The sequence below is a fragment of the Elaeis guineensis genome, chromosome 4 (genome assembly GCF_000442705.2).
Source record: "Elaeis guineensis isolate ETL-2024a chromosome 4, EG11, whole genome shotgun sequence".
Classification (NCBI taxonomy): domain Eukaryota; kingdom Viridiplantae; phylum Streptophyta; class Magnoliopsida; order Arecales; family Arecaceae; genus Elaeis; species Elaeis guineensis.
Window position 1 is genome coordinate 138687420 of NC_025996.2, and position 72089 is coordinate 138759508.

Consider the following 72089-nt stretch of genomic DNA (forward strand, 5'->3'; position numbering starts at 1 on the left):
AGGACCCCAAAGAGTCCCAAGCCCGCTGCTCGGGATCGGCGCGGTCGATCCTCTCCACGACATCGGACAGGATGCAGCCATCGAGCAGCCGCCTGATCAGGTCCTTGTCGTTGAAGGGGTTCTCCGATCCCCCCTCGGAGCAGACAGACTCGTCTGCAGCAGCTCGGTGGCTGCTCGCCCTGCGAGCCACCGATTTCCTCCTCCTTCCCACGGCGGGCGCCTCCGTGGGGCGAACCCCCGGAGCGGGAGCCCCAGTCGGCGGGCTCCTCGAGGAAGCCCGGGGGGCCACTGGCTCAGCATCTGAAGGAATGTCGATGGCCGGGGCCGCCTGGATGGGCGCAGCCAAGCTCGTCTCCTCCGCCCTGGCCCTCTTCGCCGATCCGGAGGCCGTCGCGCCCTTCCTCTTCTGAGCTCTCATGCCCTTGGCGAGCATCCGCGTTGCTTCGGCGTCCATTGCTAAAAAAAAAAAAAAAAAGGAAGAGAGAAAGAAGAAGTGACACCGATCAGTCCAGAGTCAAAAAAAAAAAAAAAAAAAAAAGAAGAAAAGAAAAAGAAGAGAGAAAGAAAGAGAAAGAAAAGAGCGGGAAGGAAAAAGTAAAGAGAAGAAGAAGAGGAAGGCAAAAAAAGAGGAGATAAGATGAATACTCGCTGGATCCTGAGGGCTCAGGCCGATGTTGAAAAGAAGCTGCTCCCTCAGCAGATTAGGAAGGGAAGGAGCGGGATAAGTTAGGAGCTTCTGGGCGGCCTGAAGGTCATCCTCCCCCAGGCTGGGAGCCCGACGGACAGAATCCCTTAGAGACCCCCAAGGGGGCAGGCCCAGTTCCAGGGTCGGGCAGTAGACAAAGAGAAATTTTTTCTTCCAATTGTGAATCGAAGAAGGGGCGCCCTTCAGCAACCCCTTCTTGCCAAACTGGGGGGAGAAGTACCACCAGTCCTTCACCGAAGGATGGCGTTTGAAGGTATAAAAATGCCTGAACAAGGAGAGGGACGGCTGGACCTCGGCTATGTGGCAGAGAGAGAGAAATCCTATCAAAAACCTAAAGGAATTCGGGGCCACGGAGGCGAGAGAAATGTCCAAGAAGCGGAAGAAGGCAGCAACAAAGACAGGAAGCGAAAGCCGGAGTCCGGCATGGAACGCTTCCTGATACAGACAGAAGTGACCGGGAGGAGGAGCGCTGGCCCGGTCAGAGGGGCCAGGTAGCTCCAGGTCGTACTCCGGAGGAACCTCATACCGAACCCTTATCAGAAGGAGTTCATCCGAAGTCGACGAGCATGGAATTGTGCCCGGTGCGAAAACCGGGCGAGGTCCAGCCCCAGACGCGGGTTCATCCGCAGAGACAGGGACCTGGGGGTTTGAAGCAGAAGAACTCTCGGAACTGCCGGGAGCAGAAGAGTCAGAGGACATTTTGAGCAGTTTCGGAGGGAGAGCCTAAAGGACCCTAAAAAGACAGACCGAAAGGGGAACGAGACGCCGAAGGCTAACTCGGAGGGAGGCACAAAAGTAATGAAGAGAGGAGAAGCCCCTAGGCGGTGAGAAGAAGGTTGGCACTAACCTATATTGCTCTGAGGGACCTGGGGAACGAGAAACGGGAGGCGCCTACGGCTCGAGAAGACGTTCACTAGAGCAGGCTCTCGAAGAGAAGACAGACACCAGCGAAAACTCAGGAATGGAGTAGGACGCCTGAAGGGGGGAGGACGGGTTTAAATAGACCCTGGGATCCGACGCCATAATGATCGCGAATCCCCCTGGCCAGTCCGCATCCGACACATGTCCCACTCCCCCTGGCAGACGGCTAAAAGCGGCTGACGGTTGGCAGGATTATAATTGCGCCGTACCTAGGTCAGTGTACCTGCAGGATTTTTGAAGCATCCCCTCGTACCGCTCCAATTTGAAAAGACTCTGGCATGCGCTCATTTAATGCGAAAATATCTGGAGGCGGCAGTGCGCAGGATTCGAAGGGACGGTTCCGGCTGTACCCATCTCTCTCTCTGTGTACTTCCTTCGCTTGAAATTCAAACTCGAAAGTAGGGAGACTGGTGTTGGGTATAAAATACCCACAGCCAAAACTCTCGATGGAATCGGCAACAGCACAGCTCCGCCCGGACTCCTACGGGAGCCGGGCTCCGCCGCGACATCAGAACAGCTCCGCCCGGACTCCTACGGGAGCCGGGCTCCACCGCGACATCAGAACAGCTCCGCCCGGACTCCTACGGGAGCCGGGCTCCACCGCCGACATCAGAACAGCTCCGCCCGGACTCCTACGGGAGCCGGGCTCCGCCGCCGACATCAGAACAGCTCCGCCCGGACTCCTACGGGAGCCGGGCTCCGCCGCGACATCAGAACAGCTCCGCCCGGACTCCTACGGGAGTCGGGCTCCGCCTCAGACATCGACACCAGAACAGCTCCGCCCGGACTCCTACGGGAGCCGGGCTCCACCTCCGACATCGACACCAGAACAGCTCCGCCCGGACTCCTACGGGAGTCGGGCTCCGCCTTCGACATCGACACCAGAACAGCTCCGCCCGGACTCTTACGGGAGCCGGGCTCCACCTCCGATATCGACTACAGAGCAGCTCCGCCCGGACTCCTACAGGAGCCGGGCTCCGCCTCCGACATCGACTACAGAGCAGCTCCGCCCGGACTCCTACGGGAGCCGGGCTCCGCCTCCGACATCAACTGCAGAACGGCTCCGCCCGGACTCCTACGGGAGCCGGGCTCCACCTCCGACATCGACTGCAGCACAGCTCCGCCCGGACTCCTACGGGAGCCAGGCTGCGCTCTCAGTATCAACTACTGGTAAGCTCCGTCCGGACTCCTACGGGAGCCGAACTTCACCTCTAACTTTGACTGCTGGTAAGCTCCGTCCGGACTCCTACGGGAGCCGGACTTCACCTCTAACTTTGATTGCAGAGGACTCCGCCCGGACTCCTACGGGAGCCGGGTTCCGCCCGCAACTTCAGCTCCGAGATGGCTCCGCTCGGACTCCTACCGGAGCCGGGCTCCGCCGCGACACCAGAACAGCTCCGCCCGGACTCCTACGGGAGCCGGGCTCTGCCTCCGACATCGACTACAGAGCAGCTCCGCCCGGACTCCTACGGGAGCCGGGCTCCGCCTCCGACATCAACTGCAGAATAGCTCCGCCCGGACTCCTACGGGAGCCGGGCTCCGCCTCCGACATCGACACCAGAACAGCTCTGCCCGGACTCCTACGGGAGCCGGGCTCCGCCTCCGACATCGACTACAGAGCAGCTCCGCCCGGACTCCTACGGGAGCCGGGCTCCGCCTCCGACATCGACTACAGAGCAGCTCCGTCCGGACTCCTACAGGAGCCGGGCTCCGCCTCCGACATCGACTACAGAGCAGCTCCGCCCGGACTCCTACGGGAGCCGGGCTCCGCCTCCGACATTCACTGCAGAACGGCTCCGCCCGGACTCCTACGGGAGCCGGGCTCTGCCTCCGACATCGACTGCAGCACAGCTCCGCCCGGACTCCTACGGGAGCCAGGCTGCGCTCTCAGTATCAACTGCTGGTAAGCTCCGTCCGGACTCCTACGGGAGCCGGACTTCACCTCTAACTTTGACTGCTGGTAAGCTCCGTCTGGACTCCTACGGGAGCCGGACTTCACCTCTAACTTTGATTGCAGAGGACTCCGCCCGAACTCCTACGGGAGCCGGGTTCCGCCCGCAACTTCAGCTCCGAGAGGGCTCCGCCCAGACTCCTACGGGAGCCGGGCTCCGCCTCCGACATCAGCTACAGAGCAGCTCCGCCCAGACTCCTACGGGAGCCGGGCTCCGCCGCCGACATCAGCTACAGAGCAGCTCCAGTTTGGGCTCCACCGCCGACATCAGCTACAGAGCAGCTCCGCCCGGACTCCTACGGGAGCCGGGCTCCACCTCCGACATCAGCTGCAGCACAGCTCCGCCTGGACTCCTACGGGAGCCGGGCTCTGCCTCCGACATCCCCTGCAGCACGGCTCCGCTCGGGCTCCCACGGAGGTCAGACTCCGCCCACGACCCCAGCCGCCAGGAGGACCTCTCCCGGACCTCTACAGAGGCCGGGCTCCGACCGTCGCCGAGCTTCAATCAACAGATCCGCGCCCCCTGGCAGGCCACCAAAACGGCCACGACCCTGCTCCACTTCCTGTGACGGATTCCGTGCAGCTCCATCATTCCCTGACAAGCCGCAGTAACCATCGCCGCCCTACCCCACTTCCTGTGGCGGATTCTGCACAGCTCCACTACCCCCTGGCAGGCCACGATAACGGCCACGAACCTGCTCCACCTTCTGCGATGGATACCGGGCGATTCTCTCATCCGCTGGCAAGTCACGACAACGGGCGCTGCTCCACTCCCTGCAACTGATTCCACGTAGCGAGCCACGGTGATGGCCACGATTCCGCTCCACTACCTCTCGCAATAAATTTCCCTGACCACGGGCGGCCCACTACCAGACGGTTACAGGTGTCACCATCAATCCGTTGCCCCCTCCCCCTATAAAAGGGGGACTCAGATACGTTATTCTCTAAGCTCATTTCTTATCTCAAAACTCTGCTAAATTCTCCGTTCGAGCACTCCATTCTTGTTGAGGCAGAGAACTGACTTGAGCGTCGGAGGGTCTTGCCGGAGCAACCCCACCTCCAGTTTAGACTTCCCTTGCAGGTCCCGGCGGCGACCGCGGCTTCCCCGACTCCAGCTTCTCCGGCGCAAGCAGATTTTTGCACCAACACTATCCTTAAGATGTTGGAGTTTCATAGTTTCATGCATGTAAAAATTTTTTAAAATGACTATGCAATAAAATTTAAAAATTTTAGATTTAATTTAATTTAATTTAAGCATGCATAAGATCAAATCTTAAAATCATAAATATGATCATTATATGTGAGATAGGATTCAGATATAGAAATTAAATAAAAAAAAATAAATAGAGAATGTACCTTAGTATGGATTAATCTTCATAGTGAATTGATGGTTATGGATATCTTCTGAAGATCTCTTGAAGCTGCACAAGTATCCAACCTTTATAGATATCCATACGAGACTTCGATCTAATCAGAAGCTTTTTGATCTCACTGGGATACTAACTCCCTTACAGAGATCGTATTTTGATGGTTGAAAATCTTTTTTTCTCTCAAGATACTCTTAGAAAAGTAGAAGAATATAGAAGAATGTTGATCTTTATGCTAGAGATCATGAAAAGAATTCTTTCTTCTCTTTTCTTCCTAAAACCCATGCACCAAATCTCTCACACCCATGGCCTTCACTCCATCCCTCTATCTTCCTTGAGTTTTTACACACGAAAACCCCTTTCTTTTGGCATCAAACTTGATCTCATCTTTGATCCTAACAACCCTCATAACCCACATTTAAATAGGCTAAGAGGATAAGGTGTTTAGATAAGAAATAAGAGTCCAATTCTCTTAGGACTCTAGCTCTTTTGTGCCGCCAATCCTTCTTAATTTTGTGTGCCCCATATCTCATGGAAGAAAGTAGATATCCTATGGATTATTACACGCTAAAAAGAGAGGAAGGCATGGGATGTTTGGGCGTCCAAATCTGGTTGGGCATGGGACTTGTTGTGGCACATGGAGAGAAGAGTTTAATCCAATTAAGACTCCTCTTTAGGTGGCTGATTTAAACTAATTTAAACTCTAACCAATTCTAATCATATTAAGAGTTGATTAGATCCAAACAGATGAAAATTCAAATCTGATTTGAAGCCCAAATCATTTAGATTAGATGTTACCTAATTAAAGGAGTCTTATCCCTTTTGGATTTTCTCTTGATGCTTGAGTCAAACTCAAAATTAATCCTAATCCAATTAGGATTTGGTATACCCATGAATATGAAAATTTCGAGTCCAAATAGCAACTCAAACATTCTTATTTAGATCCTAGTTTAATTAAGAATTGAGTCAAATTTAAATCCTAATTCAATTAGGAATCATTCTCCCATACAATTTGATTATCTCATAATCCAATTAGATTTGATCAAATCAAATCTATATCAAGTCAAATTAAATCTAATTTAATTAGACTTAATGCAAGCCCATTGCTCAATCAAATTAAGTCAATTGACAATCCAATTACTAATTAATCCTCTTAGAACTCACTAACTCTTTAGCAAGTTATTTAATATAATTTTTGTATTAGATTAATCATCAATCAAATTGATAATCAAATCCTATCATGATTCATAATCATAATTCAACTATCTGATCAGTCAAAAATCTCTTTGTGTGTGACCTCATTAGTTATATTCTGTTTGGTAGTGAGATATATTGTGATCCCTATCACAATATCATTGAAACTCTTTTCAATGGGTTGGAACCGTTCCAACTCTACCCACTAAAGATCATCGATCATCAAGATAATACTCATGGATCTCACAATCCACCAGTGACACCTAGCAGTAAGTAGTAGCAATCTAGCAGAATAAAGGTGATGAATCTGTAGGTGCAGTTAATGTATGATACAGTCCCTCTATTGTGAGTCCCGACTTGAGGCAGGTCATGGATGAATCGTCAAACCTCATCATCGATCATATGATAGATTTAATAAGTTTGAGTCCATATGTGATTCTTATGAAAATTTTTTTCCATTAATCACACTGCTATGGCCATAGACTTAAAGACTCAGCTTCATAAATTTTATAGGACTACTCTCTTCTGCTTGGATCGATAGATCCCATCTAAGTGTATATCCTACTCCTACAGTGGATCAACTGTCACTAACATCTATTACAAGGGCTCATTGAGACCCATGTTTATGTGTCAGTCAAACTCTAGCAGCATCATTGTGATCAGTTATAACACCATAAGTCAAAGGATCAGTCATACAACTGCAGCATCAAAAAAGTCACTGACGAGTAAGCTGATATTCATGTGACTTCTCATATTGGTCATGCTTAGTGCTAGTTATTCTCTAACAACCACCTGCACTCTCACTCTAGTGTCACTACACCGCAGACTCGAGATCCATCTATCCGAAGGAAGCGATCTATGCACTGGTCTATCTGGATCAATCACCATCTCCATGATAATCTTATGACCTGGAGTAATTTAAGAATTAACCATCAATGACATATATCTCAAATTTTCAACTCTTTGAGAATATGCGTTATCATCTTGTTAATCCCTTGGATGATTCATGGACACATAAATATAAATGATAATATAAATATTCAATAAGTATAAAAATATATCCTAAAAATATGATATGTGTTAGTCAAGATTGACTTCTAGGATATACATCCAACAATCTCTCACTTGCATTAAAGCCAATCTGCCGTATACCAAACCTCATCTTCATAAGACAGGCTTTAATCTTAGGCTAGCTAAGTGACTTATTGGTGGGTCATCCACATCTCATGTAGAGTTTGCTCTTTGTACCTCTATGTATTTTTATTTGAGATAGTTGTGTATTCTGCTGCTCTATATGCTTGGATATCTGATAAGACATAGGCTCTTTAGCAAAGATTATGGTGTTATTATCTTTGTAGTATAGTGTCATAGTATCTGATAGCACGATATTTGTAACTAACATTAAAATCAGAATGCATCCTATACATCTACAGTATACTCAGCTTCTATCGATCGATTATTTGAAACTCTTCTAAGATATCAACATGATTACACTTATGATGTAGACATTCTACCATCAATGACAGACATAAAATCTGAATTGGTGTATCCTTCCACTCCTAGCTTTGATTCTTCTCCAAATTAAGAATATATCCTTAGTTCTTTTTAAGCAGTTAAGGATATTTTTACAGTAATCCAGCATTCTCAGTCTGGATATAACTGATATCTACTCGTGACATTCACAGCATTAACTATATCAGTTCAAATATATTATATAACATATATCTATGTTCGAGAGGATCGCAGACTCTTCTCCGAGATTTCTATACTGAACCATTTTAGCATCCAGTCTTTGTACTTTATCTGTGAAAATAAAAGTATCTAATTGTATTTATCTCTATAGATCTTTAGGATACTTGCTTTATATCTTTCATGGAGAATTTTATATACAACCATATTTTAATCGATGTCAGTATTAGACACTTTCACTGACCCTTTTTAAATATACATAATTCTTCTTTTCTGATCAAATCATCAAGTAACCATATTTGAGACTCAGTCTTCCAAATTGGCCAGGTAAGTAGAGATTGGTGGGGGTCTCCCGTTGCTTTTCTTAGACATCAATAAATTGATCAAATAAATGAATAGAATCAATTAAATAATCACCTTTCAATTACTTATCTTAAAAACTAATTGGACAATTGATCTAAATAGGTTAGCTTAGGTGAATCAAATTCGAGCCAAAGAACTGAATTAGGTTCTTAGGTTAATTGATTCTACATATGAGTGTCAATCGATTTGATCAACAATAATTGTATGATCTTAAGATCTATTAACCTCATCCTAATCAATACTTAACTCGATTTGATCATTTCATAAATCAATTTAGACCCAATATGATCAAATCAGAAATTCTAGATGTAATCCAATTACATAACCTAATTTGGTCTATCCATGTTCAATTCTTCATGCACAAACACTAATTTCAGATCTTAAAACTAAATTTTTAGATCAAATTTTTTTGCATGAAAAGTATGTTTTGATCTCAAAATAATTTCAGATCATACATACAAACATATATTATGCATAAATAAGTTTAGATCATAGAAATAAATTTCAATCCGAAATATACTTTTATATATCATATATATGAATTAAAAATAGATCTCAAAATTCTTTTCATATTTAAACAATAAAATATATGTCATATATATGCTGAAAAAAATAGATCTAAAATTTTATTTAAATAAAAATTTTAATATCATTTTGGATAATCATTCAGTATAACAAATTATGCCAAGACAACCTTATGTCAGAACGACATAATTATTTGATCTTAGAGTGAGAGAGAGAGAGAGAGAGTTAATGTATGAAGCCCTCCTATCTTGGTCCGAATTTAATTAGGTGATTAAATGCTAATTAATTTTTTTTTCAATTTTTCTCTCTTTAGTTCCATCGTTCTGTGAGAAGAATATTCATTAGAATATGGTAAATATAAATTAATAACATATTACATATATATTGTATTCTAAAAACAAATGGCATCGATTGATGCATTAGGAACTAAATATGGAAATATTTTGATAATATCTGAAAAGCCTAGGCATGAGATAAACAAATCTTAAATTTTTTTTTTGTTTTGATGATTTATTTTCTCATCAACAAAGTGAGTTCTGATTTTTAAGTAGTTTTTCATCAGCTGGTGCTAAAGGTGTTCGATGAAATTTCTGATAGAAATATCATCATGGGTGTTTCATATGATATATAGATCATTTTGGTTATTACAGATTTGTTTTGATGATTTATTTTCTTATCAACAAAGTGGGTTCAGATTTTTAAGTAGTTTCTCATCAGCTAATGCTGAAGGTGTTTGATGAAATTTTTGATGAAAATATCATCATGGGTGTTCGATACCATCTATGGATCATTTTGGTTATTGCAGAAGGCTAGAAAGCTAAAAGTAATATTTTAGATATTTTCATATAATATGTGTTTTGAATCACTAAGTTTTTCAATTTTACTATTAAGAGGCAGAATGTATTTGACACACCCTAAAATAGAATTATATATACTATTATATGAAGAATAGTGGTTGCTTGAGAAAGTGAATAGCATCTTTTATGTCATACATTTGAGAAAGTCATGAAAAATTGAGACATATCTCAATTACTTTTAACAAAATTATTGGTATAACATAAAGACTCAACAACAAGATTTGCTCAATATCATCATGTCCTTGTCTATCAATAGTCAAAATACATTAGCATTGTAGAACTTTGGCAAAAGAGTCTCTCAAGCAAACCAAACTTCAAAATTTTTCTTCAGTCAACATCCCGCCTACAATTCATTTTCCTATAAGTGTTTAAGATAAAAATTAGGTATGATAGGAAATAAATAAATAAATAAAGGGACAATGAATTTCAATAATACTTGAATGCTGTAATGATGATTGCACATTAATTACAAAAAAAAGGCTAACCTGTTTTACATCTAATGACTGCATATTTGCATCTTTTGGTGGTATATTGAAGGATGAACACTACAAAATTGATAAAAAAATAGATAATTAAGATTGCTCCAAATAAATTTCTGGTATCCATATTATATATTCTACAAGAATAGCTGAGAAAGAAATGGCATTTGTTCCTGTCCTAGAAGCAAGCTAGTGTAGCTAACATTGGGCTTGTCATTGAACCAAGTAGGATCAAAATTCTAAAAAAAAAGAAATTACTAATTAATTATTAAGAAGCTATGAATTATATATCTAAAACAATAAAATGAAGGAAAAGAGTAAACACCTCTGAAAGTTCAATTGTGTTTATATTTTCATTTGTCAATGATATAGTTGGATGCACCTGTAGGAATATTATATTAGAAAATAAACTAATGTATTAAAAGAAAGACAAGGAGGTGAACGAATTACTTCAACAACATACCTGATGTTGAGAGTTTGCACTGAAAGATACTCCATTTGGATGGACTGGTAACATTGGAGTTGAAAAGAATGGAACATCATCCACATTACTTTTTTCTATCTATTAAAGAAGTAGAATCAGTTACAAAAACAAAGTGCTATTTTACCATATCTGATATAAGTTTTAACATTATGATCTACTAAACAAATTTGCAAAAAAAAAGGATAAAAGGTTTCACTTACTAGATTTTTTTACGCTGCAAGTATTCTTTGGTTGTTTTTTGCTTGTGCTTCTTCTATAAATTACTCTTTATTTGATCATTTGTTATTCCTTTCTCCTGCACACATGGTGGATCAAAGATTGGTGTGGCATCAACCATAGAACTCAAACCATGAATATCATAACTGTTAGTAACATCTTGAATGAGATCACCATTAGATCCTTTTGGATCACCAGATTTAAACTTCTTTTCTGCCTCCCACAATTCTCTCAATTTGGTCTTAGCCACTTCCTTTCCTTCAACAGTCATAACTAATTCATTTATAGCATAATAAGCAAGTTGGAACAATGAGTTCCTTTCAATTTTCAGAGATGACTTTCCCTTACTAACCAATTCACTTCGTTCATTCACAAGACTTCTATCCTTCACATCTTTTGTCCATCTCTTTAAAATATATCGACTTGGAATTTTCATGACATTCCACACATGTAGTACTTTTAATGCATGTCGACACAAGAACCCCATGGATTCAAATAACTTGCAAGAACAAGTAATCTCATGAGTAGTAGAGCTAAAATTCATAGAATTTTCTTTAATACTGCTCTCTTCAAGGAGATGGTATGTATACAAAGTATCAACACAAGAAACTTGCTTTAAATGCACTGCTAAACTTGAGATAAACTCATTTTCGAAAGGGTAATAGATGGCAGTAGTATAAGAATTACTTGTTGGTACTAGTATCTTACTACTTTTCACATGAATTTGAGGCTTTACCTTTTTGGCATTGATTATCATCTTCATTCTCAGCCTGTCTCATCTTCTCACATTGCTCCCCATAATGACGATAAAATTCTATCAACTTCATGGTTATTCAGGATATTTGGTGAAGAACATTGTTCATACTTTTACTTCTTTGAGTGGACTTCATGCGAGTAGAAAAATAGTCTTAACTAAAAGCAGGACACCACTTCTCTTTGATTCTGTACAATACCTTTAACCATTTATTGTCAATAAGATTAAAGCTTCTAATCATCTCACTCCAAGTTGATTCAAATTCAACCTCTGATTGACAATCATACAGATATTTATTAAACAAACTCCTGAACTCAGGCTTAGCATAGAAGCTCTCAATTCTTTGAGCAGCATTTTTGGAGATATGCCAACAGCAAAGACGATGACAAGTGTTAGGAAAAACCTGCTTTATAGCATTTGCCATTGCTTGACATTAATCAGTAAAATAGTCTTTGGTGGTTGGTTTCCCATTGCCTCTAAGAATGTCTCTAACACCTAAGTGAATGTCTCTATAGTTTCATTCAAAATAAAAGCATAGGCAAAAAATATATTTTTTTGATGATGGTTGATACCAACAAAGGGTGCAAAAATAATATTGTATTTGTTTGTTTGATAAGTTGTATAAAATACAATAACATCTCCAAAGCAATCAGAATCTAATTTTGATCTCCCATCCTTCCAAAAAAAGTTTGCTAATCGCCCATCCTCATCTAGTGTCTCAAAATGATAAAACATCGGATCTTTGGCTAGACAATGATTAAATTGAGTTATCAAATTTTGTGCATCACACGCTTCAATTAAATTCATCTTTCTTCTATGGACAAAGTTTTGACAATCTCGTTTAGTAAAAGGGAGACTCTTAGCACCACCCAATTCTTTAGACAAGTAAAAGTAAGCTTTTGTTCCTCTAATTCCTGCATCTGTCATCAAACTAATGACACTAGCATTTGCAGCATCAATATGTCTATTGATTTTCAAATATTACCTCAATTCAAGTTTGACAAATTCATGATTATGCTCTTTATGAAAGTGAGTGACTTTCCAAACTCCATTATTAACTGTGAACCAAATATAAGATTTTCAACCTGTTCTCTGTATCATTCTTCTAACCTTTTTCGGTTCACTAGGGTTATCATCATTATAAGTTTCATAACAAGAACATAAATAATCACGTTGCTTGATAACTGACTTATTAGTAGCACTATAGCGAACATTACCTTTTCGAACATCAAATTCTTTTCATATGGCATACCCACAATACAATTTATATGCTTCATCTTCACTACAAACTGACATTCCAATTTTAGGTTCAGTCAGATCATCTTCGTCATCAATGCTTACACCTGTTTATGATACAATGTGAAGAAAACAATATTCAAATATGAAAAATAAGTTGTAACTTTAGTTCTAAAATTGGTTTGCTAATTAAAAAACTTATAAGCTATAAGTAAAAGAGAAAAATAAAGTCTGAGATAGTGAGATTGATATACCTGCATTAATATTCTCATCCTCAGTTTCTAATGGACCAATCGATGCCATTTATTTTTGAAACACAACCTGTACGTAGTAAATACAAATAAATAATAGATTAAATATTTTGAATATATAATAAATTTGTATTTACCATGTTCTAATGAATGTTCTTGCAGAAGGGTGGAGTTAAAGAGAAAGATGCTGGAAGAATTTTTTGTTATGGAAGTGTTCTGGAAGATGAAATAGTAACATGGTTATCGTATTCTAATGAATATTCTCGCAAAGGAGTGAAACTAAAGAGATGAAAACTGAAGGAGTCTTTTATTAGCATTTAATCACCTAACACTGTTAAAGCTCTTGGCCTTATATTGTTAGTGCTTATCCATGTCATCGAAAAGAACGATTTTTATTGGGATGTTATAATGGTGACGTCGTATCACTGTTACACTAAATATTTACTCATTGTTGCGGAGTTCGAAGGGTTGATAAAGTCAATAAAACACATATCTAATATATCTAATATATATATATATTAAAATGGAGGTCTCTCAATGGAGAAGCATTCGTTTGACACATGGTTTATTAGGGAGAGGAAGAGGAAGACATGTAGACAAAAAAAAGCAGCGCCTAAATGCCAAAGCTTCCCTGTCCTCTCGTGCTTTCCTATTCACCCGCTTCGTAGAGGATTTTTTGTTCACTCGCAGCATCTCGACAAAAGCCTCTCGCCTCCCAGATGGTGACACCATCGGTGAGACCGAAGGTGCCGGTGGCGAGATCATCGGTGAAAAAAACAGTCTTCACTGAAGCTTTCTTATTCACCCATGGCTGCCGCCAACCCCATGAGAAGAAGCTTGTTGCCATCCCTTATGGTGACAACATGATAGCATTCCCCAAGAGCCCCAAGATTTAGAGGGATTTTTCCAGCGAGATGTGATCGATTCTGATGATGGGGTCGTGAATGTCGACGAAATTTCTCAACAAGAAGCAGTCGATGCGAATGAGGAGGCCGAAATTCTATCACGATGGCTCACGGGATAAGGGAGGCCGACGAGTGCTGGGTCGCTGGGAGGGGGGTCGGCCTAAGACCCCTTCCTTTATTTTAAGAAGAATAAAAAAAAAGAAGAAAATGAGAGGAAGAGAGAAAAGCCAAGATTCCAAGAGATTTTTTTGGCGAGATGTGGTCAATCTCGATGATGGGAGTATGGATGTCGAGAGGATTTTTCAATGAGAAATAGTCGATGCGGATGAGAAGGTCAGAATTTGAGCATGGGTTCTGAAAGGTGAGGGTGGTGATGGCTTACGAGATTAGGAAGGCTGACGAGCACTGGGCTGCTGGGAGGGGGGTCGTTCTACAACCCCTTCTTCTATTTCAAGAAGAAAAAAAAGAAGAAGAAAACAAGAGGAAGAGAGAAAAGAAAAAAATAAGGAAAAGAAAAGGAAATAAAAGAAAAGATAAAAAATATTTGATATCTGAAACAAAAGAAAAAAGAAAATAAATATAGAAAAATTACATGAAAAAAAAAAGGTGGAATCTTCAAATGTTTAATATGCAAGCACCATATGTTTATTAATAACCTTAGAAGTACACAATCCCCAGCGTGCATCTTAAGAAAGAATTTGGAGCATTCAATTCTATTGAGATTGTATAGGTTAAAAAATTTATTAGATTTATTTCATATTTGATACTTAAAATTTATAGATAAAAGATAAATATATACTTTTGATCGTTAAAGAAAAAAAATTATATATTAGATATTTTAATATCATATCTCTTGCTCACGTCCATTACAATTTTTTCATGATAAATTTTAATTTGGTTCTATTCTTTTCTGTTCTTTAGATACCGATTATAATTTTATATGAAAGATTATATCAAATTTGTATCGTTTATTTTTTTTGATAAAGTTGCTTAACGATTAATAGACAAATCAACTAAAAAATTATGCATGTATAATATATATATATATATATATATATATATATATAATATTTTATATTTTATTCATCTAATAAATTATTTGATGATATTGAGTTATGCATTTCTCTTTGTGCAGAAAGATGATGATTCTATTATTCTCTTAGAAATTAAAAAAATTATCAAAAAAATTATATCTTCCAAATTAAAGTGGATGAATATAATCTCAAAGAAAAAGGATTATTTTATACTTTCTTAAAATAATTTCGAATGATGCATGTAATGAAGTAGAAGACAAGAGAAATCAAGAAAAATACATTGTGAGTGATGTATTTTTATTCTTTTATATATGGATAATTATATTTATATATTTTATTTTAATAATTGATAACAAAATTTTATTTTACAGATTGAAATAGATAAGGATGAAATTTTTGATATTGATATGACTATGAAGAAAAGAGATACGTCGGGATGCAAATAAGTAGTCGTGCTCTATCTAATGATGAGGATCCCAAAATAACTGATGATAAGAATATTGATTCAAGGAATGATTTCTCTATTAGCAAAAGAGAAAAATAATTATATTACTTTTTTACAATCTGACTTTATATTTTTATTTCAAATATTTGATATCATTTATGATGTCTTTTATATTATATTTAAATTTTTAATTTATAAAAATATTATCTTAAAAAAATAATCACATGCCGTGCATCGTATGAGATTCTAAGCTAGTATTGATTAATTTTATTATGAAATAGAATGTCAAATAAGACCATTCATGCAGCACTTCTTCTTTCCACATGTCATCCACATTGTCTATTACTGGCCTTTTGAGGAAGAGTTCAAAGATCGTTAGAACAACGTGAATGCAATGCATCTGACATGGAGACACAAAAATGGATAGCATGTTCAACCTTGATACATGCTTTCCTGACAATGCATGTTTGGAGATCTAACGATAACAAGATGTTAGAGTTAATTTCTGACATAGAGACAAAATAAGGAGTCTTTACTCATGAAATATGTAGGAGTTTTCAAGCCTAGGATACATTAATGATCTCTTCTACATTAATGACCTCTTTCATGACATAATGTTCAACCCAAAAGCATGCATCCATTGATTCGACCAGGTTAAAATGTTAATAAATACTTGAAAATCATCCAAGCATTAGCTCTTAAAATCAGGATTGAGTCTTCGATCTCTAGGCTTGACATGGCCAGCAAATTGTAACATTTGAATCAACTGTAAAACTATTTGTGGGAGCATCACTCGCAAATGAAGGAAATTTTTTTAGCACCCATCTTCTAAGCATTGAGGCTTTGCGTTCAATCCCTAAAGCTAGCACTCCCACCTTTCATCTGAAATTAGAAAATTTAGGACCTGTTTGGTATCATTGTGGTTTTTGATTTTTGATTTTTTTATTTTTAAAAAGTAATAAACATGTTTGGTTGAGAGCAGTATTTTTCAATTAATGTAGCATTTAAAAAAAATTATGCTGGTTGTTTTCCTAAATACTAAAAAGTGGTTTTAGGTTTTTATTTTTTTTTCATGCTTAAGGCTGGAGGACATCACCATGAAAATGACCTTCAATCTGGCCAACATATGCATGCATTGCCTCCGCTCCCATGTCGACATCATCGAGGGCCTCCCCCACCGCACCACCATCCTCCACTGCCCCGAGTGCCACAGATACCTCCACCCCCTATGCACTTGGGTCCCTACTGATCCTGAGTCCAAGGAGCTTCTCGCCTTCAGCCTCCACCACCTCAGCAAGCCCCTCACCCAAGCTCCTCATCTAGACCGACCCCCACTCCAAGTGCCTCCACCTCAAGCCCCGTGTCCACTGTGAGGTCCTCCATGGTGCCATCCTCGAACAGTCCCACCTCATCAACCTCACCATCTACCACTAGCTTTGCTCCCTGTTCCCACGCCCACCTCGACCCCGATCGGTGGCTCACCGCCGTCCAGCTCCGCTAGCATGTCGCCCACCGCCGCACCTTCTTCTTATTCTAGCAGCTCATCCTCTACCACGGTGCTGCTGCCCGTGCCCTCCATATCATTGAGAATGATCCTAGCCTCGACTTCTTCTTTGGCAGCTGCTCTCACGCTGTCAAGTTCGTCGATTTCATTTTTGGCATCGTCCCCATCCGCTCCCACTATGACAAGCAGATCGAGTGCCTAAGTAGACGAGGAAATGAAGAGGAGGAGAGGAGGTGGAGAATGAGTGGGAGTAGGAGGGTGGATTTTGCTATATTTTAGGGGGAAGAAGATGTGAAGAGAAGAGTTTTAAACAGATTTTAAAAAATACAATATAAAAAAATAAAAATAATTTTTAATTTTTTAAAATAGAAAATAAAAAATAGGAAATGATACCAAATGTTATCTTTACGAAGAGGATGGTGAAAAGGACAAAAAATAATCGGATGGCCACTTGCCACACATAGTACTATATACTGAAGATTTGCGGTGGCTACCAACATTACAGGAGAGGGTCCTTGCCAACTTAAATATGCTGATGCTTCCTCCAGCATTAGCAAATATTCTTGCCAACACTTTTTGAAAGCATCATAGTCTAATGGCGCTTATATATGTTGTAAAATAATTTGGTATCTTTTACGGTGCTAATTTGCTTAGCGTCAGCAATGATCGGGCATAAATGATGCTTATAACCATTGTTTAAGTGGAAGAACAAGACGACGCTAATAAGCATCATCGGAAGCCATATATCCCATCCCTAAAATCGATTGCCCTAATCTTTTCTCCTCCTTTTTATCCTTCGATCCCAGTTGCTCTCCATCAATCCCGTCTCTCCTCGTGAGCTCCTCCAATTCCTCCTCCGATCTTCTCCCATCCTTGGATCCACCTCCTCTAATTCCTCCTCCGAGCTCCTCGTTTGTAGATTTGAGCAAGGAGCTCATCAAGAAGAAATCTATCGATCCTTTGCACATCTCAGGTTTGGCTATAAATCTGACCCTTGTTTCTTGGCTTCATTGTCTTAGTTCTTGATGCCAGATTTTCTTTTTTTTTTTTAAAATCAAAAATTTGATGCTGAGTCTAAATCTAAGATGTTAGGGTTTTCTTTCTCTCTAACATTGGTTTTTTAATCTTTTGATTTTTCATGATAGTACTTTTCTTACTAATTTTATGTCGATCTCGTGACATTCGATGATTTCTACTAATGAGTTTGAAGTTTATTATCTATTTCTTTAAGTTCCTCTTAGACTTCCATTCCAATCATAGTTTGAGAAATTTGGCTTCTGTTTTTCTTCTTATACAATGTGAAGAATATATTTTCTTGATTTATTTTCTGAGTTGCATAATTAAGGAGATCTTTGAATTCGTGAGTATTTGATTTATTTTTTGAGTTGCATTTGTTTCATAGCATGTTATTATGATAAAATCTTCCTGCCTTTGTTGAAGTAGGGGGCTTTTGGTTCTCATAATAGTTAATGTCACCATATTGTTAATTTATTAATATTTTTTCAAATTATTACTCTTGTTCTTGAAGTAGGGGGCTTTTGGTTCTCATAATAGTTAATGTCACCATATTGTTAATTTATTAATATTTTTTCAAATTATTACTCTTGTTCTTGTGAGTTAGGCTAGAAATAATTTTTAGAGACAAAACCATATGAGTATGTTTTAGTAATGCTACATGTATCTTATAGATGCATATGCTTGAGCATACCGATCACAGAAGCTTGTAATCCCTTTTAGCTATTATATTGCAAACTCAAAATTTTAAGTCTATTTGGCTACTAAATCTTAAGAATTAGATGATTTTGAGATGAATCATAATTTTCCTTTTAATAATTCCATACCTATACTTTGGGTATCTTGACAAATACATTAGTGCATGTGAGGTCGTAGTAGGAAAAAGATAAATATGAAGTGCTATTTTGGTTAGAGTTCTTGTATAATTAGAGGGAAAGGAATGGAGAACCTGCAAGGATGTCGAACTAGATAGTTCATACTAAGTAATAGAACCTACACAAGGTGCTATTTTTCTTAGAAATCTTTGTGCCTTAGACAAGCATTGATCCCCTTCTAAAATCCTGCAGGCTCATGGATTTTGTTTGAGGCTCATTTGCTAGCCAAAGTGCATGGTTTTGTTTTTTCTTGGCTTGCAAATCATTGTATCATATCATCTGAAGTTTTTTGATATTTAAGTTTCTTCAAGAGGGTGCTTTGGCGTTATTTGCTAGAAATGTCCTAACTATAGAGTTTTGTTGGGAAATGCATAATGGAACATAAATCAAGAAGATATGTTTTTGATCATGTTTTACATATTTTAAAATGCATTATCTGAAATTAAATAGGTTTGAGGACTTTCCAACCATAAATCAAATAAGCCCACCATAAATTAAAGAAGCCCATTTATCCTGTTATTGAAAACTATCCATTTTGGATCCACTCAATTTGTAAGTAAAAATCCTTCAAATTTGCACATAGTGCAATAGAAACATTTCATTTCATTTCTTAATATGATATTTTGTTTAATTTATAAAGTTAGGTGTCCACCACTTAATATTTCTAGTATTTTACTTGCATAAATTTTTTAGGTGAATTGTGATTCATTTATTATTCTCATAAAATGGACAAAAATTGGATAAATAAGTCAAGATCCAGTAAAGATTATATTAAAAGAATATAAAATTTTGTTAAATTTATTGTTAAAAAAGGATGAATGAATGAGAAGATATTTTAACCACATCAAAAATGTGTAATAGTATTTTTATCGATCCCTACTAAAACAAAGGGCTATGGCAGCACTTATATGGCAGTAGTTTCTAAAACAGTTACCATAGAACTTACGGCAGTGGTTATTTGTAATCGCTACAGTAGGCATAACCTACGGCAGCAGTTATGGATAACCGCTATCGTAGATCGGACCTATAGTAGCAGTTACTATAACTACTACTATAGGTGACCTACGGCAGCGGTTACTATAGCCGCTGTCGTAGGTAAAAACTTTGTCATTCCATAATTTTTTATCTAAATATCAGATTTCAATAAATTTGTTTTAATTTTATATAACCTTTCTAGATCTATGCGATTGTGATGATAATTTTATGAAAAAAATATCGTTTTATCTCTCAAATTAGAATTTTAAAAAATTTAGTCAATACTTACAAATAATTTTAGATGATTACATGAACATGTAATAGTGAAATCAAATTTCAAGCATATCTTCATTATTTATTATTTAAATAATTATCATTAGAATATTCTCATAAAAGATCATCTCGATCTGATAGCCCTAGCTTTGTCAATCATTAAAATTTAATTTTGATGATCATGAATGATCGTATGATGATCTGATAAATAGAGACTACCATTAGATCTGAAAATTTATGATGATGATCTTGATGATATTTATAGTACACTATCAAAATTTTACTTCAATCAGACATTATTAGCATGATTAATTTAGTACAGAATAATTTTGATCATTAAATAAAAAATGAGTGATCACAAGGCCAATCGACATCCGAATGAGGTGATTCTTTGGATAAATAATCTTTATTAGTACTTTAATCATTTGTATTGGTGATCATAAAATTTAAACCATGCGTATATATTGGAATCTACTTGAGCACATCTTACAAAAGTACAAGTATAATTACTTAAGAAATTTAAAAATGAGTAGCAAACGACATATATTTTTAGATCATTCATATACGCATGGTTTGAATTTTACAATCATCATCGTATAAATGATCAAAATAATAGCAAAAATTATTTATTTAAAAAATTATCTTATAAGTAGATGACATTTGATCTTTTCATTATTTATTTTTTATTTAACGATCTAAATCATCCTACGCTAAATTAATCATGATAATGATATCTGATTGAAGTAAAATTTTGATAGTATGATATAAGTATTACTAAGATCATCGTTGCAAATTTTCAGACCCATCGATAGTGTCTATCTATCCGATCGTCGTGCGACTGTTCGTTGTTATCAAAATTAAATTTTAATGATCGACATATCTAGGGCTACCAGATCGAGATAATCTTTTGTGATGATACTCTAATGATAATTATTTAGATAAAAAATGATGAAGATAGACTTTAAATTTTAAAATTATCTCATATTCAAAAAAAATAAAAAAAAATTATATACTATCTCTATAGCATGTTGGAAATTTCATGTCGGAGCATGCATATATGTTTCAAAAATTTTTTTCTAAATAATACAGCAGAATAAAAGATTAAAATACTTTTAATCTACATCATATATATATAAAATATAAAGCAATAGGATCTACTTCATATGCTGTAATTAAATATATGCTGAAATTGAATATGTAATCGAATCACATAATTATTTCACAAATTTTTTCTTCAAATTTGGATCTACAAGAGAATAGGTTCTTCCTTAGCAGCGCAAGCATCCAGCTTCTATAGATATCTACTCAAGATCAGTCTAAAATAATCTTCTTTGATATTAATTTTTTTTTCTAAAAAAAATCAGCCTGTGAATCTGAATGAAGTCTGAATCGCGATTAACTCTTTGATCCTTTCTTTGATCTTTTTTTTCTCTTCTTCTCTTGCTTTTCTTCTTTTGGTTATGAAGTAATCAGAGACTAAAAATCAGAAAGTAAAGGAGACACCCAAACTCCTTTAGGCATGGAAGATGGAGGATGCCCAAGGCTTGGGCATTGGATCTTCAAGGGAGGAGAGGGGAGAAGAAAAGAAGGGGCATGGACTACTCTATGGAGGTGTAGGGCTGTTGGTTCAATTGCCTAGAAGCTTTAGGAAAGGTTCCTTTAAATAGACATAAGGTTTGAATCATATTCAAAAATCAAATAATCACTTAATACAACTTCTACTTGTATTAGGAATCTTTATTCTTTTAGTTATTTGACTCCCTTTAGGAGATCCTTTAGGCGTCAACTATTGAAGCTTTTGCACCCACAAATACACACATCACATGGTACCCATGGGACGTCCCATGCTGGTCCCACACACCCTCTAATGAGTGGGGATGCCCGACTTGATCAAATCAAGTGGCGCCCAATCAAAACTATCAAAAAAATTAATTAAGGGCTTGAACTCTTAATTCATTTGATCCAAAATCTTAGACACCCAACAATTGGAGCCTAATAAATCTAATTTATTTATGTTATTAGTAAGTAATTAAATTTAAATTAATCTTATCAAATAAAAAATTTAAACGTAAAGAAAAAATTGGATCCAATCATGTGCTAGCAAGATTATCCTGAAGCTAATCGGATTTCTCTAAATCCAATAGAGATTTCATAAGCCTAATTGCTTATTCTGAGTCTAATCTCTTTGTTATGTGATCTCATAGGTTTAATTCTATCTGATAGTAAGATATATAATGATCTTTATCATAGTATCATTGAAACTCTTTTCAATGGATCGAAATAATTTTACTTTAACTCATTAAGGATTGTTGATCCTGAGCAATCCTAGTGAGCTCTCACAATCTATTAGTGACACCTAGCATATATAGTGGCAACCCAATAGAACCAAAAAAGAACCTTAAGGTGTAGTTCACGTGTGATTCAGTCCCTTTATCGTGAGTCTCGACTAGATGGTAGATTATGAATAAATCATCAAACCTTATCATCAGTTATATGATAGATTTGATTAGCTCAAGTCTAATTGTGATCCTTATAGAAATTCTTTTCCATCAATTACACTGCTGTGGCTATAGACTCTCGTACTTAGCTTCTCAAATCCCATATGACTACTCTTCATCAAGATCGATAGATTCTATCTTATTGTGCATCCTACTTCTATAATGGATCAATTATCGTCAACATCTACTACAAGAGCTCATTCAGATCATGTTTATATGTCAGTCAAACTCCAGCAGTCTCACTATGAGGAATCGTACTATCACAGATTAAAAGACTATTCACACAACTATAGCATCAAGACAATCATTGACGATCGAGTAGAAATCCAAGTGATCTCTCATATAGTCATGTTCAGTACTGGTTGCTCTCTAACAACTACCCGCACTCATCGCTCAGTATCTCTATACTATAGACCAAAGACTCATCTACTTTGAAGAAAGCGATCTGTGCGTCGGTCTATCCAGATCGATCACCATCCTTATAATGATACTATGATCTGAAGTATTTAGAAATTAAATACATGTCTTTAATTCTCAATACTTTGAGAATATGTATCAAAATATTAATTTCGTGGATGATTCAAGGACACATCACACTTGAATAAAAAATAAATTTATCCTTTTATTGATCAAATCAATGTATTAAGTATAAAATTATATCCTAATTTTATTATAATATGTGAGCCATATTAGCTTCTAGGATATACATCTAACAATCTTTTACTTGGACAAAAGTCAATTGGCCACTATTCTAAATCCCATCTTCTCAAGGTGGACTTCCATCTTTGGTTGGTACAATTACTTTATCAGTGGGTCTGCCATGTTGTCCATGGAGTCTATTTTTCGCACCTCGATATATTTTTTTTTTCAGATAGTCACGTATACTATTGCTCTATGTGCTTGGACTTCTGATGAGACCTTGGCTTTTTAGTAAGGGCTATGGTGCTATTATCTTTGCAGTACTATATAATGGTATATAATAGTATGACATCTAGTTATACAACTAACATTAGAATCAGAATTCATCCTACACATCTACAGCATGCTCAGCTTTCATTGATCGATTATTCAGAATCCTTCCAAAATATCAAACAAGAATACATCCTGATGTTGACATTCTATCATCAGCATCAGATATGAAGTTTGAATTAGTATACCTCTCGACTTGCAACTCAAAATCTTTTTCAAAAATCAAGAATAAATCCAGTTAGTTCTTCTCAAGTACTTAAGGATGTTCTTCATAGCTATCCAGTGCTCCTCGTTTGGATTCGACTGATACCTACTTGTGATACTCACAGTAAAGGCAATATCAGGTCGAGTACACAGCATGGCATACATGAAGCTCCCTATGGCTGAGGCATAAGGAATCCTACTCATGCATTGAACTTTCTCAGATGTGGTCGGATGCATCATCTTGATAAGATGAATACCATGCTTAAGAGGTAAAAATCTTCTTTTAGAATTTTTTATGCTGAACCTTTTCAACACTTTCTCTATGTACAGCTTTTATGATAAGCCTAGCATCCTTTTAGATCTATCTTTATAGATTTTTATTCCAAAAATATAGAATTCTTCTCTTAAGTCTTTCATAGAGAATTCTTTAGACAACTATCTTTTGACCATAGTCAACATGAGAATATCATTCTTAATGAGAAGAATATCATCCATGTACAATACGAAAAATATTATTGCACTCTCGCTGATTCTTTTGTATACACAAGATTTCTCTTCATTCTTGATGAAATTAAATGATTTGATTACATCATCAAAATGAAGATTCTAACTCTGAGAAGCTTGTTTTAATCCATATATAGACCTTTACAGCTTGCAGACTCTGTGATCACCATCACCAAATGTGAAACTCAAAGGCTGCTCTATATAGATATCTTCCTCAAAATATCAATTTAGAAAAATAATTTTCACATCCATCTATTAGATTTCATAATCATAATAAGCTGTAATAGCAAGTAGAGTATGGATAAATTTTAGCATGGCTACGAGCGAGAAGATTTCTTGATAGTCAATGTCTTTGCGCTAGCTATAACCTTTTGCCACAAGCCTAGCTTTATAGGTCTCCACCTTACCATCTGCACTTATTTTTTTTTTATAGATTCATTTACACCCAATGGGTACAATACCTTTTGATGGATCCATTAAGATCCATACTTGGTTCGAATGCATCGAGTCAATTTTTGACTTTATTACATCTAACTATTTCTAAAAATCGATGTCAGATATCACCTCGTCAAAGGTATTAGAAGAATCATCATCATGATCTTTATCTCTCATAAAGAATATTTTTTTTATTTTCTCTGTAAGCATACCCATGTACCTTTCATGAGGTCAGAAGATCCTACTAGATCTATGAGATGGTAGAGGAATATTAACTACTGGCTCATGAATAATGGGTTTCTGAAAATCATGAGTAATGGGTTCCTGAGGATCTATAGCTCTTTATTATTCAGAGACTTTCTCTTCGAGCTCAACTAACCTCCTACTACCACCATCCTGGATAAACTGTTCTTCTAGGAATATCGTATTCTGATGCACAATCACATTGTGATCTTGTGAAAAGTAGAAGTAGCATCCCTTAGATTCTTTTAGATATCCAATAAAACGAGCTACTATAGATCTATCCTCTAATTTATCAGCCATCTATCTCTTGACATAGGCCGGACATCCTTAAGTTTTAAGATAACTTAGACTTGATTTCTTACCATACCATATCTCATATAGTGTGCTAGGAATAGATTTTGATAGAACCCTATTCAACAGATGAATTATAGTTAATAAGGTATGTCCCCAAAGGTGTAAGGGTAAAATCAGTGAAGCTCATCATGGACTTGACCATATTTAATAGGGTCCTATTTCTCCTTTCGGATGTTAGAGTTTCATGATTTTATGCATGCAAAATTTTTTAAAACAAGTATACAGTAGAATTTAAAAATTTTCAAATTAAATCTAATTTAATCTAAGCATGCATAAGATCAAATCTTCAAACCATAAACAGGATCATCATATATGAGATAAGATTCAAATACAAAAATCAAATAATAAAAAATAAATTAAGAACATACCTTGGCATGGATCAATCTTCATCGTGAATTGATGATCATGGATGTCTTTCAAAAATCTCTTGTAGCTGCACAAGCGTCTGACCTCTATGGGTATCCACATGAGGCTCTGATCTGATCAGAAGCCTTTTGATCTCACTAGGATGCTAGCTCCTTTGTAGAGATTGCATCTTGATGGTTGAAAATTTTTTTCTCTCAAGACACTCTTAGAGAAGAAGAAGAGGTAGGAGGATGTTGATCTCTATGCTAGAGATCATCAGAAGAATCCTTTCTTCTATTTTCTTCCTAAAATCCATGCACCAAATCTCTACAATAGAAATGTAAAAATTTTGTCCAACTTTTAGAAAAAGAGGAGAAGAGACATCTATATCCAAATATTGACAAGAGGGAGGGAGAAATGTCCTAACAACCAACTCTTGGTTGTATAAGAAAAAAAGGATGAAAAGCAAAACAAACCTCACACCTCCATCTTCACACCGTCCCTCTTTTTTTTTTCTCTTGATTATTTCACACACAAAGCCCCTGCTTTTGGCGTCAAACCTGATCTTTATCTCAGCCATCTAACTTCTCAAAGGTGCTGGGTTTAAATAGGGAAGAGAGGAAAACTAGATTGTGTAGGAGATAAGAGTCCAATTCACCTAGGACTGTACCATAATTCATACTACCCATACTTCTCCTTGTGCACCCAGGTTTCACATGATGATTAAGGGGATTTCTTAAGGTTCTTACATGCTAAAAAGAAGTGGAGAGGTGGCGTCCAAACTGGTTGTGGCATGGGACTTAGTTGGTGCATGGAAAGGTATTTAAATCACATGGGACTCTCCTTTAGATGGTTGTTTTAAATCCAATAAAACTCCAATCAATCTTAATCATATTAGGATCAGATTAGACCTAAATAGATAAAACATTAAATCTGATTTGGAGATCAAACTATTTAGATTAGATATTACCTAATTGGAGAAGGAGTCCTAGTCCTTTTGGACTCTCCCTTAGTACTTGAGTTAAACTCAATTTAATCATAATCCAATTAGAATTTGATGCACCCATAGAAATGAGAATTCTTAATCTAAATAGAAACTTATACATCTTAGTTTAATTAAGAATTCAGTCAAACTCAAATTCTAATTCAAATAGGAATCATTCTCCCATACAATTTAGGTTATCTCATAACCCAATCATGTTTGATCAAATCAAACCCATGTCAAGTCAAATTAAATTCAATTTAATTAGAGTTGATGCAAGTCCCATAGCTTAATCAAATTGAGCCAACTAGCAATTCAAGTACTAATTAATCCTCTTTTAACTCACTAACTCTTTAGCGAGTTAATTGGTTGCAACTTTTGCATTGGATCAATCATCAATCAAATTGATAATCAAATTTTGTTACGATTCATAATCATAATTCAACTATTTGATCAGTCAAAAACTTCTTTTATGTGTGACCCCATAGGTTCTATTCTATCTGGTAGTGAGATATATTGGGATCTCTATCACAATATCATTGAAACTCTTTTCAATAGATTGGAACAGTTCTAACTCTGTCCATCAAAGATCATCGATCATCAAGATGATGCTCGTGAGTCTCACAATCTACTAGTGACACCTAATAATATGTAGTAGTAATCCAACAGAATAAAAGGTGATGAATCTTTAGGTACAGTTAACGTATGATACACTTTCTCTATCATGAATTCCGACTGAATGATAGATCATGGATGAATTGTCAAACCTCATCATCAGTCATATGATAGATTCAATCAGCTTGAGTCTATATGTGATTTTATGAAATTTTTTTTCATCAATCACACTGCTATGGTCATAGACTTAAGGACTCAGCCTCTTAAATTTTATAGGATTACTCACTTCTGTTAGGGTCGATAGATCTCATCTTGATGCATATTTCACTCTTACAGTGGACCAACTATCGCCAACATCCACTATAAGGGCTCATTGAGACCCATGTTGATGTGTCAGTCAAACTCCAGCAGCTTCATTGTGAGTAGTAGTGCCATCTCAGATCAAAAGATCAATCATACAACTGCAGCATCGAGAAAGTCACTAACGAGTGAGCAGACATCTATATGACTTCTCATGTTGGTCACGCTCAGTGTTAGTTGTTCTCTAACAACCACCTACACTCTCGTTCCAATGTCTCTACACTGCAGACTCGAGATCCATCTGTCCGAAGAAAGTGATCTGTGCACTAGTCTATTCAGATCAATCACCATTCCCATAAAGATCCTATGACAGGAGCAATTTAGGAATCAACCATCAATGACATATGTCTCAAATTTTCAACTCTTTGAGAATATGTGTCATCATCTTGTTAATCCCTTGGATGACTCATAGACACATAAACATGAATGATAACATAAATATCCAATAAGTACAAAATTATATCCTAGAGATATGATATGTGTCAGCCAAGATTGACTTCTAGGGCATACATCCAACAATCTCCCATTTGTACTAAAAATAATTTGCCATGTACCAAGCTCCATCTTCATAAGACAGACTTTAGTCTTAGGCTAGCTAAGTGACTTACCAGTAGGTAATCCATATCACATGTGAAGTTTGCTGTCTGCACCTCTATGTATTTCTACTTGAGGTAGTCGCATGTTCTACTGCTCTATGTGCTTGGATATCTGGTGAGACCTAGGCTCCTTAGCAAGGGCTATGGTACCATTATCTTTGCAGTATAGTGTCATGGTATCTGATAGCATGACAATCAATTCTGTAATTAACATTAGATCCAGAATGCATCCTACGCATCTACAATAACTCAGCTTCCATCAATCAATTATTTGAAACCCTTTCATGATATCGATATAGGAACACACCTCATAATGTAGACATTCTACCATCAATATCAGACATAAAATTTAAATTGGTGTATCCTCCCACTCCAAGCTTTGATCCTTTTTCAAATTAAGAATATATCCTCAGTTCTTCTTAAGAGCTTCAGAATATTTTCACAGTAATTCAGCACTCTTAGTCTAGAAACAACTGATATTTACTCGTGACATTCATAGTATTATCTATATCAGTTCAAGTACATTATATAACACATATCTATACTCAAGATGGTAGCAGATTTCTCTTCAAGATTTCTATGCTGAACCCTTTCAACATCTACTCTCTGTACTTTATCTATAAAAATACAAGTATTCAATTGCATCTAACTCTATAGATCTTTAGGATGCTCGCTTTATGTCTTTTATGGAGAAATCTATATTTAATTATATTTTAACTGATGTCAGCATTGGATACTCCCACTGACTCTTTTGAAAACCATATAATTTCTCTTTTCTAATCAAATAATTTGATCATATCATCGAGATGACTATTCTAACTTTAAGATAATTATAGACTTTTTGATCTCCTATCATGAGAAGTAAAATTTATAGGCTATTCTATATAAAAATCTTCAAAAAATCTCTACTCAAGAAAGCTATTTCACATTCTTTTCTTGGAGTCGATGTCTCACATTACCTCGTTGTAGGTTCTGGGATCCTTCTATGCTTTCCATCTCCTATGAGAAACATCTTTCTCTACATCCTCTGTTAAGCATACCTAAGTACCTTTTCAGAGGATTGGAGATTCTACTATGTGTACGAGGTGGAGAAGGAATATATGTCTACTGGCTCATGATGAATAGGTTCTTAAGGTTCCAAGATTTACTGCTCTTCAGAGACACTCTCTTCGAGCTTAACTTTTCTCCCACTGCTTCATCTTGATTAAATAATTTTTTAAGAAGGTAACAAGTCAGGTTACAATTATATTATAATCCTTTCAAAAGATAATATCCTAAATTTTTTTAGGATGAGCTTTATAGACCTATCCTTTAATATATCCACCTACTATCTTAGACACAATCTGGACATCTTTGAATTTTAAAATAATTAAGATTCAGTTCCCACCATGCCATATCTAATACGGTGTGGTAGGAACAGGCTTTGAGAGAATCTAATTCCATAGAAATAAAGCATGTCTCTAAAAAAATATAAATAAATCAGTGAAGTTCATTATGAATCAGACCATATCTCATATAGTTCCATGACTCTTTTTATCTCATTGAGCTGAGATATACTAAGAGCAGTCCAATATGAAACTATGCTATTTTATGAGATAATCGAAAAAAAATTTTTATTGGTATTACATCCTTGATCCGATCGAAGTATCTTTAGAAATTTTTTGATTTGCTTCTCTACTTTACATCTGAATTCTTTGAACCTTTCAAAAATTTTAGATTTGTATCTCATATACTTATCCATACCATAATTGATCATCGATAAAGATAATGAAATAGAGATATCTCCTTGATTAGCACATCATATGGGCTACACATATTAAATATATACAAGGATAAGTATCTCAGTGGTCCTTTTTCTCTTGTCCCATAAGAGTAGCTTGATCATATTTTCTCAAAGAGATGATGCACAAACTAGGTATGACTCGACAGTCAATGAGCCTAAAGGCCCATATTTCTTCAGTTTGTGAATCATTTCTTCTCTAATATGACTTAATCTAAGGTTTCACATATACTTTAAGTTTATCTCAATTTTGGATCTCTCAGATCCAATGGCATTCACTGCTTGCTCAATTAAGTTCACAAATGTATCACCATGCAAATGATAGAAACTGTCTCTAGAAACTAAATCTAGATGATAATCACAAAGGATAGATACCCATGATGACAACAGCAATTATTGCCCTATAACCAATTTAAGGGTTACTTCCTCAGCCCTCCATCTTTCCATCGACTCTACATTAGAGTCCACAGCTCAACTAGAAGAAGAGAAAATCATAAGGATAGTATTGAGCAATTTTGACATACCTAGTCTAGGTGTGTCATTATTTTTTTAGGCTCTCCAGGTATTTATCTTTGAACTCTTTCAAAGTTTCTTTGTTTTCAACACTTTGACCAATTCAGATAAGATGCCAAGATGATCTTTCATATGGTAGTTGACAATAAACTATCCATATAAACTAATCAGAGATTGCAGGATCAAATTTATAAGCAATTCTTTGTGTATGGTCATGTCGAGCCTTTCAAGCTCCTTAATGTCCTTGATCATTATCATATAACGATTATAGACTGACTGCCCATCACGCATCAGATGTGCTGTGTATCTCTGATCACCTCATAATACTTGTAGATGAATCAATGTCGTTGGTAGTAAATATGTACTCATGCATATGTTGGAGTTCATCTAACATAAATTTTAACATGTAGCACCTATCTTTATTATCATTATCTATCCACTCATCAAGTATAGCTCATTGACTATGGGTTGGAGGGGTTGTTAATATCAGAACAATTTGGTAGAGAATATTGCTTAATTTTTTTTAAATTAAGAATAATTTTTAAGTATGTGAGCCAGTCTATATAATTGGTCTCGGTTAATCAATTGATATCTAGGATTCAAACTAGAAGATTAGAAACTGACACAATAAACAGTAGAGAGCAAAAATTCTAATTAGATGTTTATACTAATTTCATAATTTGCTCTAAGAATTTTTGGATGCAAAAAGAGACTCTCACTATTTTATCAGATCTCCCACACTCTCCAGGTGGAGAAATAAAAATCTTAACACAACAATTGAATTTCTAGTGGATGCTGCAGTCTCACCGATGCCGTGCACCTCATCTAACAGTTATTGATAATACAAATAAACATCGATGCATGGATAACTCTTTGTTCAGATACTTCTCTAAGTATGCTGCAGCTACTTGATCTCTAAGTCATGTGGGCTCACCTAACAGTTATTACCTGCACTCAGTTAAGTTAGACCCACCATTCACAAGCAGGTACAAAGCTGTCATTCGATCTCTCACCTAATAATTATTGGGTTTAACCCCATATTTACTCTAGAGCAACTCTTTGCTAATAGAATGATTGCGTGTTTCTGATGCAACTGAACCACTATGACCAGTCGAGAACAATCAATGTCGGTAGCACGCCCGCACATCTACAATGGTGGAATATCTTAGACTTAATATTTATGGAGAGATTTAAATTTAGATCTCATCTAATCAGTCATCACATAACTGATGTAATTGGTATGGGCTAAATCAAACCATCAAGCAAGTATATTTGAGACTCAATCTTTCAAATCGATCAGATAAGTGGAGATTGGTGGGGGTCCCCCTATTGCTTTCCTTAGATACCAATAAATTAGCTAGATAAGCGAATAGAACCAATTAAATAACCATCTTTTAATTATTTATCTTAGACATCAATTGGATAATTGATCCAAATAGGTTAGCTTAGGTGAATCAGATTTGGACCATAAAGCCGAATTAGGTCTTTAGATTAATTGATTCTATATATAGGTGTCAATCCATTCGATCAACAATAATTATATGATCTTGAGTTCCATTGATCTCATTTTAATCAACACTTGACTTGATTTGATCAAAAATTAAATCGATTTAGACCCAATATGATCAAATCAAACGTAATCCAATTATATGACCTAATTTGTTCTACCCATGATCAATTTCTCATGTACAAACACTAATTTTAGATCTTAAATCTAAATTTTTAGATTTAAATTTTTTACATAAAGTGTAAATTTTTTATCTCAAAATAATTTTAGATCATATATATATATATATGTATCATATACATAAACAAGTTCAGATCATAAAAATAAATTTTTGCCCTAAATATGCTTTCATATATTACACATATGAATCAAAATAGATCTCAAAATTTTTTTCAGATCTAAATAACAAAACATATATCACATATATACTGAAAAAATTAGATCTAAAAATTTAATTTAATTAAAAATTTTAACATCATTCTAGGACAACCATGCAGCATAACAGGTTATGCCAGAGTAACCTTATGTCAGAAGGATATCAAAACCTTTCAGATCTGAAATTTTTTTCTACAAATTTTAGATCTAAATCTTAGTCTCATGCATATGACGTGACTTTGACACTATTGTTGGAGTTTTATAGTTTTATGCATACAAAATTTTTCAAAATAAGTATGCAGTGAAATTTAAAAATTTTCAGATTAAATCTTATTTAATCTAAGCATGCATAAGATCAAATCTTTAAACCATAAATAGAATCATTATATGTGAGATAAGATTTAGATATAAAAATCAAATAAAAAAAATAAATTAAGAATATACCTTGATATCGATCAATCTTCACCGTAAACTGATAATCATGGATGTCTTTCAAAGATCCCTTGTAGCCGCACAAGCATCCGACCTCTATAGATATCCACACAAAGTTCTGATTTGATCAGAAGCCTTTTAGTCTCATCAGGATACTAGCTCCCTTACAGAGATCACATCTTAATGGTTGAAAATCTTTTTTTCTCTCAAGACACTCTTAGAGAAGAATAAGAGGTAGAAAAATGTTGATCTCTACGTTAGAGATTATGAGAAGAATCCTTTCTTTTCTTTTCTTTTTAAAATTCATGCATCAAATCTCTACAATAGAGATGTAAAAATTTTGTCCAACTTTTGGATAAAGAGGAGAGAAGATATTCATGTCTAAACATGGACAAGAGAGAGGGAGAGATGTTCTAACAACCAACTCTTGGTTGTGTAAGAAAGAAAGGATGAAAAGCAAAACAAACCTCACACCTCCATCTTCACGCCGTCCTCTTTTTTTTTTCTCTTGATTATTTCATGCACAAAGTCCCTCCTTTTGGCATGAAACATGATCCTTATCTCAGCCATCTAATGCCTCAAAGGTGCTGGGTTTAAATAGGGAAGAAAGGAGTTCTAGATTGTGTAGGAGATAAGAGTCCAATTCACCTAGGACTCTACTATAATTCATACCGCCCATACTTATCCTTGTGTGCCCAGATTTCACACGATGATTAAGGGGATTTTTTAAGGTTCTTACATGCTAAAAAGAAGTAGAGAGGTAGCATCCAAACTGGTTGTGGCGTGGGACTTAGTTGGCGCATGGAAAGGAAGGTATTTAAATCACATGGGACTCTCCTTTAGGTGGCTGTTTTAAATCCAAAAAAACTTCAGTCAATCCTAATCATATTAGAAGCAGATTAGATCCAAATAGATAAAAAATTAAATTTGATTTGAAGCTCAAACTATTTAGATTAGATGTCACCTAATTGCAGGAGTCCTAGTCTTTTTGGACTCTCCCTTGGTGCTTGAGTCAAACTCAATTTAATCCTAATCCAATTAGAATTTGATGCACCCATAAAAATAAGAATTTTTTGTCTAAATAAGAACTCATACATCCTAATCTAATTAAGAATTGAATCAAATCTAATTCTTAATTCAAATAGGAATCATTCTTCCATGTAATTTAGGTTATCTCATAACCCAATCATGTTTGATCAAATCAAATCAATGTCAAGTCAAATTAAATCTAATTTAATTAGACTTGATATAAGTCTCATAGCTCAATCAAATTGAGGCAACTAGCAATCCAATTGCTAATTAATTCTTCTTTAACTTACTAACTCTTTAGCGAGTTAATTGATTGCAACTTTTGTATTGGATCAATCATCAATCAAATTGATGATCAAATTTTGTTACGATTCATAATTATAATTCAACCATCTGATCAATCAAAAATCTCTTTTGTGTGTGACCCCATAGGTTCTATTCTATATGGTAGTGAGATATATTGTGATCTCTATAACAATATCATTGAAACTCTTTTTAATGGATTGGAACAGTTTCAACTCTATCTATCAAGGATCATCGATCATCAAGATGATGCTTGTGAGTCTCACAATCCATCAGTGACACCTAGCAATATATAATGACAATCTAGCAAAATAAAAAGTGATGAATCTTTAGGTGCAATAAATGATGATACAGTCTCTCTATCGTGAGTTTCGACTGAATGGCAGATCATGGATGAATCATCAATTCTTATCATCAGTCATATGATAGATTTAATCAGTTTGAGTCCATATGTGATTTTATGAAAATTTTTTTCCATTAATAACACTGCTATGGCCATAGACTTAAGGACTCAGCCTTTTAAATCTTATAGGACTACTCTCTTCTGCTAGGATCGATAGATCCCATCTAGATGCATATCCCACTCCTATGGTAGACCAACTGTTGCCAACATCTACTACAAGGGCTTATTAAGATCCATATTGATGTATCAATCAAACTCCAGCAGCCTCACTGTGAGTAGTAGTGCCATCTCAGGTCAAAAGACTAGTCGTACAACTGCAGTATTAAAAAAGTCATTAACGAGTGAGCAGACATCCATATGACTTCTCGTATTAGTCACGCTCAGTGCTAGTTGTTCTCTAACAAACATCTGCACTCTTACTCTTGTGTTACTACACTGCAGACTTGAGATCCATCTGTCTGAAGGAAGTGATCCATGCACTGGTCTATTTGGATCAATCACCATCCCTATGATGATCTTATGATCAGAAGCAATTTAGAAATCAACCATCAATGACATATGTCTTAAATTCTCAACTCTTTGAGAATATGTATCATAATCTTGTTAATTCCTTAGATGATTTATGGACACATAAATATGAATGATAATATAAATATCCAATAAGTACAAAATCATGTCCTAGAGATATGATATGTGTCAGATAAGATTGACTTCTAGGACATACATCTAACATCGGATATCCCATTAAGCTGAGGTATTCCGAAGGGAGTCCATTAAGAGACTATACTGTTATCCTTAAGATATCCTAAAAATTTTTGACTAGGGTATTCACCTCCTCGATCAGATCAAAAAACCTTAATAGATTTGTCTGTTTATTTTTCTACTTTATTTCTGAATTTCTTAAATTTTTTAAAAACTTCAGACTTATGTTTCATTAGATATACATACCCATACCTAGATAGATCATCGGTAAAGATGATGAAGTAGCTATAACTACCTCTGGTTTGCACATCAAATGGTCTACACACATCAGTATGTACTAGGGCAAGTAACTTAGTGACCCTTTCTCCATGTCCTACAAAGTATAACTTGGTCATTTTGTTTTGAAGATAAGATTCACCAGCTGGATATGACTCTAGATGAAGAGAGCCAAGGATTCCATCTTTTTTCTGTTTGTTTATCCTATCCTCTCCAATATGGTCTAGTCTATGATGCCACAAATACTTCTGGTTAATTTCATCTTTGAATCTCTTTTGACCTACAGTACTCACTATTTACTCATTCAAATTCATATTCACATCAACATGTAAGTGATATAGACTATCAATTAAAAGATCACGTGTAACTAATTTATTTCATAAATAAATAGAACAAAAATCTTTATTAAAATTAAATTTAAAACCATCCTGTGCTAGTATAGACATCAAAATCAAATTTTGATTAGCTACAGGAATAAAATAATAATCTTTTAAATCTAATCTAAAATCTGATGTTAATCGAAGAGGATAAGTGCCAACAGCTTCTGCAACAACTTTTGCTTCATTGTCGATCCAAAGAATCATGTCACCTTTTCTTAATTTTCTACTTTCTATTAGACCCTGTATCGAGTTATATATATGAGCACTCGAATCAAAATCCAATACTCAACTAGAAGTAGAAGAAATTATAATGTTAGATTCAATTTCGAGCATATCTTCTGAAGATTTATCATCCTCTTTAGTCTTTAGGCTCTCCAGATAAAGTAAACAGTTCCTCCTCCAGTGGCCTTCAGCATCATAGTGGAAACATTTTCCCTTTACTTCAGCCCTTTTTGAAACGTTGTTTTTTGGCTTGCCCTCTTTCTTCTACTTCTTAGCGGATTTGTTCTTTTTCTTCTAACTAGACTCTCTCTTGATTGAAGAAGTCCGCTCCACAGCGACAGCAGTGTCCCTTGAACTTTTCAAGGTTCCTTCCATAGTGACCAACATGTTGACTAGTTTGGGTATAGTGCAATCAAGTTTATTTATATAAAAATTTATAATAAATTGATTATATGAACTCGTAAGGGATTGAAGGATCAAATTCATCTATAATTTCTTTTGCATATCAAGCTTGATCTTTTCAAGCTCCTCAATGTTCTTGATCACTGTCATATAGTGCTTATAAACTAACTGTCCTTCATGCATCTTCAGATTGAAAAGTCTCTTGGATACTTCGAAGTATACTGTATGGCTCTACTCACCATATAACTCTTGTAGATGAGTAATCATAGCTCTAGCAGTGGGTATAAGCTCCTGTTGGCTTTGCAACTCATTTGACATGGATACAAGCACATAGCACTTAATCTGATTATCTTCATCCATCCACTTTTTATAAGTAATTTTTTGCTCAGTAGTAGGACAGTTTGGTAATACTAGAGACTTTCGATCGAGTATATCATCTAGTTTTTTAGAAGTCAAGATAATTTTGAGATTTTTTTGTCAGTCTTTATAGTTAGTTCTAGTCAAACGATTAGATTCAAAGATGCAGGTCAGAGAGTTTAAGACTGACATTGTTTAACTATAAAAATAGAGATTCAAGTTAGATTTTTATACTTTAAAATTATATTTACTTTTAGGAACTTTAAGATGCAAACAATGACTCCTACTAATTTTTTAGATCCCTCCACTCTTCAGATAGGAAACAAAAATCTTAATGCAACAAATAGATTCTTAGTGGATGCTACGATCCTACCGATGCCATATACCTCACCTAATAGTTATTAGTAACATGCACATCGATGCATGGATAACTGTTTATTCAGATATTTTTTTAAGCATGTTACAATGATTTGATCTCTAGGTCATATGGGCTCACCTAATAGTTATTGACCATACTCCTTAGTTAAGCCCGATCCACCATTCACAAGTAGATACAAGGCCGTCATTGGGTCTCTCACCTAACAGTTATTTAGCTCAATCCCATTCTTATCCTGAAGTAACTCTTTGCTAATAGAGTGGTTGCATATTTTCGATATAACTGAACTACTATAACCAATCGAGAATAATTAACACCAGTAGCATATCCGCATATCTACAATGATGAAAGATCTATGGAATTAATATTTATGGAGAGATTTAGATTTAGATCTCATCAAATCAGTCATCATATGACTGATCTAATTGGCATGGGCTAAACCAAACTGCCAAGCAACCTCTTTCAAGACTCAATCTTTCAAATTAGTCAAATAAGTGGATATCGGTGGGAGTTCCCCATTGCTTTTCTTAGACATCAATAAATTGATCGGATCAGCAAACAAAATTAATTAAATAACCACCTCTCAATTATTTGCCTTAGACACTAATAGGTCAATTAGTCCAAATAGATTAGCTCAAGCAAATCAGGTTCAAGCCATCGAGTCATATTAGATCCTTAGATTAATCGATTCTACATATGGGATTCAATGGATTTGATCAACAACAATTATATGATCATATAACTTAATTGATCTAATCCTAATCAATACTTGACTTAGTTTGATCAGTTACTTAATCAAATTAAATCTATTACATTCAAAAGAAAAATTTTAGATGTAATCTAATTACATGACTTAATTTTTATTTTTTTCATAACCAAAATTCTTATACACAAATATAAATTTTAGATTTTAAAAATAAATTTTACATCTAAATTCTTTACATGAAGGATAAGCTTTAAATTAGAAAACTCATTTTCAGATTTAACATACAAGTATATATCTCATATATGTATGTAAAATTTAGATCTAAATAAAAATTCAAATCATAACATGATATTATATATCTCATATACAAATCATGAATTATATTGAAAATAATTTTTTGATTAAATATGCAATCATATATCTCATATATCAATTATAAATCAGGTCAAATTAAATTTTAGATTTATGCATGCATCTACATATCATATGATTATGAACTAGAAAACGTTCTAGAATAAAATTTAGATCTATATATGCTTTTACATATCAACTATATATTCTAAAATAAAATTTAAAATAAATTTAAAATTTAAAATACTCATTTATATATCTTATGTATCAAAAAAAAAATCAGATTTTAAATCTCTTTTCAAAATATGTATGTCAATTTCATGCATATGAAACTCGTGGCTTTGATACCACTATTGAAAATTTTATGTCAGGCATGCATGTATGTTTCAAAAAAAAAAATTTAAATAATATAATAAAATAGAAGATTAAAATATCTTTTAATCTACATCATACATGTATAAAATATAAAGCAACAGGATCTATTTTATATATTGAAATTGAATATATGCTGAAATCAAATATGTGATCAAATCACATATCTGTTTCGTAAATTCTTTCTTTAAATTTAGATCTAAAAGAGAATAGATTCTTTCTTAACCGTGCAAGCACTCAGTCTCTATGAGTATCTAGTCAAGATCAACCTGGAACAATCCTCTTTGATATTAATTTTTTTTCTCTAAGAAAAATCAGCCTGCGAATCTGAATGAAGTCTGGATCGTGATCAACTCTTTGATCCTTTTCTTGATCTTCTTCTTCTTTTCTTCTCTTACTTTTCTTACCTTTATTATGAAGCAATCAGAAACTAAAAACCAACAAGCAAATAGGATGCCCAAACTCCATTGGGCATGGAAGATGGAGGATGTCCAAGTCTTGGGCATTGGATCTTCAAGGGAGAAAAGAGGGGAGAAGAAAGAGAGGGGGCATGTGCTGCTCTATGGAGGCATGGGCTTCCTAGTTCAATTATCTAAAAGTCTTAAGAAAAGTCTCTTTAAATAGGTATAAGATTTGAATCCTATTCAAAATCAAACAACTACTTAATATAACTCCTACTTGCATTAGGAATCCTTATTTTTTTAGTTATTTGACTTCCTTTAGGAGATCCTTTAGGCATCAACTATTGGAGTCTTTACATCCATAATTACACATGCCACATGGCACCCATGGGATGCCCCTTGCTGGTCCCACACATCCAATCAAAACTATCAAGAAAATTAATTAAATGCTTGAATCCTTAATTCATTTGATCCAAAATCTTAGGCACCCAACAATTAAAACTCAATGAATCTAATTTATTTAAATTATTAGCAGATAATTAAATTTAAATTAATCTTATCAAATAAAAAATTTAAATATAAAAAAAAAATTAGATCCAACCATGTACTAGCGAGATTATCGTAAATCCAATAGAATTTTTTTAAATCTAATTAAGACTTCATAAGCCCAATTGCTTATTCCAGATCTAATTCTTTTATTGTGTGACCCCATAGGTTCAATTCTATTTAGTAGTGAGATATACAATGATTTCTATCATAGTATCATTGAAATTTTTTTTAATAGATCAGAATAATTTCACTCTAACTCATTAAGGATTATCGATCCTGAGTAACCCTAGTGAGCTCTCACAATGCAGTAGTATGTAGTGACAACCCAGTAGAATTAAAAAAGAACCTTAAGGTGTAGTTCATATGTAATTCAGTTCCTCTATTGTGAGTCTCGATTAGATGGCAGGTAATGGATAAATCATCAAATCTCATCATTAATCATATTTATGATTCTTATGAAAATTTTTTTCTATCAATCATATTGCTGTGGCCACAGACTCTCGGACTTAATCTCTCAAATCTCATAGGACTACTTTTCTCTATCAAAATCGATAAATTCTATCTGCATGCATACTCTATTCCTATAGTGGATCAACTATTGCTAACATTCACTATAAGGGCTTATTGAGATCATATTTATGTGTTAGTCAAACTTCAGCAGTCTCACTGTGAGTAGTCATACCATCGTAAGTCAAAGGATCATTCACACAGCTACAGCATCGAGACAATCACTGATGATCGAATAAAAATCTAAGTAATCTCTCGTATGGTCATATTCAGTATTAGTTATTCTCTAACAACTACCAGCACTCGTCATTCAGTTCTCTACACTGTAGACTAGAAACTCATCTACCTCAAAGAAAATGATCTGTGTGTCGGTCTATTCAGATCAATCACCATCTTCATGATGATACTATGATCGGAAGTATTTAAGAATTAAATATATATCTTTAATTCTGAATACTTTGAGAATATGTATCGAAATATTTATTTTATAGATGATTCAAGGATACATCATATTTGAATGAAAAATAAACTTATCATTTTATTGATCAAATTAATGTATTATGTATAAAATTATATCCTAACTTTATTATAATGTGTGAGCCATATTGACTTCTAGAACATACATCTAACATAGCAGTGGTTACGTAATAACCACTGCATAGACCTATGGTAGTGGTTTACTAACTGATATGGTAGCGGTTGGTATAACCACTATCATATCTCAACCTATGGCAATGGTTATCACCAACCACTGCCATAGATTGGACCTACGATACTGGTTATTAATAATCACTGCCACAGGTAATCTATGACAGCGATTATCGATAACCACTGTCATAGGTCCAACCTATGGTTGATTGTGATAGTCTCACATTGATTGAGGAAGAAATTAATGACTTGTATATAATGATTTAAGTAGTCAACTAGCAATGGTATGGGCTTGAGCATTTTACGATCTCTCTCTACCTGGGCCTCGCTGTTGTCGGCCATTTCCACCATCCGCCAGCAGCCACCGCTACCATTGCCATCCCTGACCATCAATCGCCATCCTCTACTGTCGCCATCTCGATGGGTGCCGATCACCGTCCGTTACCTACCGACCATTTTGACTAGTGAAAGGCTATGATAGCAGTTTGGCAATCGCTGCCTATTATCTATGGTAGCGGTTGGCATAACCGTTGTCGTAACTTAGTTATGGCAACAATTGGATAACCATTGTCATAGCCTCTATGGCAGTGATTTTGCAACCGCTGCCATATCCAACTACTGTCGTATCCTAAAAAATCATTATCATAGGCCTACGACGATGGCCACAGTGGCAATGGTTGTCTAACCACTGCCGTAGGCTATGGTAGTAATTTTTTGGACTATGACAATGATTTTCAACCACTGCCATAGCCCTATTTTGTAGTAGTGGATCACAAACTGTTAAAAAATATTTAGTATGGAATAGATTTGTAAAATGTTATATTGAGTGTATATTTCATGGAGAGTCTATACTTTCATCTCCATTTAATCAATCCTCCTATATAGAACATATATCTAATTTTAGATCAAGTAATTTGTAAAGGAATCCTGTAGGAGAAGATAATATGAGGGGTCCACTTAAAGATGCCCTTAGATTTGATATTATAAATTTAAAAAAATTTTAATGGAGGACAAGAAGTAGTTGTGATATCTAAGGGGTCTACATTTATTGATTCTATGCGTGCAAAGAGACCCCAGCATTCATCTAATAGCGAGATAACTTTTATCATAATTTGTTGAAAGATTATGATCAAGAATTACATCCAAATTATAAAAAGTTTTTTGAAGATTTTTTTTCTTGGGCATTTAAGCTATTTAAAATATTTGAATGGATGGTTTTGCCAGAGATTTACTTCCCTGCTCTCATTATCAAAGGATTCATTTTTGGAGGGCACTATTTTGTCATCATTTTCTTATGAAGCCAAGAAATCACTAAAAAAATTAGATCTTGGATACAAGAAGTGTCATAGTTGTCCAAATGATTGTATGTTATATCGGGATGAAAATATTAACCAAAAATCATACAACACCTATGGATCTTCACGATGGATAACACATAAAGAAGATGAGAATGATATATTGAACAAATCAATACTATATGGAGTAAGAAAAAATCGATCAAACTTTTATATCACTTTCTTCTAATATTTAGATTGAAAAGAATCGATGCATTATCAAAAATAACTTCATTGATGAGATGGTATGATGAAGATCACACAAAGGATGGAATGTTGTGATATCAACGAATAGTTTAGCATGAAAGGCAATATTGAAAAATATGTCCTAAAGCTAATTATTTAGATGATTATGCTCATTCTATAATATGTATATAAATTATTAATTAATGAATAAAAATTATTTTGATATCTTTCATTATAAAGTTACATCTTTCTTGCTAGAACTCTTGTGTTGGGATGAATTCCTTAGAACTATGAAGTAATTGATAAAGAAAGATTTATCGGATAGTTCTTAAATATATTCAAGATCAAATGATACGTCATTAAATGATGATAATGTTTATCGAGTGAAGGTCATTGTGTGCCATGTGCGTTGGTTATCCTCTTAACAAAAAAGTATCTAGATATTGATATGGTATACACATGAGATGTAGGAGTACATCGTCACTGAACAAGTAACTCATCTGCTAAGCACTCTGCTGTTAAGAGCAGCTCACGAAGCATATGGGCTTAAGTATCCCTCAGACCTAAAATCATCATAGTGACTTGCAAGCAACTCACTATGCTTTGGTACCAGACTATCTGCATTTCTAATATAATGACGGAAGGCTACTAAATACAGTCAAGTACTTATGAAGTCTATATGTGGATCAAGATGAAATTGATCCCTTCGGATTATAGGAGCTGATGCATCACTGTATTTTAATTTAGTAAAATCTTGGTTAGGATAATCTATATAATGGATTTAAAAGATTGAAATACAATATAGATGATCCTTCAAGGTTGACAGTTTAACCCCAAAATATCCTAAAGCATTCAGAGTCAAAGGGATGAATTATGCGATAACCATATGCATAGATTTTTATGATTATTCAATCCATCTGAATGTTGAAAATCATAGTTAGATGGTAACTTTGATTAGTATAGAAAATAGTTCTTGTGCTACAAGCTTGGTGTTTGAATCTATGGAATCACACATAAAGTCAAGCGACATAGAAAAGAATTGACCTAAGTTTATATATTTAATTTGAAAGTACATGACTTGATTGGACAGATAGATTAACTTGATTGAAAATTAAATTATGGATCATATGAGATTAAATAGTTGACTATGTCTAGCAAGCACTAGACATGAGGTTCAAATTCAATTCTGAAGATGAATAAGATTTGATCTTTGATTTAAGAAGTCTATGAGAGATTAAATTTAAGTACTTATTAATTTTAAATTAGATCTAATTTATTTAGACTTAATTAGATTTATAAATTTAAGTTAGACTTGATCCTAAATACTAAATAGTTTGGGATTGATAGCCTATTCAAAATTGGTTTAAATCAGGCTCGAATTAGATTCGAATTGATACATATTTGGATTAGATCCTTAGAGTCCACTTTTACTGAGAATCTCTCCTCATGGTCGATCAAGAGGTGGTGGGGTGCTGGTTGTTGCCGCCCCACACTTGGGTGTAGGCATGGGTGCATGTGGGTGCCTAGTTAGGTGCCAATCCTTTCTCTTTTAGGACTCATTCTTTGATAAGTTATGGATTAATTTAAAGTCTATTTGAATTAAAAATTTTAATCTTATGGATTATAAAAAATTATCTATAAATAGAGAGGACTTCTAACTATCATGGCATAATAATTAGATTGTGTGCTAAGGTGAGAAAGAGAGAGAGAAGTGGTGTGAAGAGGTGTGGGGCGTCACCTTGGCGTGTTCCCTTTTGGGCGACCCATCTTCTCCTTGGTGTGGAGTCTCTTGGGCATCCCCTCTTGCTGGTGTGAGGCATTACACCAGAGGCTCTCTCTCCTCCCTTGTTGTCTTGTGAAGATGCTTTAATCTGAGGCTTCATTCTATTTTTCTGCGAAGTTTGATGTGAGCATGAAATAGAGAGTTTGTGGATTCAGACCTACATGAGCTTTTAGATTCGAAATCTTAAGAATTTAATTTTAATTTTATTGTGTATCAGATAAAGATATAATCTTTATTAAGTTGTTATAGAAAATTTTTAGATATACCCTAACCACCTGCTGTGTTCTCTGATAGAAACAGACTTTCTTTTCCTTCAATTGGTATCGGAGTTAGATTTTGATACATGGATGTATAATTAATTTTTTTAATTTATTTATATATTATATATAATTAAAATTTTATATTAGATATTAAATCAAATTTAGATCTATTTAAATAAAATTTATGATCTAATTTTGATTAGATTACAAAAATCTAATCAATAGTTGGTTAAGGTTTGATATAAGTTGTTATAACAAATTTTTTTTATTACTGAATTTTATTAGAATATTAATATATTTTAAAATCTATTTTAAATTAATTTTAATAGAATTTTAATGTTGTTATTTTGGTTATGAAGTTAGACTTATTTTAGATCTGAATTGAATATATTTTGATAGATTTTCAGATCTAATTTCTGATAAAATTCTACATAATGTCAAAATAGATCTAACTAGAAAATTAATCATTATGTATTCATATGTGCATCTAACTAATTTATTTATAAGATTTTAGATCTGAATTTGATATTTTATAATCAGTATAAGATATGATTCAGATATGATATGATGTATATGATGCATCAAATTTGATTAGATTAGATGAAGAATATGGTTGATGAGATCAAAGTCATATTCATGACATAAAATATTTTATCAAATTACATGTTGATATAATCCTATTTGAAATAAGATTTCAGATCTAAGTAGCCTAGTGCTCAGATTGATGAGATCATCAGACTGTCCAATCATAAGAGATAGAAGGGATTATTTTTTCTCTCTTATCTATTCGATGGATTTTCTTATGATATGTAGGGATATAATTGTAATCTGCTTTCATGAAAAAAAGAGCGAATAAATTTTTATAAATTATTTTGATCATAAATAAATGTAGATTAGATTTAAAGAGATTTATAATTCATTACAATAAGGTAGATTTAGATATAAAAATTATTTTAAATTCTAAAAAATATATTATATTAAATATAATTGGTAGTGATCTAAAAGTAGTCATGATACATGTGATGTATGTATAAAATTTAGATCATACTGATATATGTTCAATTGTTAAACATTGATATAAAAATTTATTTTCTTGATATGAAATATATGGTATGCTTCACTTAAAATCTCAGTAGAATAGTTCTATAAATTGAAATACATATTTCACATACTTAATTTAAAATTAAGTTTAAATGATTTAAATTTAAGAATTAAAGATTACTAAGACACCACATAAATTGATGGGCAATGAGTTAGCATGTATCAGGTCCTTCTATTAGGTTAGACCTAAGATTAGAAATAAATATGGACTGAATTGAAAAATTGATTAAATCTAATCAAAAGTTAAATTAGATTAGATCAGAATTTTTCTAGATCAACCTTAATAGTTGAAGCTTGATAAGTCCATATTTTTGACCTTAATAAATAGACCATGATCATAGCTCAATAGTTGAGCTCGAATCTTCTGATAGATCAAATCAAAACTTATTAACCAGTTAGTTTCTTTGGTAAGTTTGATAGTTTTGATCAAGTAGTTATTAATTGAGAACTATTCATCTAGATGGCATTTATGGTGAGTTAATGGCATATCCCTCCTATTGATCTCACTTACCTAGCCAACATGATAGATTATGTTTTGATTAGATCACTAGTTGATTTGTGCAGACCCATGCCATTAAGATAAATCAGTATGACTGATTCAGGTATCTTTAGACTAGTTTGTGTCTAATCTTTTACATGACTTGGTGAAGTCAGCGGAAGGACTTACAATTTACAGATCAATTCCTTTTTTTATTCTTAAATCAATAAAATTTAATTTTTTAAATTATTAGATCTTTAAAATAATATAATTATGATGATAACTTATTCATAGCCTCCCATTAAGGTATGTGATAATGAGTCCAATATTTTAAATAGGCATTGGAGGTGCCACACACATGGTGTCTATTGGGTATTGGAATTATCATTCATCATATGATCATCTTGTTGTGCCCTTCAGATCAATGCTCAAGTTGAGTGAGCCACACTTAGGCTTGAACATTCATTTATTGAATGCACTTGGTGTAGTCAAATTAATGGTTGACTAATCAGAATTTTCAATGGAGGTGCCACATGCTTACTGAAGAGATGTTTGGGATAAAATCTAATTGCTAGAAATTATTTAGAGAAATAATTGGTTATAAATCTACCCATAGATGCACTAGAGTTGGTCAAGCCACACTCAGACCTGAGTAATATTATTATTTGATAAAAAAAAAAGAGTAAAGGCAGGAGTAAAGGCACATCTTGAATTGAAAGATATGGGTACAGGACATCTTGATTTGAAAGATATGGGTATAAGATAGGAGTTTTATCTCAAAAAGTTTACCAATGGTAAAACATATAAATCTTCTACATATTATATAATATCTATTCAAAAGAAAAAAATCTTTTTATGATAGTTTTAAAAAATATCATTGTTCTTGATGGATACATATCAAATATTTTAAGATGAATAAATTGGAAAGAGCGAAAGTTGAGATCTCAAAAGTCATGATGGTCATATTTTCATGCAAGATATTTTCTCATTGACTTTAAGGTCACTAATATGGAAACAAATTATTATCATTATTGTATAATTATCATTATATTTTAAAATATTATATTCCAACATTCTTGATCTATGGGAGCTTGAATAATTAGAGTCTCATGTTGCATTTACACTTCGCCATATGGAAAAAAATCTTTCCCCCTAGATTTTTTTACTATAATAGTTCAACTACTTATTCATTTAACTACAGAAGCTAAACTTGGTGGACTGGTATATTATACATGAATGTATCCTATTGAGAGGTGATGTTGCTAAATTATATTGATGTAATATTAGAATTCTTTAGTATAAGCAATGTCATACTCATATTGATGTTTCTATAAATTTTTAATTTTTTAAGATATCTTGTATGCTTAAAGGATTATGTATAAAATAGAGCCCATTTAGATGGTTGGATTGTAAAAGGACATATTGCTAAAAAGTGTTTGATATTTTGTTCGAAATATCTAAAAGGGATAGAGATCGTTTTTAATCGACCTTAAAGGAATTGTAGTATTATTGAAAACATAGAACTTTAAAAGTTTTCAACTACTGAAAGAGTTTTAGAGAGGGTTGAAAGCATTATTCTTGATAAAAAAAAATTCTTAGCACAAGTATATCGTTATGTGTTACTTCATAGTGATATAATATTTGAGTATGTAGGTAAGTATACCTAGTTATACCTTGATAAAATTTAATGTCATATTACATATAACGCTCTTGATCAAAGAATTGATTTTTTTATAGAGAATTTTTGATTGCTCATAGATGAGCCAACCATAACATTCATCCTTACTTAAGGATTGAGTAACGATAGTTAGTCAAGTTATTCCTTGATTGGCTTTTCAAATGGATTAGACATATATGTAAGGAATACATTGATTTTGGATATATTTATTAATATCAAATAATATATCACTAATTTTATCATGATTTGTAGGTACCACTAATAATGGAGAGAAATTATTTAGATGAATTAATAGCTATTGCTCGTGGTCCTAATAATATCATCAATTGATATAATGGTTTCATTATCAACGACTTCAAATTTTATACTAATGACTGTGAGAAAATTAGAAAAATCTAGAATAGTGGAGTTACGATGGAAGCATATGGAAAGTGTTATTATGATGCATTTATGGATATTTTTGAGTTGAATTATTGTTAAAAATTTAAAATAATATTATTTTGATGTGATTCGATTGATATAAACTTACCAAGGGATTTGAAGAAAGATATAAATAAATTTACACTTATAAATTTTTCAAGATTGATATATACTGGTGTGTTATTGAAGAATGATTCCTTCATTTAAACTGAACAAGTATTTTTCATACAAGACTCGAAAGATAGGGAATGAGCTATTGTCATCAGAACAAAACCTAGGGATTTGTATGGTATAGGAAAAGGGTTATAGTAGAACATGAAGAGACTTATACACTGTGTGTGCTTTATAATTTTGTGTTAGTTGATGACCTAAATGCTACAAGTTTGATTAGGATAGATTTTGAAGGAAAAAATATTAGTTGATTCTTAATCAGTAAGAAATATTCAAAATGTAATGGTTGAAATCTGGGGAGGGTTGACTTTCCTCCCATGTTTCCAATCTTTTTCTTCATCCAGCTTCTATCTTTGGCATCATTTTGGATAGCTAGAAAAAAGGAGATTGGAGGCTCAATTATCATTCCAAACCAGCTGAAATCTAATCTTTTATTCTTAGTAGCTAATAAATAGAAATTCTAAAGATCATAAGTTTGATCAATCTGTCATCAGTTTGAATTTATTTAAATTCAAAAGCTGCTAAATATTTTCTAATTTTGGTTGGTGTTGTTCAAAAGAAAAGTCAGTCCAATCTTACCTACCTTTCTTTTTTATTATGCTTGACTAATTGGGGGAATAAAATATGCCATCTTTCCTTGTTCATTGGAACTAGCCAAGAAAGGGTAGATTGTGCCCTCTTTCTTCCCTCTTCTCCTCCATGAGAGGGCGAGAATGATGTCCCAACACCCCTATAAATTTACTCCCTATTGTTGCCCTACCAACCTCCCTCTTCAGCCTTCATTCTCTCCCCCTTTATCTCTATTAGCCATTATGATAGCATGCTCAAGGGCCACTATTTTGTTAACATCAAAACCCCTTCCTCTATTCTCCATTGATTCCAAACTTTATCGCTACAACTCCATTAGAAACTATCACCTTTGATCAAGCTTTGTCATCTCCACCACCCTCTAGTAAATTTCTCCGCACCTTTCCATTATTCTTTTGCTAAGATGATTGCAATTGAGATCACTCAATATATTTTATTGTTATTATTATTATTATTATTCCATCTTCCTCTATGCATGCAATCAAAGCACCGCTACTCAAAGAGGCTACAACCATCAGGCCACACTGTCTTGATTGTTCTTTCTCTCATCTATTCTTTTTTCTTTCTTTTCCTCTCTTCCTTGTAAATACCTCACCCGACTAGGGTTGGAAGTGGCTTGGATTGGGTTAGGCCACACCCCTACCTGAGCTCAGTCCGAAATTTTTTTTTAAGCTTCGCGCTGGGCCTAGATTTGAAAGTTTTTGAAAAACTCAAGCTTGAGCCCGATCTGAGCTTGGGCTAGAGCCTGACCTGAACTAGAACAGGCCAGCCCAATCAGGTTTTCTCACTTAATTTTTTTTAAAAAAAAAAATCTAAACCCTAACTCGATGTTGATGGTGTATCCGTGCCGCGCTCACACACTGTACCGTAGTAGTAGCGGGGATGATCTAGCCTCGATTGGTGACATCTTTAGCATGAGCAGCCTATCGATCGATCGGGCCAGCAACATCACCAACAACTCCACCACCACCGTCTGCTCCGGTCAGCCCCTTTTCATCCCCCTCATCTACTCCTGCTTCAAGAACCACTCCTACACCCTCATCGACTACCAAATCAACACCATCGAGACTTTTTTTGTCATTCCAATTCTCATTGTCCAGTTCTCTCCCCCGTTGCCGCTACCGAACTTGTCCTTGCATTGCCCTTCGCTCCCTCCACCACCAGCATCCTCCACCATCATTGAGAAGAGGGATAGGAGGTTTGAGGAATGGGGCTTGGGGGTGGTGGTGGGGCTTTTGCGGCTTGCGGGAGGATGGGGCATGCTGGTGACTCGATCAGGCTTTAGTAGGTTGAACTTGGTCTCAGACCTAGGTTGGATCAAAGAAATACTTGAGCCCAGTCCGAAAGATAAATGGGCTCGAGAATTATGTCCAAGTCCAGTTTGAACTATTTTGAGCCTGGCCAGCCCTAAGCTCCATCTGAAGTCAGGTCAGCTCGAGCCTTATTCCAATCCTATACCTTGTCTCTCTTTTTTTCATTATTTCTGTCATGAATTTTCTCATACTTGGATAGTTGGTATAGGACCGACCATCATCTTATCTTTTTTTCTAATTCAATTTAACAATCTTGTAGATCAAGATGAGCACGGAGTATTAGATTAGTGATGCACATGTTCTAGGAATCGATCCCACGATTGAGGTGACAACTCTTTCCTTGATTTCTAGATTATGAATAGATGATAGTAGGAGAATTGGCTTAGATTTGAGATGGGTATCAAAATCTTGCCTATTGGTCAAATGGATCTGGAGTCTTATCCTTGATGTAGATCTTTTTCTTATATGATTAATTTTGAGGACCCTTTAGATGCTTGACTTTTAAATAGTAATTTATGTGCCTTAGATGTAAACTTAATCTTTGATTACAATTACCTAGGTTGTGCATAATATACCTTGATGATAATTTCTATCTTATGAGCTAAGATAAGTTCCTCTATCAAATATTTGATTATATATATATATATATATGAATTGATTGATAAAAAAATATTAGTTTAATTTAATAATGAATAATATCTATGTATGTTTTGAATTATATTATGTATGTTCTGTATCAGTAAACTTTGAACAATCAGATTAAGAATTGATTGAAATTTTGTGAGCATGAACTATCCATTTTTATTATTTAAAAAGTTGTTAAATTTATTGATTATGATGTATCCTCTAGTCTGATAGTGATCACATGGTTAAGATCTAGTCCCTTTTTGGATCTCTAGTTGGCGATCACTAGCGTACGTTGGTTGATAGTATATCGTAGTCAGGAGCTAGTTTCTTTTTGGACTACATTAGTAGAGCGATCACTGATGCATGCTACTGTAGGTATATTTTTATGTGATTTCAGAGCTAGTTCCTTTTGGGCCCCCATTGGGGTGATCACTGGTATATGCACCGATGAGCGGTATATTATAGTCAGGATCTAGACTCTTTTAGGGTTTGCCATGGGCTGATCATGACCATAGTCAAAAAGCTAGGAGAGAGAGAGTTGAACAATGATGAAAAGTTATATTTTCTTATTCTCTTATTCAAATATGTTGATAATGTTGAATACATGTATACTTTATATTGCTCAATATGCTCTAAATTATAAATTAAAAATATTAAAATATAATCTTAAGATTTATGCATATAATGCCTAATCGAATAGTGATAGAAGTGACTTACCTAACTCTTAGCTCACTCATATTTTGTTATTTTTTTCAGACGCCAACATCTAGTGCGGATGAGATTGTGGGCTATGAGCAAAAGGATTAGGACCTTGAAGCATTTTTTTATCTAAAAACAAATGTTATGAATTAGATTTGAAAATAATGTTAGACTTGTTTATGTAACTAAAGGTTTTAGTATTTTAGTTTACTTATACTAGTACTATGTAAATTTTTTTAGACCTTACATGTTTTGTTAATAAAATTTTACAGAATATGCAGCCATCTATGATGTGCTCACTGTGATAGTTAGATGGGGTGTGATAGATTTACTCTATAAATTTTTTAAGATTGATATATATTGATGTGTTATTGAAGAATGATCTATTCATTCTTTTATCTCAAGCTCGACAAGTATTTTTTATACAAGACTTGAAAGATAAAAAATGAGATATCGTTATTAGAACAAAATTTATATGGCATGGAAAAAGGGTTGGAGTAGAATATGATGAGACTTATATATAGTGTATGCCTTATAATTTTATCTTAGCTAATAGCCTAAATGCTCTAAGTGTGGTTATGACAGATATTGAAGGAGAGAATATTGTTTGATTCTTAATCGATAGGAAATATTTAAAATTATGATACATATTGTATGAAACATTTAATTATGTTATCATGTTCATTTAATAAATATTTTTTTATTAGTAATTCAATTAATGTTATATTTAATATCTCATAATTTATGTTAACTAATTTTTATTTCTTTTTATGCATACTAGGTCATAACATATCTCAACGGAGATGATTTAGTGGTGTTGAGTTTCAGACTTCTCATGCTGCATCATCTTCTAATCAGCCCCAGTAGTCTAATGTTGGTCCTTCCTCATCCAACACCTGAGTCCTAGCATGATCCTCCTACTGATTATCAAGACAAGGACATCAGTATGGATAAGTTGCATATTCAGGATAATTTAATAGAAATATTATATCCTTATGATAATTAAGATTTAAATATTAACTTTCATATTGATTTTATTTCAGGTCATCAATAATTAATAGTTCTGAATATGTTTTTTCCTCCATTTGAGAGAGCGAGAATGAGATGCTAACCCACACGAGCAAGAGATGTGTGGTAGCGAGCTGAGGGCAAGAGGATCATCGTCAAGTGCTACCATATGGGACAGCCTATCAAAAGGGCCGGCAACTTATCGATGAGCTTTTCAGGATAGCTTGCATGGATGGATTAGCTCTGTTTGTTCAACTATGCAAAATGTAATAATATACTTCATGCAAATAAGATTGAGCTTCTACGAGTAATATAGATGAAGAAATGAACTTATATTGTATGTTAATTTGCTAACCATCATAATTAACTATTTTGATTTTATATTTTTATCCTTTTTTACTTTGTTGTAGAGCAAACTTGTGCTCTCTCCAGGCAACTATGATTGGGTGCTGAAGTCCCCCAATTGAAAATAGAAAGAATATAAGGCAAGCTGAAGGGGGACTATAGTAGAGAGGGTATGATAAAGGAGAATGTTACTGGTACTTGTCCTCATGTATACCCTTATCATTGGAGGATGCTTGTTCACTATTGGTTCTTCGAGAGAGGACAGGTTATGTTTCGTTGTTTACTAATATAGATTGTACATATGTACAAGATATATCACACTACTTTATTTCACAAACATATTTTGATATTAATAGTGCTGCACGAGCAGCTTAGTCTATTCGACATACATTGAGGTCCAAGAGTTATGCACAATGTAGACAAGAATTCACATGCTTCTTTCAAACTCTTTGTTGGACTAATTTGATTTATATAGGTATGCTTATATTTCGGTTGATGTGAGTCAAAATGCTTGGATTTGCAACTTACACCTCTTCTGTTGGCTGACCTAGTTAGCATAGAGGTGGACGATCATTTGCAAGTCTTTGACTTGATCACTGCTGATGATAGGGGCCATAGAGCACAAGATGTCATCCATCTCTTTGATGGTCAGCTCATTGATCGGACTCTTGCTATCCTAATTTTCATCCATCGGAGTCAGGACTTGAGGGTATGAGGCTGATAGTATTGCCCTAATTTTTCTATACGAGGGACCTTGTCTAGATGTGCAGGCTAGTGTTGAATAGGAGGATTGAAGCTGCTTAGATTTGGAGAGTGACTTTTTATCCTAGAATAATGCTCTTTCTTTGGAAGGTTGTTTGGGATCAGTTTTCTATGTCTACATTACTCAAAGACAGGGGCATGGAGCTTCCAGTTACTTGCTTAATTTGCGGATTGGGGTAGGAGTCGATATATTGGAATTTCGTATCTAGACATGCATGTGTGTTTTAAATTTTTTTTTTAAACAATATATTGAAATAGAAGATTAAAATATTTTTTTATTTAAATTATGCATGCATAAAATAAAAAATATAAAAATCTACTTTATATGCTAAAATTAAACACATACTAAATTTTATACTAATATTAAATATGTGATCGAATCATATATCTGTTTCGCAATTTCTTTCTTCAAATCTAGATTTGAAAGAAGCTAGATTCTTTCTTAGCTATGCAAGTACGCGATCTTTATAGACATCTATTGAGAATCAATCTGAAACAGTCCCCTATGGTGTTGATCTTTTTTCTCCAAGAATGACTATCTTGTGAATCTGAACGAAGTTTGGATCGTGATCAATTATTTGATCCTTTCTTTGATCTTTTTCTTCTTTTTCTTTCTTACTCTCCTTTCCTTAGTTATGTAGCAACCAAGTTCTAAAAATCAGCCACAAAGAAGTGCCGCCCAAGCTTCCTTAGGCATGGAGATGATGGACACCCAAGCCCCTTTGGGCGTTGGAAACAAGAGGGAGAAGAGGGAGAGGTGTGGGGAGCTCTTAGGAGATGTGTGGGCTACTAAAAATCTAATACTAAGAGCCATAGAGAAGGTCTCTTTAAATAGATAAAAAGTTTGAATCCTATTCAAAATTAAATAGCCCATTAATGCAAGTCCTACTTGCATTTGGAATCCTTATAGTTTTAGATTTTTGATCACCTTTAGGAGATCCATGAGGCACCAACTCTTGGTGCCTTTTAACCCACTTTCTCACTCACCACATAGGGCTTAGGGTATGCCCCTTGCTGGTCCTCCATGCCCTCAATCAATTAGGTACGTTCAACTTGATCAAATCAAATGGTGCCCCATGCAAATAGTCAAAGAATTTGATTAAGAGTTTGAATCTTTAATGCATATGATCCAAAATTTTAGACATCCAATAATTAGAGCCTAATAAATCTAATTTATTTAGATTATTAACAGATAATTTACTTAAATTAATCTTATCAAATAAATAATTCAAGTATAAAAAAAAATTGAGTTCAACCATGTGCTAGCAAGGTTATCCTGAACCTAATAGGATTTTTCTAAATTCATTTGAGACTTCATAAGTCCAATTGTATATTTCAGATCTAATTCTTTCATTGTATGACTCTATACATTCAATTCTATCTGGTAGTAAGATATACCATGGTCTCTATTATAGTATCATTGAAACTCTTTCAATGGATCGGAATAATTTTACTCTAACTCATCAAGAATTATTGATCCTGAGCAACCCTAGTGAGCTCTCACAATCTACCAGTGATACCTAGTAGTATGTAGTGGTAATCCAGTAGAACAAAAATAGAATCTTAAGATATAGTTTATATGTGATTTAGTCCATCTATGATGAGTTTTGATTAGATGGCAGGTCATGGATAAATCGTCAAACTTTATCATCAGTCATATGATAGATTCGATTAGTTCAAGTCTAATTGTGATTCTCATAAATTTTTTTTTTATTAATCACACTACTGTAACTACAGACTCTCAGATTTAGCTTCTCAAATTTTATAGGACTATTTTTTTCTATCAAGATTGATAGATTCCATCTAGATGTGCATCTTACTTCTATAATGGATCAACTATCATCAACATCTACTACAAGAACTAATCAAGATTATGTTTATATTCAGTCAAACTGTAGTAGCCACACTGCGAGCATCTGTGCCATTATAGGTCAAAGGATAATTTACATAACTACAATATCGAGATAATCACTGACGATCAAATAAAAATTTAAGTGATCTCTTGTATGGTTACGCTCAGTATTAGTTATTCTCTAACAACAATCTACACTCGTCACTCAGTGTCTCTATACTGTAGATTAGAAACTCATATATCTTAAAGGAAGCAAACTGTGCATCGGTCTATCCAGATCGATCACCATCCTCATGATGATACTATGATCAAGAGTATTTAGAAATTATATACATATCTCTAATTCTCAACACTTTGAGAATATGTATTGAAAATATTAATTCCATGAATGATTCAAAGATATATCTCACTTGAATGAAAATAAAATTTATTCTTTTATTGATCAAATCAATATTTTAACTATAAAATTATGTCTTAGAGTTATTATAATGTGTCTGCCATATTGGCTTTTAGGATATACATTTAACAATCTTCCACTTGGACTAAAGCCAATTGGCCACTAATCTAAATCCCATCTTCTCAAGATAAACTTCCATCTTTGGCTGGCTTAATTACTTTATCAGTAGATCTACCATGTTGTCTGTAGAATCTATTCTTTGTATCTGGATATATATTTTTTTGTGGTAGTTACATATGATATGGAACTATCGCTCGATGTGCTTCGATTTCTGATGAGACCTCGACTTCTTAGCAAGTGCTATGACTCTATTATTGTCATAATAAAGTAGATGGCATTCGATATCATTACCTCAAGCTCCATGATGAACTTTTTGAAGTAAAAGCCTTCCTTTATAGCATTCGAAGCAGCGACATATTCAGCTTCTGTGGTCAAATCTGCTATGATGGATTGCTTGAAACTCTTTCAGTTGACTGTACTACTATTACATATGAATATATATCTTGACATAGATTTTCTATCATCAGGATCAGACATGAAGTCTAAATCAATATACCTCTCGACTCACAATTTAAAACCTCTTCTAAAGACTAAAAATAAATCTATAGTTCTTCTCAAGTAGTTAAGGATGTTCTTCACAGCTATCTAGTGCTTCTTGTCTGAATTGACTGATACCTGCTCGTGACACTCACAGTAAAGATAATATTAGATTGAGTACACAGCATGACATTCATGAGACTCTTTATGGTCAAGGCATAAAGAATCTTACTCATACGTTGAACTTTCTCAGATATGATTAGACACATTGTCTTGGAAAGATGAATATCATGTCTAAGAGATAAAAATTCTCTTTTAAAATTTTCTATACTGAATCTCTTCAGTACTTTCTTTATATACAGCTTTTGTAACAGACCTAGCATCCTTTTAGATCTATCCCTATAGGCCTTTATTCCAAGAATATAGAATGTTTCTCCTTGATCTTTCATGAAGAATTTCTTAGACAACTATTTTTTGACTGAGGTCAGCATGAGAATATCATTCTCAATGAGGAGATTATCATCCAAGTACAATATGAGAAATGTTATTGCACTTCTACTGATCCTTTTATATACACAAGGTTCCTCTTTATTTTTGACGAAATCAAATGATTTGATTGTTTCATCAAAATGAAGATTCCAACTTCGAGAAGCTTGCTTTAATCCGTATATGGATCCTTGTAGCTTGCAGACTCGATGATCACCATCACCTGATGTGCAATCAAAAGGCTGCTCCATATAGATATCTTTCTCAAGATATCTATTTAGGAAAGCAGTTTTCATATCCATTTGCCAGATTTCATAATCATAATAATCTGCAATAGCATAGAGTATAGATAAATTTTAGTATGGCTATAGGCGAGAAGATTTCTTGATAGTTAATGCCTTCGCATTGACTATAACATTTTATCACGAGTTTAGCTTTATAGATCTCTACTTTACCATCAGTATCTATTTTTCTTTTGTAGATCCATTTACACCCAATGGATACTATACCCTCGGGTGGATCTACTAAGGTTCATACTTGGTTCGAATATATTGAGTTAATTTCTGACTTCATTGCATATAACCATTTCTCAAAATCAATGTCGGTCATCGCCTTGTCAAAGGTATTAGGATTATCACCATGACCCTTATCTTCCATAAAGAGTATTTCTTTTACTTCCTCCATAAGCATACTCATGTACTTTTTAGAAGGATGGAAGATCCTACCAGATCTACGAGATAATGGAGAAACATCAACTACTGGCTCATGAATAATGGATTACTGAGGATCTATAGCTCTTTGCTTATCAAAGACTTTCTCTTCAAGCTCAACTAACCTCTCACTGCCATTATCCTGGATAAACTATTTTTCTAGAAATATGGTATTCTGATTTACAATCACATTATGATCTTGTGGAAAGTAAATGTAGTATATTTACACACGTATTATACAGCATGCTGGCACTACAAGAAAATAGTAAATTATCGACTTTTTTTTGCCGACGCTTTTGGAAAGCGTCGGCAGGTTGCGCTGACCTGCTGACGCTTTTAAAAAGCATCATTTTTTAATGACGCTTAAAAGCGTCGTAAAATTTGAGCACTGTCAATGCCGACGCTTTTAGCAAAAGCATCGTTAAATAAAGAAAATACCGATGCTTTTTTACGCCATTATTTAACGATGCTAAAAAGCATCGTTAGGTTCGTTTAATACCCCCAATCTCCCGTGCCCTAATCTATCTACTGCCGCCCCTTTCCACCCATTCCTCCATCGACCCCATCTCCGTCGCTGGCAGCGCAGCCGCCGTCCACGCCGCACCGGCCCTCCTCCCCTCCCCCCTCCCGGCAATCGAACGGGCTTCCAGATTCAGTGCCCGATTCACTGGTTCAGAGCAGCCCTACCGCCCTAATCTTCCCATGCGCTCCCAAGCTGCCTTTTCGCCCTTGTCTCCCTCGCTCCCGTGGTCAGGTGAGATCTCTTCCTCCTCCTCTTCTCTTCTTCTTAGGAGCTTTTAGAACCATGGACTCACACCACTCTGCCATCCTTCTTCCCCCATCATCTCCGCCCCCGGCCCCTTCTCGTCCGTTAGCACAGCCGCTGCCGCCACCGCTCCGCTGTAATCCCCCAAACCATGGCTCATGACACTGGCCGGTTCAACCCCTAGGCTTACCTCTACGTGAAGTACCAAACCTTGATTTAATTGGCTGCGTCTCGATCTTCTCATCTCAGAGCCGTGCCCTGACAAGCTTGTGTTCGTTTCATCCATGAGCTCCCATGCCTCGCTGCTGGGTCATGGCCTCTCCAATGTAGTCCATGGCATGAAAACTACCCAACCTTGGTGGGGGCATGAAACCTGATGTTGATAGATCGGAGCTCAGAGATGGTACACTGGTGTCGCGGCCAGCATCATCTTCGCTCGGCAAAGGAATTCAAGTGGTGTTTAGCATGAATAGAAAGACTTTCTTATTTTAGGGTGTTTTTGATGAATATATATTATTGCAACTGCTCTAGAATTTCATAATAACATGCCTGTTTTGCATTAATTTTTTGCTGATTATTTTGGTGAATTAATCCACAGAAAAATAGATGGAAATAAGAGATAGATGGGTATTCATTCAGAATATCTGGTTGCTTTGTGATTTTCTAGTCTAGTTGCTTATGAATTGAGAGATATGTGGTTGTGGTTGCTTTAAAATAAAGAAATGTTTAATGTAATTGCAGATTTCTTCTGAAATTGTAGTTTGTTATTCGATGCAGTTGCCCTTTTTCGTGGGGGCTATTTTTCTCTGTCAGTTTAGTATTATTATTATTATTATTATTATTATTATTATTATTATTATTATTATTATTATTATTATTATTATGATGTTTCTGGTGTAGATTGAGTTACATTTGTTTTTTTTGTTTTTTGTTTTGTTTATGTTTTTGTTTTTTTTGCAATAGATCCATCCCCATGATTCTAAAAGATGACCTTCCTTTTCAATTTTTTGCTTAATTAAATACATCATTCTTCCTTCAATCTCAGTTTTGAAGGAACAAAGAAAAAAAAAGGTACAGGTAGTCCTCCTTTGGTTTTGAATTGCTCTTTTAGATAATGAAAATTATGACTCAACGATGATGCCTCCAGTAGAACCTAGCAAATGATGGGACAAGTAGTACCTCTCAATACCTGCCAAAGTTAAAATGGAACCTCCACCAAATCGATTGGTGTGGGTAATTATTCAGTTTATTAGCTTAACCTTGAAAAGCAGTGTTTTCAAGGGGGGAATAAGGAAAAATCAAGAAAAATCCCCATTGTTCTAGTAACATCTTGTCCCTTGAAAAATTTGTGTACAAAGTTTCACCACCTAGTTTTGTGGTTCCCTTGTCACTAATTTGGAACTAATGCAGTTTTATGATAGTGATACTTGAACTTGTGCTTTGTCATTTGGATCATTATTTATCTATAAAATCTAAAATTTAGATATTGGATGTGCCAAATAAAACTTCTATATCCTATGGAAGAGAAGTTAGGAATTCAAGTATGAAATTGAGTAAATCTGTGGCTGCAAATGGGTTGGATCAGACCCGGGCATGGTTGACCTCAATTTAACCCAATTTCATTCTTAGGTCTTGATTTTGACCCGGACCGAAACCATTCGTTGATCACAATAGGTCTGATTGAGTATATGGAAATAATTTTAGACCTCACAGATCATTCAAGTTGGGTTGGACTGAAGTATGATATCTAGGTTAGGATTAGATTAAATCGGTCTATAGTTCAAGTCAAATATTTAGCTATTATCTATAAATAAATAATAATAATTAAAATTAAATATAAAATATGAATTTCTTTTTTAAATTTGATCTCAAAAAATGATCATCCTTAAGGTACAACTTCACATATTATAATTTTTCAAAATAGGTATTGATATACTTTATATTTAACATAATTAAAAAAAATTAGATGAGAGAAAATGAGATTATTGAGATGAATGAGAAGGAATTAGTTAAAAAAAAATATTCGATGATGTTGTGTACCTTATCTTTGCTAATCTGTGGATACAATATTAATTAACAATGTTGTGTACCTTTCTATATTGGTGTGTGCTGAGCATGCATTGTGTTATGATAAACGCACCAGACCTCCCTAACCTTTATTTTGTAGTGTTAGTTTTGTTGATCTTACTTTAAAGATCAATGTACCAAACTTTTCTTAACATTCTATATTTTCAATTTCTTTAAAAATTCTTTAAAGATCAATGCAACAGTTACTTTAAAGATTGTTTCGACATGATTTGAAAAATTAATTATAAAAATTGGCTTAACTACATAAAACACTGAGTAGGTCACTATCTGGTTGGTGTAATAAGTTTTTCATGATCTAAAAAGAGGGGTGAAAAAGAGCAGAAAAGCAGCACATAATAGCACATAACCAGAATAATATTGAGATTTTTTAAAGATAATGACAAACAAATAAAAAATCTAATATCGAATGATGGTTGGTTCATATGTACTTGTGAAGCGAACGTATAAGTCATGATCATCCTCATCCACACCTCTCCTAAATTATCAAATATGGTAAACATGTATAGCATAAAATAAATGATATAGAGCTAGATCAATTTACAACCACACCCTCTTAGTATCCCTCTATGAGGTTCACCCAAAAATATATAGTACAATTAATTAAGGTTGTGCTACATGGTTAATGAATGGATAATTTCATAGTTTCATGAATCCTGATTGATTGCTTATCTGACATGTGGCACTCGTTATGTGGCTGGACCCTGATATCGTGTGGCCTACGTTATCCTTATCTTCGTGGCTGATGAAGACTAGGTATCTGGATTAAGCTGGGCCAAGTTTCTTTCTTCATTACTCCCCAAGTTAATATCAGGTATTAAATCAAGTTAATTATGAATTAAATTTAAAAAAAAATGCATTGCATAGAAACATAGACCCGTCTTTTGATTAATGTACATATTCTATTATATCCGTATATTTATTTATTTTTATATAGATAAAAGAATTATGTACATTGATCAATTGATTGTCCAGTATGGATAGTTTGAAAAATGTGAGTAATTCTATAGGTCATTACCATAATCAAATGGTATGCTGAGGGTTCGAAAAAAATTTCGGATGGTATTTTTCTTTTGTTCTCCCTATGCGGGAGAACTAAAGGAAAATACTGCCGAAATTTTTTTCGGCTCTTGTTACATATCATTTGATTTCTGTAATTGACCTATAGAATTAATGTATTTTCTGAATGGGATAGGACCTTCTTTACCTATTAGTTGATGATAGCAAGCATTTACTATGTAAACTTTATCTAGCTATTATTTTTTTAGATTTTATGAAATGACTGATATTTTTTACTCATTGCATTAATATAGATTGTATAATTTTTTTATTTTTAGATAAATTGCAAGTTCGATCATTTTTATCCTACAATGGACAAAAGTTGGATAAATAAACCAAGGAATAGTAAAGAATATTTAGATGGAGTTCATGACTTCATTATATTTGGTATGGAGAAAAGTAGTTTGAATGGAAAGATTTTATGTCCATGTCGAAAATGTGTAAATAGTTCTTCTTTAGATCCACAAAATGTTGAAGAACATTTGGTATGGAATGGTTTTTTAAGAGGTTATACCGACTGGATTTTTCATGGAGAATCTATGTTGCCATCATCATGTAACCAACCCCTAACTCATTTTGGATCCACTAGCCTACAAGATAATTCTGCAAGAGATGATGATATAAGGGGTTTGATCACAGATGCTTTTGGATTTGGTGTTCAAAATTTAGAAAAATTCAGTAGTATACAAGAAACAGTTGGGATGTTTGATGGATGTATGCATATGGAACGTATGCATGTTGAGGAGCCTATACATACATCTAATGATGAGATAGCTCGTTATCACACCTTAATGAAAGATGCAGATGAAGAATTATATCCGGGTTGTACGAAATTTTCTAAGATTTCTTTTCTTGTACATTTATTTCATATAAAATATTTGAATGGATGGTCTGGAAAGAGTTTTACCATGCTGTTCAAGTTATTAAAGGATACATTTCCAGAAAGCACTCGTTTACCACCATCGTATTATGAAGCCAAGAAAGTAGTAAAGGAATTGGATCTTGGATACGAAAAGATTCATAGTTGTCCGAAAGATTGTATGTTATATCGGGGTGAAAACGCTAATCAAAAGTCATGCAATGTATGTGGATCTTCAAGATGGATAACACAAAAAGAAGATCGAGACGATGTACTGAATGAATTGGATGCAACGCGGAGTAAAAAGAAACCGACCAAGGTATTGCGTTACTTTCCTCTTATACCTAGATTGAAAAGAATTTATGCATCATCAAAAATAACTTCATCAATGAGATGGCATGATGAAGGACGTACAAAGGATGGAATGTTGAGACATCTAGCAGATAGTCTTCAATGGAAAGCATTTGATGATAGGCATCCTGATTTTGCCTCTGATGTTCGCAGTGTTAGGTTTGGCTTAGCTTCTGATGGCTTCAATCTATTTCGGACTCTGAGTTCTACCTACAGCACTTGGCCAGTCGTTTTGATACCTTACAATTTGCCACCGTGGATGTGCATGAAACAATCATCACTTATCTTATCAATGGTTATTCCAGGAGATAAGGGTCCAGGTAATGATATTGATATTTTTCTACAGCCTTTAATAGAGGAATTGAAATAGTTGTGGGAGGGTGTTGATGCATTTGATGCTTCCAACGGTCAAACATTTAAACTACGGGCAGCTTTGTTATGGACTATTAATGATTTTCTAGCATATGCCAATTTATCTGGCTGGAGTACAAAGGGACAGGTCGCATGTCCTTGTTGTGGAGATTCAATACATTCAATTTGGTTAAAACATGGAGGTAAATTTTGTTACATGGGACATCGTCGATGGTTGGAAGTAAATCATCTGTTTTGATTTCAGAAAGATTTGTTTGATGGTACTATAGAATTGGAATGTGCCCCTATTCCACCTTCTGGAACTGATGTTCATAGACAAATGGATGGCATCAATTACAGCTATGGTAAGCACTCAAAGTCCTCTAAAAAAAGAGGAAGGGATGATGTTGAAAGCTCAGTGCACGAAGGGTTACCAGAGGAAGTCAGTATCAGTACTATAGATGTAGAGGTGTTTCAAGATCCAGATAATTATTTCGAGGATGAAAATGAGGAAAACACACAGATAGCATCTACACAACAGCCCAGTAAATATTTATGGAAAAAATGAAGTATCTTTTTTGACTTACCTTATTGGAAACATAATCTTATTTGGCACAATCTTGATGTCATGCATATAGAGAAGAATATTTGCGATAATTTACTTGGAACATTTTTAAACCTTGATGGAAAGAGCAAAGATAACATGAAGGCACGTCTTGATTTAAAAGAAATGGGTATCCGACAGAAACTTCATCCTAAAATGCTTGCTAATGATAGAATTTATGTGCCTCCTGCATGTTACACAATGTCTGCTCGAGAAAAGGATAATTTTTTAGGAGTTTTGAAAAATATCAAGGTACCTGATGGATATGCATCAAATATTTCACGATGTGTGCATCTAAAGGATCGAAAACTTTTAAATCTTAAAAGTCATGATGGTCACATATTGATGCAAGATATTTTTCCAATAGCTTTAAAATCGTCATTGCCGAAACAAGTTGTTACAATTGTACTTCGATTATCGTCATTCTTTAAAGCATTATGTTTCAAAGTTATTGATCCTCGAAAACTTGATCAGTTAGAATCCGATATTGCAATTACACTTTGCCAGATGAAAAAAAAATTTTCTCCTAGATTTTTCACTATTATGGTACATCTGCTCATTCACCTAGCTTCAGAAATTAAAGTTGGTGGACCGGTACATTATAGATGGATGTATCCTATTGAGAGGTATTATTGCAAACCTTAAATCTTTTGATAATTTTATTAGAAATAACAGCATACTGATATTTTAATAAATATTTAATTCTTGAAGGTATCTTGTGCGTCTTAAAGATTATGTGCGAAATAGAGCCCATCCCGAAGGCTCGATTGCTGAAGCATATATTACGGATGAATGTTTGATATTTTGTTCAAGATATCTTCAAGGTGTAGAGACTATTTTTAGTCGACCTCAACGGCATAATGACTTTGTGGAGAATGCAGAACTGTATAAATTCTTAACTGCTGGAAAATTATTGGGAAGAGCTGAAAGTATTGTACTTGATCAAAAATTCTTAGCACAAGCACATCGTTATGTGTTACTTCATAGTGACATAATATCTGACCATCGCAGGTTAGTATATTTAAGGAATGACATCAAAATTTAAATTTTATATTAGATATAATATTCTAAATGATATATTTATATTTTATGCAGTAAATTTTTAATTTATCAGAGACGAGCCAATCATAACATTCGTCCTAATGCAAGGATTGAACAGTGATGGTTGGTCGAGTTATTCCCTATGTGGCTTTCGAATCAGATGTGATTTATATTTAATTATGGAATATATTAATTTTTGATACATATTTAATATCAGATAACTCAACAGCACTTCGTCATATCATTTTTTTTTAGGTATCAAAGATGATGGAGACAAATAATTCAGATGAACTAATAGCTCTTGCTCGAGGACCTAACAAGATTGTGAATACATATAACGGTTTCATAATTAATGGCTTTAAATTTCATACTAGAGAACGGAAGAAATTTAAAAAAATACAGAATAGCGGTGTTATGGTGGAAGCGGATGGAAAATTCTATTATGGTGCACTTAAAGATATCTATGAGTTGGATTATTATAGAAAATTTAAAGTAGTACTGTTTAGATGTGATTGGATAGACATAAACTCACCAAGGGATTTGAAACAAGATGCAAATGGATTTACACTTGTAAATTTTTCAAGGTTGATACACACTGGTGTGTTATTGAAGGATGACCCATTCATTTTTTCATCTCAAGCTCGTCAAGTATTTTATGTACAAGACGCAAAAGATAAAGATTAGTTTACTGTTATCAAAACAAAACCTAGAGACTTATATGATATGGAAAACCAAGTGGAGAATGATGACGATGACACTTATACACAATGTATGCCCTACAATTTTGTGCCAGCTGATGATTTAAATGCTACGATGACGTTTGTTAGAATAGAATTTGAAGGAAACACTACTGCTTGATTGTTACTGGTAATAATTATTTATGATGTATATATTTTACATTAATTATTGTGTTATTTTACTCCATATATTAACTGATTCTACCTTTTATTTATATAAATGCTAGGTGACATCATGAGTCGCAGGGGACGATATGCTGGTGTGCAGTTTCAGTTTTCACAGACAGAGGCCGGTACGTCTTCTTCAGCACAGCAGCCTGAGGTCAGTTCAGCTGCACAGCATTCTGAGCCCTGTCCTTCATCATCAGCACAGCACGATCCTCCTGTTCATCAGCCAGATGATGAGATACACGTGCAGGGTATATATTGTCTTTCATGTAATTTTATTTTTATTTTATTTTATGTATATTTATGATATAGTTACTTTTATATATTTTTTGCAAACGGATCCGGGAGAGTACGCTCTAGACGCGGACCCACAGTAGTACGAGATGTGTGGCAGATGCGTGAGGGCGAGAGGATTGTTGTGGAGTGCAATCAGCTAGGTCAGCCAATTAAGAAAGCTTCCTGCTTATTGACTTCATTTTTGGGGACTGTTGCTCGGAGGCCTCAGCTATATCCGTTGGGCTATGCAAAATGGAATAACATGCTTCCAACGTACAAAGTTGAGCTCCTCCGAGTTATAGAGGTAATGAATTGATGTTCATACTGTATATTAATTGTTAATTATTTATATAATTTATTTCATTTAACTTTTTTTTTTAAAGAGCAAGTTTGTTCTCCCTCCATCCACTCATGATTTTGTAATGAAGTCTCTCAACCGCAAATGAAAAGAATATAGAGCACAATTGAAGAAGGACTATATGAGACAGGGTATGACAGAGGAGGAGGTTGCTAGGAATTGTCCTCCTGATGTACCCCCTCATCAGTGGATGGAGTTGGTTCATTATTGGTTCTCCGAGAGGGCACAGGTATATTATCTGCTTATTATCTTTTTTTTTTAAATATTTTATAAAAATATTGATTTTTATTATATATTATACATATAACAAGTTCTTTACTTTATTTTACAGACTTATTCTGCTATTGGTAGAGCTGCACAAGCAGCTCAGTCTGTTCCTCATACATCGGGGTCGAAGAGTTATGCACGACTCCGACAGAAGTTTGTATGTTCCTTAAACTTTCATAATTAACTTTTAATTTTTATGTTGAAATATTTATATAACTAATATCATTATGTATCGTGGATCATGTCTGTATCCTGATACTCATATATTTTTTTAAATTATTATAACTGTTTGCTTAAAATTAAAATTATTTGTGTAGGTGGATGAGCATGGGAGGGAACTCGGACAAGTGGAGTTTTACCGGATGACTCATACTCATCAGGATGGTACTTTTGTTCGAGATGAGTCGAGAGATTTATATGTACGGTATTATTAATATTCTATTTTTTACAATGATTTAAATTTAATTTTGTTAGCTATTAATGTATAACTCTTGTTTTCAAAATAAATACAGGAGATGGCTACATCTCTTATTGCGGAGCGTGACGACGAGTCTGCAGCATCTACGCAGCAGAGCCGTATCGAGGTCAAGGTGTTCACAGAGTTGATGAGACCAGAGCGCTACGGCTGAGTGAGGGGTTATGGAGTAGGAGTCACCCCCACTCAGTTATCTGAGGTTAGTAGATATACGCAGCATGCTGCAGCAGATGCTCAGGATTCACGCGTTCGCAGACTCGAGGCGGAGATACAGGAGATTAGACAGAGTCGTGCCGCTGAGATGGAGGAGATGCGACAGAGCCGTGCCGAGATGCAGGCCATGAGGGGACAGATTGATCGGCTTACATCTTTATTAGAGATGTATGGTCCATCTCAGGTAAACACATATTATTAAATATATATTTTTGTATTAATGTAATGATTTATATATTTTTATTTATAGATATGCAAATCATACTTTTGATATGTTTCTTGTAGGCTCCTAGCACATCAGGCACCCGTCGAGACAGCGGCACGTCACGTGGAGTCAACGACGACCATCCGCCTGCGGATTGATATTATTTTATTTTTATTGTATTCTTATATTTATTTATATTACTCTTGATTGTAATGGACGATTAGTAGTTTATTTTTATTTATATAAAATAATATCTTTTGGTTTTATTAAATTTGCTATTTAAGTTTGCTTTTGGTGTGAATGGTGGTGATTGTACAGGTGTGAATGGTGGTGATTATACAAGTTTATGTTAGAATAATTGATATAATTTTGTACAGGAATGTATGTATTCTTTTTTTTTTGTATATAAAATCTATATTTTTTTTTCTCTTAAAACCTTTAACGACGCTTATAAGCATCGTTAAAGACAAAAAAGCCGACGCTTCGAAAAGCGTCTTAGTAGAGTGGAGGACGCGGAGTCATTAACGACGCTAAAAAGCGCCGTTAAAATTGAATTTTGCGATGCTTTAACGCGTCGTTAGAAATATGTTTAACGACGCTTATAAGCGTCGTTAAAACAAGTTTAACGACGCTTATAAGCGTCGCTAAAAACCTAACAGCCGACGCTTCAAAAAGCATCTTGGTAGAGTGGAGGACGCGTTGTCATTAACGACGCTAAAAAGCGCCGTTATAATTTAATTTTACGACGCTTTAAAGCGTCGTTAAAAAATAACGACGCTTTTAAAAAGCGTCGGCGCTTTTCGTCTCCACTCTTACATAGGCGATGCTTTGGCGACGCTTTTTGAAGCATCGTAAAGGTTATTGGCGACGCTTATTAGCATCGTAAAATAACCTTAATAGCATTGTTAATGACCATTTTCACTGTAGTGTGGCCTATATTTCAATCCGAACTATCTTGTTTAAGGTAGTGGATGCATGCTGGTCTATATAAGATAATGGATACATGCTGGTCTCTAAGATTATGGATACATAGTTTAATGTATTCACTATCTTATATGTATTTTATATGGTTCAATGATGGCCTTCATGCAATACATAAATGACATGTGATTTATACTTTTTCAGTTCAATAATCGTAGCCCACCAATCCTGCAAGAGTAACATGACATTCAGCAATTGTGGGCCTACTTATTTTCATCTTAATTACTTGGAACCCCTGAACCCTGCAATCGATATCACAAAAAAATTCCCAGCCAAATTTCGCGGGCATATTCATTATCCGACACATACATCGATCGCATGGAAGAATACGAAGAACAAATAGTGTTTTAGGTACCTTGTCATGTAGTTGAGGGACACCTGCATACGAAGTTAAGAACCATGCATTTAGCCGCACTTGCGTGGGTCTGGAGGTGACCCAGGCCTATATTTTTGCGTAGATCCAAACGTCATATCTTTTATACCATGTATTACAGGCAAGATAACAGCTTCATTTGGGGTTTTCACACAACGGCTATCACTATTGGACTTCCAACCGTTGTACTGTTATCAGATGAAATCCACATCAAATATCCTTGAAAATATTTCCCACCGCTTATGCTGCTACTGCTGAATGTAACGTTGTACTGGACCCTCTCGTTAGCCTTCATAAACGAGAGCACCATCGGCTTCACGTCCACCTTCACCCCCTTAGACGACGTCCGGCTTTGCACAGAGATTATGTTGAATCTGGCTCTGGTGCCAGAGGCTCCGACCTCGAAGGGCCATGCGGCTAAAACGTTCACCCCGGGACCAATGACGTCCGGCTTCAGGATGTTAGGGTCGGCCTGACTCGGTCCTCCTGAAGAAAAGTAAGCAACAGCCGGAGCCGGTTTTGTTCCAATCACTGTACACTCGAAGGTGATGGATGCGTTGGGAGCGGAAGCTGAATTGATGTATGCTTTGATCCTCTGTCCATCGGAGAAGCTAACATGAGATGTTGGAAGTACATGGGTATAGCTGAAGGTGGTGAAGCCTTCCACCATTAGATTGACAACGATCAACCCGAGCCCTCCGGCATTCTTCACAATTTCACCCTTGGACACGTCATCGATTCAGTCGTCATCACAGACAACTATTGTTGCGGCCAATCCCCTCATCGCCTGGTCGCCGGGAACGAGCGCCTGCAAAAGAAAGTCCACACTGATCGGAGGTGGCTCCGGCGGAGACCCTCCGACGGTCAAGTCAGAGAGGAGACTAGGCAACAGTGAAAAGAAAGCAAGGAGCTCAACGAGAGAGGGAAAGGGAGCAAGCCCAAGAGTTTTGAAGGGACCTCTAGCACTGTTGCCTTCCCCGATATATATAGTGGAGCGTGGTATGGCGCCGTCATTAATGGCGCGGACAATTGAAGAATTGTCAACTCACTGTAGACTGTCAGAGTCACCGTAAAGGTGTCAAATCGCCGTGGGGCCGTCAAATCACTAGGGTTGACAATGTCATAGGTGGGACAATGCCTTTAGGCGGCAGTGCCGCATGCTGTTATCAGGACTGACAGTCTCTAGCAGTAGTACGACGATTGGAGGAGTCGACCGACCTTAGGTCGGCGGCCAGCTGAGGGGCGTCGGGCGGAGATTCGGACCCGTCCGACGGTCAGTCAGGCACGTCGCGGGAGTCGGACATCGGACCCTCTGGTGCAGTCGGTCGGAAGGGCGGAAAAGGTCCGTCCGACCGACATATCCTCGGTCGGTAACGGCACCCGACGATCGATCGGTCGGTCGGTCGGTCGGTCATGTATGTTCGATTATAAGTCGGCATGAGCGGGGTCGGTCGGTATTCCCCAACAGTTGCCCCCCTCCACTCCTAAGTCAGACGGCGCGCTGGCCGATGTCTTTGTTTGGACAGTAGCTTCGGACGAAAAGGAGTGGATCCTCTGTGTATCAAGTTCCGACCGTACCGTGGATTGATATGATGTCAGGCGTCTCATGAATGTCGGGAGATTTGCTGGCGTCAGATGTCCAGTCGGTGTCAGATGTCATGTCGGTGTCGGACGTCCTGTCGGTGTCAGACGTCCTGTCCCATCGGGAAGAAAAACCGTCATTCCCGCCGCCCCTTCGGGGATACGAAACGTCATGGCCTTTGCGTCACGTGGTGCGCGGCCATTGGGACGGGTTCGTTGGAGCGGATGGAGGTGACGTGGCTCGATCTGAGGATAGGTGCGTCGAACCGTCGGGCCGACGGACGGCCCAGATGACGCCACGTGGCGAGATCTGGGGACTCCTCGTTGGTCGTGCCTTCATCTCGACCGTCGGGGGGTACTATATATACAGGGTCGCCCATATTCAGTTTTTACCCCCCCCCCATTACTTTGCTGTCGAGACTCTGCCTGCGTAATCCCTCATTCCAGGTACTCTTCTCCTCTTTCTTTCTTCTTAGGAGCTCCCTCTTCTTCTTCTGGGGGCCATCATCATCTTCACCGTCTCCTCCTCCCTGCCTTCTTTTTCATTTCCTTTGTTTTAGTCCATGGCTAGGACATCCCCCCGAGGAAGTCGATCGGGAGAGCCGACTGACGACACTCGGTCGACTCCGGAGGTGGAGGTCTCTTCACTTTCGGGGCCGAATGTCGATCGGCTCCGGGAGCAATATCGCATCCCGGGGCAGTTTCGGCTGTTCGCCCCTGGTACCGACGGTCGGGTTAACAGCCCGCCTGAGGGCCAGGTGGCCTTCTATGTTGAGGACCTCCGGGCCGGCCTTCGTTTCTCGATCCTGAAGTTTGTCCGAAACGTTCTTGACTATTACGGGCTATGCCCTGCACAACTCGCGCCGAACTCAGTTCGGCTAATAGTCAGTTTTGCCCTTCTGTGTCGGCTTTTGCCGACTGATCCTCGGATCTCCCTATTCCGAGATTTCTTCATCCTCCGACCCCACCCTAAAGCCCGAAGGTGGTGGTACTTCAATCCTCGGAAGGGGCTCTCTTTCATCACTGGTCTTCCGTCGTCCATTCATGGATGGAAGAACCAGTTCTTCTTCGCATCCTCTTCCACTCCTTGGGGGTTCCCTGTCCGTTGGGGGAATCCCCGAACCGAGCCGAACAAGAACAGTCGGGTGGAAGCTGAGGATCAGGAAGACTTCCACCGGCTGAAGGATATCTCGGTGCCGAAGCAAAGGGAGCTCGTCACCGAGCAGGCCTTGTACGACGCCGGCCTCAGCCCGGTCCCTCGCCTAGGTCAGTTTTTCATTTTTCTTCCCCTTTTTCTTCTTTTTATTTTTTCTTTATGGTGCTGACCGTCTGTCGTTGCTTGCAGATATGCCGCCGAGATCAAGACTGACGGCAGCCGACGTACGTCAGTACGCCGTTCGAAAGAGGCCGGCGCAAGGGGCCGGGCCGTCGCAGCCTCCCAAGAGGCCCCACGTCGCTCCACCGAGTGAACCGACTGGGTTGGGGGCAGAGCCCGTCATCGCACTGTCGGCACCGACAGTGCTCGTCGAAGTCCCGTCCGAGGGACCGTCGGGCGAGGGCGCCACCTCGCCCGAAAGAAGGGCGGCCGATGAGTCGGTCAATGGTGCACCGGCTGCTCAGCCTACAGAGGAAAATTGGGAGGAGGCGCACGAGCCCGAGCGACCTACGCCCGCTGCTGCCGCGCCGTCGGTCGAGACTCAGTCGGGCTCGAGCTTGCCATCCATCTCCGACGTCAGGGCCTGGGCGTCCGGTCGAGGGAAGGCCCCCATGGTGTCGGGCGACGAAGGACGATCGACCGACGGTGGAGGACCGACCGACTTCCAACTCCCC

At 35.9% G+C, this 72089-nt stretch overlaps 1 long non-coding RNA gene and 2 pseudogenes across 1 annotated transcript; 2 read left to right on the forward strand and 1 right to left on the reverse strand.

Moving 5' to 3' along the window:
* Positions 1-16480: 16480 nt before the first annotated feature.
* LOC140857420 (uncharacterized) lies at positions 16481-47747 on the forward strand (annotated as a pseudogene).
* An 18286-nt stretch (positions 47748-66033) lies between these two features.
* On the forward strand, positions 66034-66590 carry LOC140857032 (uncharacterized). Its single transcript, XR_012140507.1, has 3 exons — positions 66034-66110; positions 66190-66393; positions 66496-66590. It is a non-coding gene; the product is annotated as an uncharacterized lncRNA (long non-coding RNA).
* A 1860-nt stretch (positions 66591-68450) lies between these two features.
* The window catches only part of LOC105060847 (subtilisin-like protease), a 17779-nt pseudogene continuing 14140 nt past the window's right edge, over positions 68451-72089 (reverse strand).